Genomic DNA, 68,556 nt, shown 5'->3' with positions numbered 1-68,556 from the left:
ATACGGAAAAAGCAAACCTTTGATGAAAGAATGACTCTTGAGCGTCCCCTTTGACTGCTTTCATCTGCAGATCATGCAGCTGTCCGAGAATGCTCAGCTCCTTGGCTAGGGTCTTGTTACCAGCAAGGTGTGCTTGTCGTGCCTGATGGTCTCATTTAATGGTTTGAGATGTTATTACTCATACGAATCATTTATGATCACAAACACAACTCAATCTGTTCATCTTCCAACACTACGCAGGCAGAGGGAAGGAAAGAAGGCTTTTACCTGCTCAATATATGTATTCTGCGCGCGTACATGATCGCGGGGTTCCTCTCGTTTCTCAGAATACATGTTTGCTGCCATCTCGACAAAGTTTTAGCACATATACAGGCACAAGATATTTCTTCACAAGTAAAAAAGTTAGTTAAGCCTCCTAATATTACCATATGATAATCCAGTTTGAAGCCTGGCCGGAGAAGTAAGAGGCGATCCCCGACTTTGCAACCTATCACCATAAATGCTGTTCGTCTGACCACTATTATAGGCGCTCGCCAGAACTTGTCTAGCATCTGAAGAACCGTTTCTGTCATACTTCCATATGCTAGACTCTTGAGATGCTGTTCTCCTTGCAGCTGGAGAAAAATGTGACGATGGGATGGTCGAGAAGGATCTCACTTGCCGTGAACTATCAGTAGACCAATTAGGGCTGACATTTTGCTGATATTCACCAGCAAGCTTTCTTGGACCATTTGGGACACGGAGAGGAGGAAGATTCGAGGCGCTGATATTTGGGGTGGAGAAAGCCTTTGAACTAAGAGTCTGAGTCGAACCTCCATCAACACGGAGCTGCATGATTACAGTTTATAATGAAAAATACGTGCAAAAGTAAATGGCAAAGGTATCGATGCCTCATCAAGATCACAATACAAATGAACCTTGCTAGAAAAGAGATCAAATAACCCTCAAGAATTAAATGAGTGATGAAAATATTAGTTGGGCTCATACAAATATACACGTGATAAAAACGAAAACTATCTTAAACGAGTAGTATCTGTCGGAAGATCTCTGTTCTTCTCAATATATTAGCCACACTAAGATTGCTCGAGTACTAGAGATTACCTAGTAGGATTCACACAACGAACTTGCATAATTCTCACCAAAAACGACACCACAACAGGTTGCAAGTCACGCAATATCATCAGTGAGGCCTACCTCGAGCTGAGTAAGCACATTGATTGTCAGGTTCAGATCACCTCCATTAGACAAATACGCATCTGCAATGCTTTCAGCAGAGAAATATGGAAACTGTGAGGCTAAAAACTCAAGACGGCACAAGTCTGCATTGTCCAACAATTGCTCATTAGACATTTCAGCCACGAAAGCTTGATTCATGTTGCCATTATAAGGATTCCCTTCTGCTGTAAGAAGCTGATCAGTGCCACTGCGAACTTGCCTGTCCCAAGGTTTAGCAAGAGACGAATGAAAACATTCGCCAATGGATGAGACGGGATATCTCAGCTTTCCAGCACGAGGGTTACCAATACCATCTAAGGGATGAAGAGAAAATGCTTGCTGTTCTTTCAACGCAAAGCCACTGTTTGTTGGAGACGTATACCTTGAGGCTTCGTTGGAATCGTTATCTATCCCCATCACCTTGAAGTCAGGAGTAATGTCGTCAGGGAGCTGGTGAGACCAGTACTGCTGCGCCTCTTCTTCAGAGTTGGAGTTATTCGAAACTGATGACTCTGATCTATCTAACACAGATTTCCCCGAGGTGGTGAATTTCGGGGGCGTGTCTAGAATCTTCACGTTCGCAGCCTGTGACCTGAGAGAAAATGGGACGAACTCTGCAGCATTTGGATTCAAAGTTGCTTCAGCACTGAGCTTCTTGTTAGCTACAGAAGCACCCATTGCCGACAAGCTCATTGTATTCTTCTTCTCCCTTCTCAGTTTCAAGATTAGGTAAGAAAACGAAACTCTGTATAAACAAAGCAAATCCTTCTCAAATAACTGAACTGGTAATATTGAGGATATGTTGGCCAAAACCTACACATATAAATAGATACATAATCTAAAGTAACACATTAAGCCTTGCAATTTGAACATCATTTTATTGATTCCCACTGCAGCAGCCAACGGCCTATGCACATAAGTCGAACAGTTCAACGATCAACGAAAGTATATTTCGTCTTCTTGTTAAGACATTCATCAACCACACAATTAGAATGCATAAAATCATTAGAAAAGTGTAATTGCAGAATGGAAGAACAAGCTACCTCAACCACAAAGGTTAAACAACAAACACATAACAAAAGTGCCTAATTATAACATACACAGTAAAAAAAAACATGGTAAACTCGGTAAAAAAAAGATCCCAACAACTGATATCTGGAAATAAACAAGAATTCATCACTAGCAATAACTATGAACCAAACCACAACACGAAATAAAATTTATTCAAATGAAGTTCAGGAAATTCAGCAAAGCGAAAAACCCAAACAAAAGAAACAATTTTGCAGTTAGATCTCCAAGAATTGGAGCAAAAAACTAACAAATTACATACAGCTAAAAACCAAAATTTAGGGATAACAAGAAATATATGGTGATAAATATGGGTTTGGTAGCTCACCTTGGCGAAGAAGGTCTATTGTCAAAACCATGTTAAATCCATCCAAAATCAGAAATTGGGGATTAGAAATTGAAGCTAAACGAGATAGGATTTAGATGGTAAAGAGTGATTGGGCTATTGAGTGTGTATGCGAATCTGTGTAATCACAGAAAAAGAGAAAAATCTATCGATACTTGTAGTATTTCTTATTTCTCGAGTATTAGATCATAAATCCATGATTAATCGTTGTAAATAAGTTGAATTATTTAGTTAAAAATAATAGTACTCCGTAAGAGCATCTCCAGAGGTAAATGGAGAGGTAAACTAATATAACTACCATATTTACCTTTTCATCGTGAAAAATTATTCTCCAAAAGGAGAGGTATTTGAGAAGGTATTATACCTTTTTCCATTTTGAAGAGGTATCTTTACCTCTCCATCAATGGAGAGGTAAAATCATATAACTATCATATTTACCTTCTTTTCATAAAAAATCATTCTTCAAGGGGGAATGTATTTGAGAAGGTATTACACTTTATGCTTTTTTAATGCTTTTGTACTATTATTTTATTTTTTTTAACTGATATACCTTTCTATATACTTTTTATCCTTGAAGTTGATTGATTTTTACAAAGGTATATTGCACTTTTTGAGAAGGTATAAACATAATATACCCTTTTCATTTACCTTCTCTCCTTAGAGTTGCTCTAAGCTAGTATTAAAAGAGACCTTAAATTTTGAGATGGGAGTAGACACACATAATTTTTAACCAAATTTTCCTAGGGCATTCACAATTGGAGCATTAAATCTGAAGCTCATCCCAGAGCTTATCTCCATTTTCTCCATTTTCATTTGGCACGTCAGCAACTCATCTAAAAACTCATTTTCTTAGCAATGATAGTCCATCATAGAGCCTATCTCATTTCGACACTAACACTATTTTCTTTTATTTTTAATGTCAATGTCTAAATAACTTAAATTATAATAAATTAATTCTCTATTCACATTTTTTTCTCACACATAATTAAGGATGAAGTATTTGCTGAAAAAAAAATTATAAATTAATTTATAAAAAAATATTTGAAAATCGGCATCGGCGGCACCCACAATGGGGGCCTGTCTCAGTGCCCATGGGGAGCTGAGGCAATCGCTCGGACTTGGGGCGGAGCCCTTGGTGAGTGGAGATAGGCCCCCACTCCACAATGGGGGCCTTTTAGAGCCCATGAGGTGGCCGATCGCTTGGCCCTTGCGATCGGCCACCATTGTTAATGCCTTAAGTAGTGAAAGATTCAGGTACCGTTTATATAGTTTATTCTTAATATAAGAAAAGTAAGAATTAAACATAATTGTTAGTAGTACTGACCTGTTCGTCATTAGGAGTCTCAGTTTACCATTTTAGTCAATCTGCCATTAGTAGTCCAGGTTCACTTTTACTATAAATGGTAGGTACAAATCACTTTCCACTAACTAACTTCACTTAGAGCACCCACAATAGACCTGACTAGCACTAGGACTAGCCAAAAACACCTCTTGTCATGTCTTTAGGACTAGCTACTGCACTGCCACATCACTAGGACATCCCACTGCATAATAGTGGACTAGCACTAGGACATCCCAACAAACAAAATCACAAATTCACACAAATACGAAATTAAAATTTTGACACGAATACGAGAAAAATGCAACCATTTTATATAAATTAAAAAAAAACATGGAGTACATAATTTTTAATCAAAAAATTGCTAGTACGTGCGCTAGACCGTCGGGAGCCTACAATAGCGGACAAGCGCACGTACTAGCGCCATACGCGACGTACGAGAGGTCGTCCGTCGCGCTAGTACGCCAACCGCTAGTCGGTCGCAATAGTGGACTAGCGGCTAGTCCGCGCGCTAGTCCACTATTGTGGATGCTCTTACATTCTATGTTGAAACTAGTACGAGTAATATATAAAAATAAGTCTCATATTCCACTATCTTTTCACACCTACTTTCCTATATATTTCTTAAAATCTGTGTCGAACTCAATGAAACTTCTAATGACGAACGGAGAAGGAATATTAATTCTATGATGCACTAAGACTACTCTCATCGACAACCCTCATGTATAGGTGCCCATAGTTCCGGAACCGCCGGTTTCGGTTTTGGAAATTGCCGAACCGAGACCAAACAACGAGGATGTTTCGTGGTTACGGTTCTGGTTCCGGTTCCAAGCCGACGGTTTTGCGGCGATTTTTTGCGGTTCTGAACCACCAGTTTACGGTGGATTTTTGCAGTTCCAACTCGGTTTCACGGTTTTCCAGCTATTTTTCGCGGTTCTGGCATTATTTCGGTTCAAAATTTTTTAATCTGAACCTAACCACGATTCCAAAATCGATGATTTCAATTTTTTATTGAAAATTTTTCCTATATCCTTACTTATTTTGTTACCATTTCTTATTCAAGTTATTATTTTCTCTCTATATATTTCTTTTGCATTGCTATTATTGTACTTTGATCCTAAGAATTTATGAATCCAAATTATCCATTTTGGTTTCAAAATCCTCAAAACAACTACACTCTCATGCAAATCCTAGCTCCCAAAATGTTTTGAGTTTTCAATTGTACCAGAATCCTCAAAAAAAATTTCCTGATTTTGAAGATTCTCAAAATACTGAATTTATTCCGAATTTAAGCAAAATTTATCTCAACAAATTTCTATATGCGAAAATGTCAACCGCAATTTGTTCAGAATTGCTCAACATTCCAACAAGAATCAGAACAACTCAAAATATATGAGTTGGGGTGATAAGGAAGATTTGGCGCTTATGGCTTCCCAGGTCTTTGTACCCGAGATAGTGTTCGTGATAAAAATCAAAAGGGTGAATCACTATGTGTGCGTATTCACAAATTGTAGCACGAGAGTCAAAGCAGACAATCTAGTTGAGATCCATGAAAGAAACAAGGAATCTTTGAAATGTCAATGCAAACAAACGAGTGACTGCTTGCGAAAGAGGAGTGGAATGAGCAACCGAAATATTGAGAAAGAAGCTCATAGCATCTACAAAGCAGACGGAGACAACAAATTTCAAGATTTGATAGTTTACAATGAAGTTATGAGCAAACGTCTCAAATGGAGCATTTGTGAGACAACACATGTTATTGATGACAATGAGGTTGATGGTCAACAAAGTGGCAGAAGCAAGATCTTCTGAATCTTGAGACTCGCAATCAGTGTAATAGTATTTGCTTTGTGACTTTAGCTTATGCAACTTAGTTTGGTGTGCCTTTATCAGCGTAACAGGAGTATTAGTTGGAAATTCTGTTTGAAGTTAGTTTTGTTTTGTTTCAATTATGTAATATTTAGCTTGCATCTTTAGCGTATGCAACTTAGTTTGGTGTGTTTTTATCAATGTAATAGTTTGCGTGATTAGTTTATGTAATATAAGCTTGGTGTGAAACACAATATAGGCATAGTGATAGCAGTAGCACACATAAACATAATATTTTTGATAAAATTCTTGTATCGGCAGCACAAGCGGATTAATTTACCTCAACCATCTCTTACACCATTTCCTACACAAATGAAATAACGCCATGTGGAGACTTTTTTAAATAAAAAAATAAAAAATTCAAATTTTACTATCATAATGCATCTTCTCATACACCAATATTTTATCACCATGTATATATTATTTTTAAAAAAAGAAATAAAAAACTAAAACTTAAATTTTAAACCCTGGAACCTTTTATTTATTAAATTCCCATTCAAAATCATCCAACGTGAAAAGCTTTAGCCGTCACCCCGTCTGCCTTTTCATTCATAAGTTCAAATTAAGTTTTAACTTATTCAGTTAAAAGCATATGTGATTCAGGTAAAAAGCATGTAATTCATTAGATTTGAACTTTGCTTCAATTTTTTTATTACAATGAATTGAACTTTGCTTCAATTTTTTTATTACTGCTATCCAATTTTTAATGGAACATGAGAGCTTTGAAATTTGAATTTGGTTTTAATTATATAATCTTGATTAGTTCCATGCATATAATAAATACACAAAGAGATTATGTATTGAAAATAAATTAAATGACCGCGTACAGTAGTAGAAGAGATCGATAGTTTTATTGTTGCCAGTTTGCTTATTAAAAGACCACATATTTTAATGTTTGATTTGAAATTAGATGAAGAAATTGCGAGCATGTATTTGATACCTAGGATAGGAATGTAGTTCGAAATAGAAGTTGAAGCATGTGATGTCTACATGAAATATGCTAAGGAAACTGGACTAGAACTCAAACTCAAAAAATGACTGCTCCTAAAGATCCGGTTACGAGTAACATCTGGATATTAGTTTTTATTGTTGTAGAGAAGGTTTTAGAACAATAAACAATCGAGGTGTTATAGTAAAAAATCCACACCCTCATATGTAAGGCTATGATGAAAAAATTTGTTGAGAACTCTATAAGCATAATGTGTGTGCTTGTATATATCACAGTGTTTTTGTGTGTGTGAGTGCAGAGAAGATGGAAATAATGAGTGTGAATATCGAAACGGGGAAATCCGTGAATGGTATTAATATTGGATTGATGAAATGCATGGAGAATGAATTATAATATGTAAAGTTTTTCACATTTGATGATTTTGATGAGAATTTTATAAATAAAAGGTTCTAGGGTTAAATGATGTGGACCGTTATAATTCGACGGCCACTGCTTGTAACACCACTGCTTGGTGCATTAGTATTAGATGAATTTGTGAGGTCGTGGATCACAAAAGCTACAGAGATCATAGCCACGGCCACTATTGTAAAGCGAGTGTCGATATTTACCATTACAACCTTGCAAGGTTGGAATAACTTTTGCTTGTTAGGAGCTGCAAGAGGACCTGTGTCGATATTTACCATTACAATCATAGCCACGACCACTATTGTACACCGAGTGTCGATACCGACGGTTCCAGTACAGTTCGGCGGTTCAATTTTTTTTGTCCTTTTGATATATGTTTATCTACAAAAGGTGCATAACTAAAATTCAAACAATAAGGATGAAAGTTGTAATTTTATTGATATAAATTTCAACAAGACTACAAGCTAAATTACAAAGTTATAATGATTACAATTTACAAAGTGAAGTACATATACTTGTGAATTTCAGCAAGACCTACAAAAACGACTTGAAGTTTTGAACAATAAATTTATAAGCATATACTCTTGGTCGGCAAAGAGATGTTTCTACATATATATGTAAATTGATGGAAGATTTAGCAATTCAACCTTAAACATTGAGTTCAGTCTAACAATCAACAATTATGGTAGAATTGTCAAAAGTTTCCCGGATTTAGTCTTATTGTCTCCTTCAATGACTAGAGTATATACAAATACAATTATTTAATTGTATTTTCATATTTTTAAAGTTGAAACAAATGAAAAAAAATAAAGAAAAAAGGACTTGAGTTCAACTTAAATTTAAAATTTAAGTTGAGGTGTCTTCGTATTGCATTGAGAATCAAAGCCCACGTAGCTCTTTTACCTGACTTACTTGGTTGGTGGTAGGGGCATGCCCATATTAGATCAGATGAATTGTTTTCATATGATGGATGAGAATACGATTTCCCCCAAAAACCTTTATTAAATTTGTAGACTTTGTTGCATTATTTACAACATGAATTAAACTCCGATGTCATCTCTTGAGACCTTAATGGTTAGCAATTAGAGACATAATTGATGGTAACTTAGACTTTTTACTGCTTTATGGTACGGGTGGAGGAGGAGGATGCATGTCCTCATCACAAGAAGAAGATATACTGAAATTGAAGTATGCGCATGAGAGTAGAAAATAGAGATTGGGAAGAGAAATTCTTTTCAACACAAGAATGAGGTGAGTAGAAATTAGGGGTGAGCAAAATAACCGAAAACCGAATATCCGAACCGAACCAAACCGAAATTTTGAAATTCGGTTCGATTTTTTCGGTTTTTCGGTTCGGTTCGATTTTAAAAATACAAAAATTTCGATTTTTTCGGTTCGGTTCGGTTTGAGCGAAAAAAAAAACGAAAAACCGAAAAAATCGAATTATATTTAAAATATATTATTATATATTTTTATCCTATTAATTTAGTATATTATATCATATATATAACATATATTCTTCTAATATATTTTTATATAATAAACATTATATATATTATATTAATTTTATATTATATATATTTATATTCTATTAGTATATATAAAATAAAACAAATTAGATATATTAAAATATACTATTTTTTTTTCGGTTTTTCGGTTTTGTTTTGAAATTTCGGTTTCTTCGGTTTAGTTCGGTTTTTTAAGTTCGGTTTTCGGTTTTTCGGTTCGGTTCGGTTTCAATTTTAACCTAAATTCGGTTTTTCGGGTTCGGTTCGGTTCGGTTTGGGCGAAAAACCGAATCGAAACCCGAATGCACACCCCTAGTAGAAATGATGGAGAATGGGATATTTATAGGAGAAAAATTGGGAAAAATCAGATTTTTAGAAAAATGAAATTTGAAATTTTGGCCGATTTACCGCCGGAATCGGCGGTTTATGTCACGACCACAAACTTCCTAATGATAGTGACTGCATCTAAACGTGATTCAAAAGCATCTTAGAATCAAGGGATGAAAATAAACATGATTTATAAGATGAAACCTAGGACAAAAGTCTCGCAGGTGAAAGTGAAATGGGACAACATAAAGTCAGAGTGCGGTCTAGGTTCACAATCCTTCTAACATAGAATCCTATTACAGCGGAAACGTCCAAGACAAAGCAGTATGTATGGAGACATACTACCCTGGGCTACCTATTGTCTAATTCGAGGATTCATACCCAACACCATCGCCTGCCCGTCCACGTTCAACCTGCACATTAAAAAAAAAAAACATGCAGGGCTGAGTATTTGATATACTCAGTGAGCACATTGCCAAAAATAGTTTTGATTTTAATTGTCAAGCCACAGTTGAGAGATCACGGGGTTTTTATTTAAAAGGGCCGAGTCTCTAAATACTTTTCCTTTCATAAAGATTTTGATTGCGCAATCACGTAACATAGATATACCATATCTGAACCTTGTGTGAACCGGGAATGTGGCCACATTCCACGACGGTCACTGGACCGGCCAACCCCTTTTGTTAGCTCACGGTCCCCTTATGTGTACACTAGTCCGAGTAGGGTTTGCGGCCCTACTGGGACCCGAATTCGATTTAACTTAAATTGGCATAGCCAAGCAGATAGGTAATCATAAAACAAAACATGGCATGACAACATACTTGAGCAAAGAATCACATTTTCATACTAAAAACACATTTTAAAAGAATGCCCACCTCAAAAGCTAAAGCTCCTTCCGAAATTTCCTTAACTTGGTCTTAGATGACGTTCGAAGACGTCCCTTTAGGAAATAAAAAGATACTTAATTAGATTTTTGAGATATCCATTAAGCTTAGACATGAATGCATCCTAAGTGCAATGATCATTTTATTCTCCCTTTAAATTTTCTAGAAGAGTCCTAGAATTTTTGAATATTAATTAAATCGGTAGATTTAATTAAATTAGTAAAATTATTCACTTAACTAGAGGGTGCTACCTCCCATGCCATTTATTTAAACATACTAAAATTTTTTGGCTCGAGGTCTAAATACTCGTTAGCGTATCGTAATTTCTTAAAATTAATCATTTGAGCACTCTTGCTAATTTCCGGAAAAATTAAACTTATCTTCGTGGAATTAATTTGCGGACTATTAATTAATCCATAACATATGAAAGCCCATGATTTAAATAAATTCTTAGTCCATACTTTAATTAATTGGTGGCCCAAACTATTACTAAAGAGGCCCAACCAAAAAAACTAAGGGAGGCCCAATCAACTAAGGAAAAAAAAAGATGAGGGAAGGCCCAAAACCCTCCTACATCCATCGGCCCTCCCTCCCTCACCTCCCCATTCTCAAATTCCACATTCAAGCCCTAAATCGAGAGAGAGCTCGGCGGCGCCTCCTCGTCTACCTCCGCCGGCTGCTCCGATCAGCATCCCTCCCGTGCGTCGCCGGAGACTCCGTCACTTTCCCCTCTTCTCTCTCTCTACCTCATCTTCGCAACCCAACTCAAACCCTATTTCAAATTTTCTCTTCTCTCTCGGCGGTGCCGCCGCCTCACCCGCTCTCCGTCAGCTCGGCGTCAATTGGCGACGATCTCGTGCCGCCGTCGTCGCTGGAGAGTTTGGAACCAACGCCGCCATCGGTCGCCGCCTCTTCTCTGTACAGAGCTGCCGCCGCTAGCGTGCATGTACCGGCGGCAGCTCCGGCCTCCTATCCTACCTCGCTCCGCCGGCTATCGACAGGTGGGAAGATGAATTTTGACTCTACTTCTCTTTTGTTTTATTTTTCCTAAAATTTTTAGTCCAGGTTTATAAGTCTTGCGAAAACTATTATGTAGGTTTGTAAAGGTTGTGGCTTTAGTGATGGATTAGAGGTGTGGGGTGGTCAAAGCTGTCTCCAGGGTATCTTAGAGCCGTCGCCGGAGCTGCCCAGCCGGGTAACCTGCCGCCCGTGGGATCCCCGCGGCTGCCCTCCTGGCCTTGCCGTCTACGGTGGTCTCCGAGGGATCCCCCTCGGTCTTTAAGCTACGTTCTCATCCCTTTCATTTCTATGTATTTTGTTGAGAGTTAGGCAGTAGTTATGTTGGTGGCCTCTTTTGATTATTGTGACTTGAGTTTGTGCGTTTTGGCTAATGTTTAGCTCACTGAGATGAGCTTGATCTTTAGACTAGAGTATTGATCTGGAAATGGTTATAATGTGCCACTGTGGTGGGGTTTTTATCATTTGAAGGCAGTTGTAAAAAAAAACATGTGAGTTCCTATGCTGCGAAAACTACTTAGGCTGTCGATTTTGAGGTAAAGGCAGTAGTCTATTGCTTCTAGTTCTAGTGTTTCTACATGGTGACATGAAAGATTGATTAAGCAAAAGGGATGGGGGTGATTTACCTCTTGAAACCGCAGCTGCTTGAATTTTCAGCTCTCAGAGCTCAAGCTCTCCTACTCTAAGTCTTATTATGTTGCTGGAAGTTTGAAGTATGTGGAAGGGAGTTCATAAGTGTGGTGGAGGGGCTTTTTATAGGCTGATTGGTGTACTTGTGAGCCTTAAATGAGGCTGCTGTACCATTTGTTGCTATGTGGCAGAAAATCTCACCTTTAGTGATCCTTATGCAGCATTCTTTAACTGAGAATTGGTGGTATTCCAAGGACATAAGGACTATGCATTCATGCCATTTGTTGTCTTTCTTCTCCTTTTTGCAGGGGCTTGTTGAGGGGTCAAAAGTTGCAGCTGTTCTTGCCTCTTTTGGCAAGTGTTTGGTCTATATTTGAAAGGTTGTTGCTCACTTTTCTCTACTTAGGAGATAGTTAGTCTCCATACTTGCAGGGTTATTAATTTTTTTCTTTGATTGCTCTTGGTCTTCATGTTACAGGTGTTCGGTGTTCACAGAGGTGATGGCTCGAACATGGCTCGTGTTAAAATCAGAAGGGCCGAGAAAGGGTTTGGGTCTGAGGAGGAAGTCGAAGTCCAAGGGTGGAAGCTGCACTAAAAAAAAGTCCCTCTTCCAAGCTCTAGGCCCATACTTGTATAATTTGTACTTAGCATTCAAATTTCCTTTTTCTTAAACCCACATGTATTTAATTAAGTAAGCTAAAGTGTAATTTGGAAAGTAGTTGCACTTTCTTAGCTAGAAAGTAAATTCTTCACATTCTTCTTCGTTAGATGTGTATCGAACATATTTCTATTTTGCATCTAATCGGCACTTAAGTAACACAAATTAACGAGTTCTAATTTATTTCATCATAAGAAGAGAGTGACGAAAAAAAAAAAATTCCAAGTTGGTGAACCTTTACAACTTAACTCAAAAGAAAACGAGCGGGTATTACAGTTTAGGTCTAAACCGCTGGTTTCTGACCACTTTTCTACAACACTACACCTGAAAAGCCTACACCCTAGCCTGAAACCTACTTTGAGCCATTGAACCGGCAGTTCTGGTTTCTCAAATTCTTGAACCTGAACCACTAAACCATCCGGCGGTTCTGAACCACTGCGTTGATTCCGGTTCCGGGTTATGAACCGGCGGTTCGGTTCGGTTTGTGCAGGTATAATATGCTTACATCTAAAGTCCAAAGTCCTCCAATTCCAAACTCTCTTTTCTCTCTTCTCCCTTCTTCGTCCCTCTCTCTACTTTATGGATAATGTGGAATTGGGAGAATCCTATATTTCATTTGGTTAATCTCAAGGGAGGCTAATACATCTAAATTGTGAGAGACTTACTCGTTCGGTTGCATCTTGCCGTATTTGGAAGTATGGATCACAGGCGGACAATGTGTTGACAATATGAACAAACAAGCGTTTTGACATGCGAAAACAGCGTCAGAAGTAATCTTCCTAGAACCATGGCTCGTCACAAAAATAGTCGTTCACGAGCCTTTTGTTAGCTCCCTCCCGATCACGAGCCAAGTAGCGGCGAGTTTTTTTCGGTTACAGAGAAGAGGGGGTAGGCGGCAGCGGTGGTATAGTATTGTTGACAATTTGCTTATTCTTCCTGCTCTGCTTCCGCAATCAATGGTCTAGATCGTTCAAATCCATTTGGTGAATTGTATGAAAAAATATGAAAGAAGTATGAGTGAGAGATAGTTTGATGTAAATGATGTAAAAAATTGGTGAAGTGAGAGTATTTATAGATGATTTGGTAGAATTGGGAATAAAATAAATTTAAAAAATTGAAAAAGTTACTTCACTAACCGACTCGGTTAGAACCGATCGGTTATGGTACTAATTGAATTGGACCAAAAAAAAATATTAATTTCAACAAAAACAATAATTATACTACTCCCTCTGTCCGGCATTATGAGTCCTAGTTTAGTTGGGTGCGGGTTTTAAGAAATGTTTGAGTGTGTTATAATTGGAGTGAGTCCTAGTTTAGTTGGGTGCGGGTTTTAAGAAATGTTTGAGTGTGTTATAATTGGAGTGTGTGATAATGGAATGTGAGATCCATATGTATTATTATTTGGTTTATTCTTTGTATTTTATTTTTTAAAATAATAAAAATATATATATAATAAAAATGCTTAATTGGGTCAAAATAGGGTTGAACGACGTTGACCGTTATAATTTAACGGAACCGTCAGTTTTGGACCGATTTGATCCGAGTTGAAATGTTTGGGATGCAAAAATTTCAAATATAATGTTTGAGACCAAAATCGTAAAATGACCATATGTTCAAGATCAATTTTGGCCTTTACTCTAAATTTTATAACTTAATTTTAGATAAATAGTCATGTGATAATTAGTTGCCAACTCTCATCTACTAAATAATCTCACAAATTAATCATTGATTATATCTTGCTACCGTTTTTATCTGGTAAACCAAACACTATCTTAAAAGTATAAAATAATACCAATATTAATATGCAATATAAAAAAAAACGATCCCACGAAACTCTCGTCATTTTTTTACTAGTTTAACATGTCTAAATATATATGAACAGTTAACTCATTGATTTTATATAAAATGAGCTTGTATAAATTGCTTTCTTGATAAAATTTATTTATGATTTATCATATCTCTCTAGCTTGCGTTTAAAATTTGTCTACATATTTTGGACCAAGTCTAAGTAGCAATAATAGCGTACACGTAATAACAATAGTTGAAGTGCTAAATAAATTTAAGTGCCAATTGTGATAAGACATTGTCATTATCATCATGAGTGATATGAGGACGATAATTTACGTAACAACTAATTTTACAAAATAAAATCGAAATTGTACAAAAACTATTTACACCCTATCTCTCTTTTGCCCTTCTTATCTTACTTTGCCATTATATGACCCACAAATGGCACAAGTTGGTTCAAAGGGGCATTCTTGGCCACAAAAATTATCATTTGGTGTGCTAGATAATTATGTCGAATTTGTCCTCTTTTGACATTTCTTGAAATGAAATATAGTATAGTAATTATTATTGTCCGAAAGATATTGAATTTTGTATATTGCGGGAAAGTGGGATTGGAGCAAAATGAAGGGCTACGCTTGGAAAAATAGGTTGTGAAAAATGTAATTAAGGAAAGATAAATATGCTTTGGAAGTTTTATATTTGAAGTAGTCGTTCAGGAAATATTATGTACACGTAATTAACAACTTAAAGCTTAATCTATGGGACTGTATAAAACCACAAAGTGATAGAACATCCAACTTTTGTATGTTAGCCTATCTTATAATGGACACACTACTCTATCTCTTATCACCTCAATGATTGCATAGTTTAATTGCCCCATCTTTTACGAGTACTCCCTTTACTCACTCGTAGTTGGGTCATTTTTTATTTTGGAAAATTTCTTCGTAGTTGAGTTATTTTCATAATTAATTTTTTATTTTTACTTTACTCTCTCCTATTTTATTTTTTCTACTTTATTCTCTCTACATATTTCTCTTTCTTAATTTTTTTTTATCTATTTATTTAACACACTTAATATTCATTTCTTAAATTCTGTGTCGAAATCTTTTGCCTCAATTACGAGGGATCAGATGAAGTACGTAATACTTTTTTTTATTAAAATATGTAGTAACTTTTTTGTTACTTTCCATTTTCGATCACAATAATTTGATCACACTTTCCCAGTAATCAAGATTATGATTGTAATTTATATATATAGAGTTTTCTTCAAAATAATTTTGGTAGTCTCGTGATGTTTAAAAGCGAAATATTAAATCATAAATTTTTATTTTTTACAATTACCTCATTTTTGTACAAAAGAATATCTTTCGATGAGACTTAAATCATATCATTTCATAAAAAAAAAAAAAAATCTTACTTTAATAAAACAATTACTACTATTTTAAGCATCAATTTACAATGTTTTGTACACAGACATGGTGGCTAAAAAGAAATTGAAATTTAACAGTTTAAAATTTTATTTAAAAATTTTGTGAAATCAGCCAGATTTTGACCGAATTACATGATATAAGAACATTCATGATGCAGACTAAATAAAATTAACCACAATCCTAATTTTACTACTATCACGTCGGTTTTTTTCATTTCAAGCTCGTTTTTAGCTATAATTCAATTCCACATTCAGCAATTAATAAAAATAGAGAAATAAATATAGAAAATTACAATAATGAAAATCTAAACACTACAGTCTACAAATACAATTAAAGAACCATAATTTTCAAACTACAAATCTAGCAAATTTTAATTTTTTTCTGGATAAATAAAGCCACAGGCCCACAGTGGAGGTGAAATTAATTAAAATTTAATAGCATTAAGAGATGCACTGAATAATATTGACTGCGGTTGGTTAGTTCGATATATAGTGCTTTTTGCACAGTGTTACCGTGAAACGTCGTCGTCGCGACAACTGGCATACCTCCATTAGTTTTTATCACCTGTTGCATCTACTATTTGACCGTCACTGCGCTTGACTCGTTTCAAATTATCTCTCCCAATACATGTGAAAATATGATACCCTCTACACATCTTAATTTTGGAGTTTTGTGATGTATAGTAATTTCCCAAAAAATGGAATGCACTTATCTAATCTGAATTACCTTTAATTTTGGAGTTTTGTGGTGTTATAGTATGTGAAAATTATTACTATATCCCTGTGTGGCTGATCATAATGTGGCTGCATAGTTTTTCCTTATTCTTAATTACTCGATCTATAAAGAATAAATTTATTACGAATCAATTTTATTTTATTTTCATTATGCAGATATTTTTGATTGGTTTCCTATCCGAATAATATTAACCTATATACTCTCGATAATTTTTAAACATCCCAATCTATATTGATTCCATTCATGTGATAACAAAACAATAAAGTAAAAAGGAAAGATAATGCGAACCAAATTTCAAACACATTCCATTAAAATTGAAAATGGTCACTATACCCATCATTTTGTCCAATCCACCAATTTATTAATCACTAATCAACTCATAAAGTCTCGGAGACCGATAAATTAACTAACCTCATCAATAAACTCATTTTGACCGATTTCCTCACTTATCCAAAAAACCAAACACAAGTCACTAGCTTAGAATTTTTTTGTATCAATGTGAAAACTTGACTAGAATAAATGGTTTAATTAGTAGTACTAGTAAATTATTAATAGAAGACGAAACACATCAAATCGACGGCCAGGATCAAACCGGGTGCACCGAATCCCACTACTCCCAGAAAGCAGGGGATCACAGCTGAGGCAAAAAACCGAAAAAAAACATCGGCATCACAAATATAACAGTGTCGCAGAAGCTGCCAATGATTGGAGATAACACATTTTGTCCTTAAACATTACACAGTTGGCAAAGGAGAGTCCCAACTTTCCATCTCACCAAATTCATACACATATAACATGTTTCACATGTCTCCACGGAATCACAAACAACCTTAACAACTCCAATCTGATAGAGAAGGGCTCTGCGGGAAATGTACATGGTGTTCAAGCGTCTCATCATCGGCGGCGAAATTGTTGAAGAAGAAGGCGAGTGGGAGAAGGAGAGGTAAACAAGCAGTTGCAATCAAGGTGAGATCCCCTCAAATTGATTGATTTTTCCATCTAAAGATTCGATTTTTTATGTGATTTGCATCAATCCCATCTTCAATTAGTACTTAATGAGAGCTGAAATTGATTGATTTTAACATCTAAAGATTCGATTTTTATGTGATTTGTGACAATCCCATCTTCAATTAGTACTTAATTTTGAATTTCTTATCAAATTTCCTCAGTGATGGAGCAGAAAGCGGCGGCGGCGGTGGTGGCGCGGTGCGAGTGCTGCGGGCTGACGGAGGAGTGCACGGAGGCGTACATTAAGCGGGTGCGCGAGCGGTACTCGGGGCGGTGGATTTGCGGGCTTTGCGGCGAGGCGGTGAAGGACGAGGTGGTGAGGTCGGAGAGGGGAATTGGGAGCGAAGAAGCGCTAATTCGGCACATGAATTTCTGCCGGAATTTCAAGAATCTGGCGCCGCCGAAGAATCCGACGGAGGAGCTGATTGACGCGGTCAAACAGCTGCTTCTGAGGAGCCTCGACTCGCCTCGGTCCAGCCCGGTGAAGAAGGCTGCCCTGCTGCGCAGCCAGAGCTGCGAGCCGGCGCTGCAGTCGAGCTGAGCCGAGTGTCGAGTCTCGCAGATGCTAGTGTGTCTGAGCCACCTCCTCAAGTCGAGCTGAGCCAAGCGTCGAGTCTTGTAGTTGTAGATGTGATGAAACATTGGTTTGTGAAATAAGTCATGTGTTTTAAATTACTCTACTACTTATTTTCTTAATGTTCTTTTTTGATGTTGAAAAGTGTTTTTCTGAATTTAATTGAGTTAATGATGGGTCTTTACTCATTGCATTGCGCTTATATATTTGGTGGTGTTACGGTTGAGAAAAGTCATGTACAAGAAATTTAACTGAATATTGAATGTTAGCCATAAAGGAGATTTGCTACTTTCAACTTGTTTGATATTTTTGTGAAGTACATATGTTTAGAGCACTTCTTAGATTAGAACATTAGACAGTTAATAGCCCCTGATAAATTCAAATCCAATGTGGCCAAGAATAAAAATTAACATATCACAGATTAATATAAACCCACAAATCCAACCGTTTTTACTTAAAGAAGACGAAATATTTAGGATTGTAGCCTTGTGTGCTATCTCATTTTTAAAAAAATTACTCATAAATTAAATATTGTGCTTAACGTAAGTGCTCAAAATTTATATTTTTACTGCATTGATCTCTAATGAATTTGTGATTATGAGAATTCGCATATGGTGCTGATTGGCCGTCCGGTCGATCGGCGCCTATTGCATGAGATGCATCGATCGCTGATCGCGAAATAAAACGTTTTTTTTTTCATCCTTATATATACACCTCGTTCATCTACATTTCATTCACACACACCTCTTCATTCTCTCTAAACTACAAATTTTCTCTATCTAAAAACAGAATGAATCCCGATAACGACTCTCCAACCAACAGCGGGTACATACCAATTCTTCGGCGGGTCCCCATTACCTCCTACCCAAATGCGTCCAATGGCCGTTAAAAGCGGCAAAGCGGAAGGAGAAGGGGGTGGCCAGCGGGTCATTGAAAGCCCAATCGATAGTGGATCAGAAGATTTTGCAAAAAGCGTCAAGATTCAATAGCAAAAAACGTTTTTCGAGATGATAAGGGCATCGGCCGCCGAACCCAACCCGGAGAGTCAAGAAGAAGTACGCGACTCTCAACCAACATCTGGAGCAAGAATTGGGGTTGAGTGACGATGAGGATGAGTGATGGAACGGGGTTGTAGAATTTTTTTTAATGAAATATGTTTGATTTTTTTCTACGTTTTTTCTCTTTAATTTAATTCATTTTTGTTATTTTGCATTTGATAAACATCAACAATTAAAATGTATTACAGAGATAATGATGAGGAAATTGAGATAAGCTGAGGATGGACTGGGGATAGGCTGTATAATAAAATGCTGACGTGGTAAAAGAAAATTGGATATGAATTGAGGGTTGTCCGCTAGTGTGAATGGCCTAAGAATTTAAATTACTTCACGGTTAAAAGTATGTATAATTATTTTATAGCAATTTACTCAACAAGTTAAGTGTAATTAGATTATATACATAAGACCAAGAGTAAATAATTTATTTAAATGCTGTTACTTTATAAGTTAAGTAGAAGTTCAAAAATCAAATTTTGATTATTCCTCAACCCAATATGGAGGCTCTTGAGCAGTTTATTTTGAGTTGAGAAAAATGACAGTGGACTTAAGCTGTGGTTGGTGAGTTGGGTGGAGGGCCACTTAGACAGTTTCTCCTAGTGCTGAGATTGATTGCATGTATTCATTTTATAGTCAAATTGATTGGTTTAAGGTTTTAGGTTGTGATCGGCGAAAATGAGATTGAAAAATCTCATGATCAATTCTTGGACTTTGTTTATTTCATTCTCATCTCCAATCTGCAAACCTTCTGTCTACTCTCTATTCATCTTCTCACTTCTCATCTCAATAATTCTAAACATGATTCTCTTGTTGCTTGTAAATGTAGCCACGTCCACCAAAATGCCAAATAATAAAGACAACTGTATTACAAATTCAAGCCAAATTAATTCTCAACCTTACTCCTTTTTTATTGAATAATAATAATAATAGTGAACAAAAGTTTTAAGGTCGCGTCACGATGAATTTGAATCTGAGACCATTGATATCAAACATTAACCATTCTATAACTAGGTTAAAACAGACACTTCAAACCAATAAATAAATAAAAGTGGAAGGTGGTCTCTCAGTCCAGAGAATACTATTCATCCACCAAAATTTGGACGACTTAATTAAAAACAATTATTATAACATAAATTTAAAAAAAAACTTTTTGTCATTGAACAATTCAAGACAAGATAATGCTACTACTATACTTGAAACTTGAGAGCACAAGGAAAATTGCAATGAAACAAAATTTTGGTAGTAAAACAAGTACTAGTACTATGAAAGTACTATAGGAATTAAGGATATAAAATTCAGTCACAGTTCAATTAATACTAACAGCATTAGTTAATAATATCTGTATATTTTGCTGAAATTGTACTCTGAAAAAGTCTTGCAGGTAATTTAACTCTTTCTCCTATTCATTTTGTTTGTCATTTTGATAATTACTCATTCGAGTTATTCTATTAACGGCAGATAACAATTATAGTAAATTAGTAACAAAAGTCTTATTTGGAGTCTTGGATAACTTCTTTTAATATATAGTTTGGACAAGTCATTATAAATTAACAATTAATTTAATCGCGTGGAAGAAGCATTTAATTGGATGATTGAAATTATATTTGGACATCCAAAACGGCAGACAAAGCGCCATTTTCAAACATTTGCATCAAATTATATGTAGTTAAATTGAGTTAGATTCAATATTTCCTTATTTTATGTATTTTTTGATCATTTCATAAAATATTATTAATGTATACATAGGAAAAATGCCCCAATCAACAATTAAAAACACAAACCTTAGTAAAAAATGGAAAACTGAATTGAATTTTTCTTAATAAATGATGAAAAATCCCAGAGCTACAGAATCCATAGCCGGATGCAGGGCGGGTGTGGGTCGGGTCGATATTCATATCCTAATCAGTCAAAAAGCTGACTGGTCGTTGACTGGTCAAAAAGCTTAAAACCGCCGGATCTATCAGATGGATTAAACCTACTACCAAACCCTCCTCTCCTCCATTTCTCTTTCCACGGCCGATCGCCGCCGCTCTCCGCCGCCGTCTACAACCTCTACTTTCTGCTCTATCCTCCGCCTGATCCACATCGCCAACATTTCAACAAGGAGCTGATCCTGCTCGCCTGAATCCAGCATTAGATCCACTCGCCCTAGAATCTCGCGCTTCAGCTGAGCTGATACTTAATTGCCGCTTCCTCCGTCATTCCGACAACTAATTGGTGAGTTATGGAGCTGTGTGGAGGGTTGGACGGTGGAATTGGTGATTGAGCTGGTTTGGGTTGGGGATTGAGGTCATATGGTGTTTGTGTTGTGTACGTTGATAGATAGTATGGGGTCACTCTGCAGTAGACATCGGCGCAGTCCAGCTGATCCTGTGGAGAATGAGCAGGTTAATCCGAGCTTCCAGAATTTTTCATGTTTTTCGAATTGTAATGCAATTTGGCGTTTGTTTATTTCTGGATTGTTTGTATTTTCAGACTGCAGAAATTGAGAGGCGAATTGAGCAAGAAACAAAGGCTGAGAAGCATATTCAGAAGCTTCTGCTACTTGGTATTTACACATGGAAAACTCTTTTTTTATTTTTTTTGGTTTCTTCTGTTACTTATTTAACTATTTACTGAATTTTTTCAAAGGTGCTGGAGATTCTGGAAAGTCTACCATTTTCAAGCAGGTATGATGATCCTTTCTATATCAAGGTCAGAGTTCATGCATAATGTCTGTATTATGTATAGATCAATCAGAAGGATAATTGTCCGAATGCATTGCAGATAAAACTTCTGTTTCAGAGCGGGTTTGATGAGGCTGAGCTGAAAGGCTATACTCCAGTCGTCCATGCCAATGTTTATCACACAATAAAAGTATGAATAAATGAACGGGTGTGTTGGTTGTTACCCTTTCGTTTATAATACAGTAGATTGCTAGGATGTGTAAAATTTTGAAATTGCATGGTGTATGTGTTGAAGTTGTATGAGAACATGCTGCTTAGTTTTGTTTTGTTTTGTTTTGTTTCGTGCAGATATTATATGAAGGGTCGAAGGAATTATCTCAAAGCTCGGAAGATTCCTTAAAGTTCATTGTATCTGATGAAAATAAGGTTTGCTTTGTTTGTATATAATGACATAGTCCTGATCTATCCTTAATTTTCATTGTTTTCGAGCACATAAGTCAGAAATCAGTGTGCACATGAAGATTTAAACAACTCTGAAGATGTCTGTTGTTGTGAATGTTCTTTCAGGAAATTGGAGAGAAATTTTCTGAAATTGGTGGTAGGTTGAATTATCCACGTCTAACTAAGGAGATCGCACATGAAATTGAAACTCTATGGAGAGACAGTGCTATACAGGTTGGTTGTGTTTTGTGTAAATGATTTCAAGTAGTCTTCAACTGAATTTTCATTCTAAGATTCATTGAATACTTTTAGATTTACTTATTCAAGTGTTTGACCCTCATTGGCAGGAAACATATATCCGTGGCAATGAACTTCAACTTCCAGACTGCGCTCATTTTTTTATGGAAAATTTACAAAGACTATCTGATGTAGAATATGTTCCTACTAAGGTGTGCTCATTAGTGTGGCATACTTATTTTTCTCTTCTCTCCCTTATATAAATATGTGATTAGGTTATCTGATATACTGAAATCATCTCACCTTTCTATTTTGCCTATTGTGCTATTTTTTTCCTAGTGTTATGTACCTTATCCATAACAATTAGCTGTCCTATTTCCACACTTGTTGAATTATGTCTTTGTATGCATGCCGTGATGTAGGAAGATGTTCTTCATGCTAGGGTTCGGACAACTGGTGTTGTTGAAATCCAGTTCAGGTGATTACTGCTATCATTTTCTCTCTATACAAAGACAAAGTATTGTATTTTTGTTTGTTCATTCGGTCATTCCCGCTTTATTCATCACCAACCTCATGATTTGCCTCCATTTTATAATTGAACTTATATATGTCCCCAAGCACCGGCTGCTAGATAGCCTAACACCTCATATTTGTCCTGGTTGGAGCGCACTTTCTATTGTATCATATTCTTAAGCTACTAGTAAGTGAAGCAGACATTTGACACAATTTAGTCGGGAAGATTCAATTTAGAGGCACATTCTATCTTGTTAACAGAGGCATACCATTTTTTCTGGAAATACTTTTATGCTTTTTATTGCTCCCCTTATTAGAAATTCTGAAGAAAATTTTGTAAATCTCAAATTGTTATATGATAAAAGAGAAGAGAAAAGGATCAGATCGATTTGTCTCTCACTTCTGTGGTCTTTTGTTAAAGATATTGCAGTTTTATTAATGTTTGTGTATGCCTCATTTGTCAATAATCCTTGGCTGGCAGTAATAGATACTTCTGTTTCCTGCTATGTGTATCACTGTACCAGCACGTTGAAAATTCAAGGTGTTGTTTTAAATGACTGTTTCGTAAAGCAGTCTCTAACAATTGAGAATTTTGCAGCCCAGTCGGAGAAAACAAGAAAAGTGGGGAGGTATATCGTCTATTTGATGTGGGAGGCCAGAAAAACGAAAGAAGAAAATGGATTCATTTATTTGAGGGCGTTTCAGCTGTCATATTCTGTGCTGCGATAAGCGAGTATGACCATATTAATCTCTCATTTACCAAAAAACATTATTCACATAACTGCTTCCTATAAATCCGATTTCTTACATTTATTTTTGAATTTTCAAGCTTCGACAATAGACATAGCATGAGAGTATGTTAACCCTTATGGCTGTACAGGTACGATCAAACTCTCTTTGAGGATGATAGCAAAAACCGAATGATGGAGACGAAAGAACTCTTTGAGTGGATTCTGAAGCAACCGTGCTTTGAGGTTGTATCTGATTTTACAAGACTTCCAGTTAGAGCCATACCCGAGATGATCACTTACTAATATTTGCCACTTCCATGCAGAAAACTTCGTTCCTACTATTTCTGAACAAATTTGATTTATTTGAAAAGAAGGTCCTCAAAGTAAGTATGCAACACTCTATGGTCTTACACGTAGGACGACTTCCATGAGATTTGGATCATAATGTTCTTTTACGCAGGTCCCATTGAATGTATGTGAGTGGTTCAAGGATTACCAGCCAGTTTCTACTGGGAAACAAGAAATTGAGCATGCATACGAGTAAGCAATCTCACACCATCTTCTGAGTTTATACAAAGAACTGTGAAGCTATAATAAAATCTTGTTCTGTGCCAGTTCCCCTTTTCTTGTGGTTTCTCATTTAATAATAACTGGCTTATGAAATGCTACTGCATTTTGCATCTACCGGCGTCATTTGGTTCTTCACTTTTTTATTTTCTCCCTGATTATTCCTAATAATCTTCTTACTCAGGTTTGTGAAGAAAAAATTTGAGGAGCTGTATTTCCAAAGCACATCACCTGATCGTGTTGACCGGGTCTTCAAGATCTATAGAACAACTGCCTTAGATCAGAAGCTCGTGAAGAAGACTTTCAAGCTGGTTGATGAGACTTTGAGAAGGCGAAATCTATTTGAAGCAGGACTCTTGTGATGCACTCGAAACGCCACAAAACCAAAGAATCAACGCCTTAAGGAGTTTCGGATTTTGGACTTCAGGCTGCCGCTTCTTTTATCCCCAGGTCACATCATTCGAATCTTTCGAGTGTGGTTATGTTACCTGTAATTTAGCACCCAGAAAAAAAATTCAGTTATTTTATTTAATTTCCTTGTTTAAAGACCCTCCAATTTTTATTTTATTTTTTTCCCTACAACGATTGACAAAGAAAGCACTATTTCAACTATATGTTGTTTGTTATTCATCATCTGTAAATGAGGTGATCTCTGGCTGTAAATCACATTGATTTTGCAACTTATGCTATATATAATATATATATTGCTTTGATATATTTTTGTACACTAATTACATGCAACCCGAACATAAGGCGAGAAGCAACATGTGATGATGTCTAAATTAGGTAAACGTTAAATTTGAATCTTGTGTACAGTTGGATTTGGCTGTTTTCTTAAAACCAAAAAAAAAAATATAGTACATGTAAGAGAAATCAACATCTATTGTTGTTGACGAGTTTGTAGTACCTTGTAGTATGGTCTTAACTCTTAATTAATTGGCGTTGGTGTATCAACATCGTTAGGAATTTTTCTTAATGGACGGCAAGTAGGTTGGTTGATTTTGACATACACTTGCACACATAATTCATGTGTATCATACTATTTGAGAGGGCTGGCAAAAGTGTCCAAACTATTTTGTTGGGGGGCATCCGCATCGGTGCGGTCGGTCGAAGTCATTAATCAGGGGTTAATTCTGATTTAACTTATAATACCACTTATTGATCTGGAATTAGACTTTATTAATCACAATTAGCTATTTGATCCGGTCAAATCTGACCAAAACATTACAAGTAGAATGCATCGCAAGACAAAAACTCGGTTGCGCATATCCGTTTCGGATCCAGGCATTCACAGTGGGAGCCCTTCCCACCGCCTTCCGGGAAGGCTCCTCCCATTGCAGCGGCCGAGCCCTCCCAAGGAGAGAGAGCGCTGGTAGCACGGTGCAACGACGCCTATTGCGCGCCGACCGCTGAGCCCTCCCGATTTTTATTTTTAATTTTTTTTTTGTCTATATATAACTCATTGCACTTTATTTTTTAATATTTAATAAACACCAACAAATAAAATGAATTAAACTGGAGAGCTATTATGATGGCTGTGAGAAAACTATGAAAGGGCTTAGTGATGTGGCAAGAGATATTTTTTTAGAGAGCTCACACCACTGTGAATGCTCAAGGAATCGAGGGAATAATATTTTTATGGGACTAAATGAAATCGAAAAAGTTGGTTAAAGAAGTTAAAAATTAACACTATAAATGAGAAATTTCGAAGAATAGACACCCTATGTATTTTAGTGGAGAATAGATACCATATGAATTTCTATAACATTTCCGGCCGATTTACATTATGTAAATGAGAAGTTTGATTTTGCATAATATGACAGTCGTTATTAATAAATAGACCCAAAAAAAGTCGATACAAGCTGATATGGTTCGAAAAATCTGATTACAGATTACATGTAAAAATGTACTAATACTATGATTCATGAACAAATAATTTAAAGAAAAGTGGATAGAGAAAGAAAGAGGGATCTCCAGAATTTGAGGATGAATTAGAAAGTGAGATGGCATAAAAGATGGGCCGAGAACAGGGAGATAGCCCACAAAAGTACACACCGATGCCGACATGAGATGATACCCTTGTTTGATTTTCCTATTCCGATCTCTTTTCGTTGCCTGCGCCACCCTCCAAAATCAAAACTAATTAAAACAATACAAAAGTCAATAATAAGATGTCAATGAATTTTAGTGTATTTCCAAAATCGAATTTAGGGCGATTTTACAAAAAACACGGGATTTTTTAATAAGTATACTACTCAATAATAAGATATCAATGAATTTTAGTGTATTCACTTTTAAATAAATACTACTAATAATTCCACTTATACATTTTTTTTATAAAATCAATTTTTACCGTAAAAGGTTATTCAAAGGGAAAAGAACATTGAATCTCGACTGCCTTCGTCTCTCTCTCTCTGTTTCTTGCCGAAATCACACGAGGCATATTCTTTACGTTGCCAACACCCGTGATCGATTTTTCGACCTCATTTTCATCGGAGATTATTCAAAAAGGGTTCTTGATCTTCCCCTTTTACCATTCTTTTATGCCCTTTTCCAGGTTTATAATATTCCTCTTTTCTTTTTCTTTTTTTTGTTCCTTTCCAATCGATATGTTCAATGCAGTTTTGGTATTTTGGTGATGATGAATTCCTCAATTTGTTTGTTCTTCTTCTTTATTCATGTTTGTGATTCTGATTGAATTTTGTGGGGGTTGATAAATTAGACGCATGATTGAATTTGAAGATTTTCATGTCAAATATTGGATTTTTCTAGCTCAAGTTTGATTGCTTTGTGTTTTTCATATCACAATCCACCTTATTAATGTCATTATAATCTCTGAAATTCTTGAAGATTGCACTTTTCCCTCTTTAAATTTTAGCCTTTTTTGTTAAAAATGCGCTCCTACTATGTGTTGTTCATTGACCTTTATTGGTGTGACTTGCCATTGTCTTCATACATTGGCCTTTCTCTTGCAGTTGAGATTTGAAATTGTTATGGGTTGCTAATTCTTGATACAACTTGCTGCAGCGTTTGCTGTTAGTTTTAGGTCCTGTGGTAGTTGCAAGAACTCGCAGTTGGTAACCGATACATTTGTAGCTCAATAATGGGAACTGGTTGGATGTTTTTCATCGAACCAGACGGGAATACAGGTGGGATTTTCCCTATTGATCCCATTCTGCCTCACAATTTGGGGGTTCATTGGATCTCCCACATTGCGTCGCTGGTTGACAACTCGAGGCATCTTTTGGTGCCCGGGAGCATGGCGCTCCAAGAAGCTTTCAGCTGTATGTCGAAGTTTGCTGGTGCTCTAGTGATATGGTGTGCCCGTGGATCCAATGTCAACATCAAAAGAAAGTTGCCTGGTGATCGTCACCTTGGCTATCTCTCCACTTGCTCCACCGCTTCAAGTTCAACGCAGCTGAGGCACATCTTCTCCACGAGACATGAACTGACAGGGGTGTTTAATATGATATCAAGCTTCGCTTTGAAGCAACTGTCTAAAGAGGCTCAGTGGCTACAAACTTTTCCCATGTTATCGCTGGCGGCTGCATTGGTGCCACCATTGACTAATGTGTAAGCTCAACCTAAAGACTTAAAGTGTTTCAGATGCTTTTTCCGATGTTGGGAAAATCTTAAAGGTCCCTGCTTTTTTGTAGCTCGACAAATATGCTTGCTATTCCATTGGAGTCCGGTTCTATGGAAGCACAGAGAATCACTGAGCAGAAACATTGTGCGACTGAAAGTCGAGGATGTGGACCTTGTAGTGATCTTTATTTGCAGAGACTGGCTTGGGCTAAGACGACTGAGGCCAGAACTGGCGTGGAGTTTCCAACCATGCTGGACAATAGTACATCGGGGGAGAGTAATTCTGGTTTTACTCCTGAGGTAGCTTTTTACTTGAACTCAGAAATTTGTGAATGCACTAAAGTATGAAATTGTTCGTTAACTTTTTTCTCGGGGTTACTTTCAAACTATCAGATCCTTGTAGGAACTGGATCTAGAACTATGACCGTTATAAGAATAAAATCACTCAAAGTCTATGCATTTGGCTTTTGTAAGTTCTTGGCCAAATGTTCACTCTCTTGAATGTATCAAAATCTACTCTACAAACATTCCCGTTGATTTATCTCTTTTGCTTCTTCAATAGATGTTCATCCATTTGACGTATGTGAGAAATTGGGTCCAAAGTATGCTTGCATTCCGGAGCATGAGTTGAACAAGTGCCAAGATTTTTATCGGGATCTCTTAAGGTTCGTTGGAATGATGCAGTGCATGAGCTCCGTTTTTGTGATATTATTTTACTAATATTTTTGTTGTTTAGACAATCAACTTGTAGTCCTTTGTATGTCACATAGTATTTTGATCAAGACTGCTATATTTCATTACTAATGTGTGTGATGGATATGATGCAGGTCGGATATCAACATGACAGTTAGGCTTGTAGTTAATTACAACGGGATCAAAATCAATACCGTGAAAGAGTAAGTGATCCGCTGTTGTGACACGTGAAACGTAACGAGCCACACAAAACTAAAGTGTTTCTGATTTACTTCAAAATTTCTCTTGTAGTGTTTTTGAAAAGTCTCTCCGAGCCCGATTAGCAAAGGTAAACGTCTATTCTAGTAGTGCTTGTTCATGATGATGCTACTTTTCTTATACCTGAGAATCTTTTCGTCGCTATTAGATGAATCCGGAAGCTGATTTTAGCTGCCTACAAAAATTTGGTTCCATTTTCACGCAGGATATTCCTCTACACGTGGTATGTGCATTTGCATCCATTTTTCTCGTTCCTTCTTTTCTAAGCAACAAATGCTGAAGAAAAGCTAACATTTGCAGGGCACAACAATCAATTTCCGGAGAACAGCCGACGGTCACCTCGTTACTGAAGGTGAGCGAATAACGGCGGCCAATAGTAAAATTGCTCAATAGGGCTTATAACTTGTTCGAAATCGCTCCTGCTCATTTGTTTTTGTCACCATGCGAGATGTAATGCATAGAGATTGACAAGGTGATGTTTTGTTTTTCAGTTGAAGGGAATAACATTGGAGCAGTCAAGAGCAAAGATCTTTGCAGTAAGTGTGCTTGTTATTCTGATGAGCGATGCCATTCAACCTCGACCAACTATGATAAAAATGAGGAAGTTTAACTTTTGCTTTTATGGTGTATATATCCAGGGGCCTTTTTTGACATGTATATCGGTGAAATCCCTATTTGTGAGCAAACGAAAGAAGAAATCGGGAAAAATGTAGCGAGTATAATCAGGACGTGCTGAGCTTGTTGGAGCTGGCGCTTATACCAGCTGCTGTACACACAGGAGCTCATATCTTGTCGTAGTTGTGGTAGAAATATACGAGTTAGACATACTATAGAATATAGCACGAACCCTTTATAATATACGGGTTTTTTTAGGGGGAAAAGGATTCAAAATTTAGCCTTAGTTTGATGATTCTTTGTAGCAAAAGCAGGGGATTTGCAGTTCCTGCTAAATTCAAATGTAGATTTAATTTCTGACTGTTTCTTGATTGGAGAAAAATGAATGTTTACGGTTACTTGTATATATAGAAGAGAAAAAACAGCTATTTTTTATAAAAAAAATTAAGTAATACACTTTGATGGAAGGAGTGATGAGAATGTAAATACACCATGTTACTATACTATTCCTAGAAATTAAAATTTAATAAAAGCATATAATTGTACTACATGCTATATGTGTGCCTACTTGGGCACATTTATTATTCCATCACTCACTCTCCTCATCATATGAGAAAAGAGTTGCATTTTCATTAATACAATGTGTTGGCGCTACTAGAACCAATGATTAAATATTTTTTAAATAGAATAGCTTGTGCGCATAGTGTACACACTTAAATCACAATTTATTTACACGTCTCAACTCTCAAATATATGTGGTTATACAAGTAATACAATTTCTTCAATGCACACCATACTCAAGATATATAACTATTATATATGTGTTGCTTATAAAAGCAACCCTCCCTCTAACTAAAATAAATATAAATATAAATAAATAAAGTGAAATAGGAGTACATTTTAAATTAATAAACTAACTTTCATCCACTTTTTCGATTGCCAATTCTTTTGAAATATTATAATCCTTTTGTTCACGAAAGTATATCACAACTTCTTTTTGTCATCAAGTTATAAAATTGTGTATTGGATTCCTTCTCCATCACATATGATGATCCATTTAAAATATGTACACCAAACCTTTGTAACAACATTATACAAATCCAAAATTATAAACTTTTGGTGGTAGGAGGAAGTAGAAATTTACAAGTAACAATATCACAATAATTTTAATTAATAAATAAAATATTGGGGAAAATTTATGCAATAGATATTTGTTTTGGTGAGGCCGTACAGATGGTGACTCATTAGGCATGTGAATTAATTTGTTTAGATTATCTATTGACAATTCCCAACTGTAAAAATGAAACGTGGTCGTATCATATCATGACAGTTTAGAATTTTATTTAATGATCGTTTCCAAAGCTCCGGATATGTGGGCCTACGACTCGGATCTTGGCCCATGTCTAATTTCCTAGGTGGGCCCATAAACATTAATACCGACTTTGTTAATTACATAGCACATAAATTAATTATTACTATATTCTATACGCAGCCAACATTTACATAAGTATTGTGTTTTAAAAAATCTATCTGAATAAAATATAAATAATGATTTGGGACTCCATTTTTCCAATATGACACTATGAAGGAATCAAAATTCATTTGTATTTTTATGAAAATATAGTTTTGTCAATTTTTTTCAAGACCATTACTTCCTCAGTCTCAGATGGTTTGTCTCATTTTTCCATTTCGATCCGTCCCACATAATTTGTCTTCATTTCACGTTTTACTATTTTTTATAGTGAACTTCATATTCCACCAACTCATTTATACTCACATTTTATTACTCCATAAAATTCATATATAAAAGTAGGATCTACGTTCCACTAACTTTTTCAACTCACTTTCATTACATTTCTTAAAATCCGTGCTCGGTCAAAGTGGGACAAATTATCTGGGACGTAGGGAGTGTTATATATATGCGCAATAGTAAATAATTTATTTTTATGTCGTTTATTAAATTGACACACAAAATGAGATGATTATATGCATACAATAATTCAATAGTAAAACTTGAATAAAGTTAGTCTGATAAACTTAGAGGTAGTTGTAGGGACGAAGGTATCAAATTATAAATTAAGTAGACGAAGATCTTATCTAGAATGGTTGGACAAGTATATCAATTGTGAAAGAAAATGAAATAATGTCATGTGAATTGTTAGCTTTAAGTCAACTAATTTGATTTACCTTGTCCTTGATGAAAAAGAAAATCTTGCCTGGTAGATTGTGTTTAAGATAAACAAGGCAAATTATTTATCCTAGAGCAAGTGGGACCCAAGTTAGATGATTAAATTATAGACTTTATGACCTAGATTATATATTTATCCTACCATTGATCACAAAAAATAAATAAGATAACAATATTTATGTGCTGCATTGGATAATTGTACCTGAATGTACAGCTGGAAGTCATTCATTATTGGTTTTATAATAATTTGAGTATCGTATCTTGTCTACTAAGTACACATTTTCAAAATAAATATACTTTAGCCTTTTTAATTTATTACTACTATTAATTTATATTATTAATTAAAGATGATAAACATTATTACTAGTTTTCTATTTAATACCGTGATGACTCGAATCTCTAACTTATTGATTGAAGGAGAAATGGCTTACCAACTGAGTTACACTTTATTGTCGTTATACATTTAGCTTAAACTAAAGTGTTTTAAAGGTTATTTATAAAGTAAATATAGAGAATTAATGATGTCATTTTAAATTTACACCATTAAACAAAAAGATGTAAATTAATATTTTCACTTCATCTCTATTCTTCACCATCCTTTCTTATCTTAGTATTGCATTCCTCTCCCTCCCTCCCTAACCTTTAATTGATCTAGTTTCCGTAGATTTTATCAAGGAGAAAAGCTTGCAACATCATCATTCATCTCCCTCCAACATATTAGGGAGAATTTGAATATTGAACAAAATGGATAATCTGAAAGTCGTGAAGATATCACTTTCAGATCAAATCAATTTTGGTGGTTCTACCAAAATATTTGATCCGATAAAATTCATACTTGTGCTCTATTGACATCTAATATTCATACTACTAGTCATAATAAATAATGAGGAAAAATATAGAATGATAAACTGCTAGACTTGTTTATCTACACTCGTAACACGAGTATAATTTTCTAATTATTCTGGAGGATAAATGTCTAAGTACCTTTTGAAATTGAACAAATTTAAACAATCTCTTTTTAATATTTTCTTTACAGTTTAGTACTACTGACTACTCCCTCCGTCCGCGATTAGGAGTCCCGGTCACTTTTGCGCAACCATTTTATAAAAATGATAAAAAAATAGTTAAAGTGGAGACATAATAAAGTAAAAGAGAGAATAATGTTGATAAGACTCTTGTCAACATTATTCTCTCTCTTACTTTACCATTTCTCCACTTTAACTATTTTTTATGATTTTTATAAAACGGGTGTGCAAAAGTGACCGTGACTCTTAATCGCGGACGAAGGGAATACTATATTTTCCATAATTGTTTTTCTTCTTTTCTTCTTCAACCGACAGTAATATGTTTCATTTCTATTTTAAAAAGAAATCATTTTCTTTGGATTGTCATATATAATCATATTATTTTCAAAACGTACTCGAAACCACAACTAATAATTATGCGATTAATTTTAACTTTTATTGGCATACAAAATAAAAATGAGTTACGTATATCACATAAATGTAGTTTGCAAAATTACATTATTAGTGATGGAATTCATTAAAAATAGTAGTACTCCACTATATTTCTTTTTTATACAAATTATTAAAAACATAATTTTAAGAATATGAATAAATAAATTATACTCTTTCCGTCCACAAGTCTGTATCATTTTTTTAATTATTCCAAAGTAGTTGAATTATTTTATCTTTTGGAAAAAAAAATTATTCTCTCTTTTAGTCTATTTTATTTTTTCTTTAGTCTCTCTTTATTTGACCTTTAAATTTCAATTTACATCTTGAAAAAAATGTCTCGAACTATCATTTTAATTAGGGAGTACGCAATGAGTGTATGCACATAGTCCAAAGAATATATTGCCATATCCTGTGTGGAGCCAATGAACCTGTAGCCCCCTTTGTTCAAAGATAAGTACCGTTAGGGCATCCACAATGGGACGGATGATGCGATGCCCTAAGCCCCGTCCTATGCGCGGCCACATCAGCATTTTATCCTCTGCTTCTTCCACCTGCCATGGGGCAGACTATTAGCAAGAATAAATATAAAAACACTATAAATTAAAGGCGGATCCTATTGTTAATATTTATTTTTTATTTTTTGTGCTTGCAAAATTGAAAAATTGTCGGAGTTCATTATTGAAATTAGAGAGAAATTGAGATGAGGAAGATAGTGGAGTGAAAGGTGTGAAATGAAGTAAAAATTTGGTGATATATATTAGAAGAAAATACAAAAAAAATTAAAAGTAAAAATAAAAATAAAAATAAAAATGTGTGCATCCTCCCTCCTATAGTCCGCACCCCCTGCAATAGCGGACTAAGGGATGGAGGATAGGCCGGAGGATGCATCCTCCGTGTCATAGTCCGCGGACGATGCTTAGGGCGCGGAGGATAAAATGTGCATAGTCCGTGGTGCTGCAGTGACGGACTAAGGGACGGAGGATGCATCATCCGTCGCATCCTCCGCCCCATTGTGGATGCTCTTATTGGAAATTAATTATGATTCATTAGTATATGCTTTAATAAAATTGATTCATTTTTAGATTAGTGTTTATTTAAGTAAAGATGTTAGAATTTAGAAAATTATATAAATCAATCAAATTCAACTATTAAATTGAAATTTTTTAAATTAATATTTTTGTTGTTATAGTAATAATCAAACATAAATAATATTAAAATTACATTGAAATTTGTTTAACAAGTTACTACCTCCGTCCCCCAAATTTTGACACAGTTTACTATTTCGGTCCGTCCCTGAAAATTTGACACACTTCACTTTTTACCATTTTTGCATTAGTGGACCTCATATTCCACTAACTCATTCCTACTCACATTTTATTATAAAACTAATACTTTAAAAGTAGGACCCACATCCCACCAACTTTTTCAACTCACTTTCCATTACATTTCTTAAAATCCGCGCCGGGTCAAAGTATGTCAAAATTTGGGGGGCGGAGGTAGTATAAATCAAGAACATAATTAATATATTATTATTGTTACTGTTATGATTAATAGTATATTAATAATTACTAAAATTTTCTTAATAATTTATTATTTGATGTAATATAATACTCCCTCCGTCCTTGAAAATTTATCACTTATTTCCATTTTCGTCTGTCCCTAAAAATTTGTCACCTTTCACTTTTTCCATTTTTGATAGTGGACTCCACATTCCACCAACTCATTCTCACTCACATTTTATTATAAAACTAATATATATAAGTATGACTCACATGCTACTAACTTTTTCAACTCATTTTCTACTACATTTCTTAAAATCCGTGCGGGGTTAAATGGTGACAAATTATGGGGACGGAGGGAGTACTTCCTCCGTCCCTGAAAATTTGTCACTTATTCCTTTTCATCCATCCCTAAAAATTTGTCACCTTTCTTTTTTACCATTTCTGGTAATGGACCCCACATTCCACTAACTCGTTCTCACTCACACTTTATTTTAAAACTAATATATAAAAGTAGGACTCATATGCCACTAACTTTTTCAACTCACTTTCTATTACATTTCGTAAAACCCGTGCCGGGTCAAATGGTGACGGATTTTGGGGAACAAAGGGAGTAATAAATAATAGAACAGTAAATATAATTACTATTATAGGGGAGCACTAGGGTGCACCCTTATTTAGAGTCACAACGTACATCCAATCTGGTGCTGCCAAGTGTGGCACAAAACATGCAATATTTTAAACACAAAAATGCAACCTAGTTGTATATGCATTTCCGCAGATTGCATTTTAGTTTAGGTAAATTGCATTTTATAGTGTTGAGTTTTGCATTTTCACATAAATTGCATTTTATATTGTTAAGTTTTGCATTTTCACATATATAAATGCAATCCGCCTATATATAAAATACAAATTAAACAGTCAATATCTAAAATGCAAAACTTAACAATAAAAAATGCAATCTGCATATAACAAAAATGCAATATGCCGAAATTCATTTATAGCTTCTACAAATATATATTGCATTTTAGTGTTTACAATATTGCATTTTTTGTGCCACATGGCAGCACCAGATTGGATGTACGTTGTAACTTTAAAATTAGTTGTTATACTAGCACATCTTATATTTATAACTACTTAATATTGTTATTAAAATTGAATATAATTCATATAGAATTACATGAAAACTTTCTCAATTTATTATTAATTGTTAATAAAATAACAACAACAATTAATAATAATAATAATAACTATTATCATTATATTAATTAGTTATTAGTGTATGATTCATATTTTTAGAACTATATTAAAGTTTTCTTAATTAATCATTAAGTTATAACATAAATAACAATATTATTATTATATAAACTAATAAAAATTTATATCTAAATATAAAAGAATTCTAAATGTAGGGAACAAATATTAAAAAAGCTGGAAAGTCAAACAACTATTGAATTCAAAAATTTAAAATGAAATTATTTTTTCAGAAATAATCATAACTAATAAACTTATCCATAGAGTAAGAGTGATGTTAATAGAACGTGGTTTTGTTTGGTGAGTAATCCAATCCAATTTCTTGGCAAAAATCAAAAACGAATCTGAACAAGAAAGTTGACCATATACAAACAATATTCCCACAATATTAATAATGCAAAACCATGAGCCCTCTAAAGACAGCATACTGGTACTTTTTATCCAAGCATTATTGCAAATTTAGTACTACTCCATATTTAAACAAACATTGATAACAAAATTAAACCATTTTTAAATTTTTTTATATATATTTTTTATTTTCTATTTTCTCTAAAATATACTCCACTCCAGTGGATGAGGATTTGAGGATAAGACCTAACCATCCACCCCCACCAATTTTATCTCATCATTTATTATATATCCATCCAATAAAGAATATTCAACACACAGATCCAAGATTATAAATACTAGGTAAACAAAAAAACATTTAGTTTGTGTAGTGATCCATACTTGGCAAAAGGGGATTTTTTTTCTATACAGTATATTCTTCTTCAATTCTGCTTAGATCACATCTCTGATGGAGATGATATGATTCTGGGCTCCAATTTTAGCAACCACCCTCTTCCCAAAACGTGATCTTTTTCATCATCCTCACTATTTCTTGAATTTTTTTATTTGGGTTTTGGGTGAAAATATGCCTACCAGAGCGATGAGCAAGGTTGGTGTTGAAGATGAGATTTTTAGTGGAGATCAGATGTTCTTTGTGGGGAAAAAGGTTATGTTAGAGGATGTTAGAGAAGAAGAAGAAAGAGGTGTGAAATTTGGGGTGTTGAAGAATAGTAGTTGGTCAGATGAATCATCATCCTCTATAGGGAAAAACAGTGATCTTTCTGAGAATTCTTTGGAGAAAAGTGGTGATGGTGAAGAGGTGCAGAGCTCTTACAAGGGGCCCTTGGATGCCATGGAAGCTTTGGAGGAAGTTTTGCCAATAAGGTTGATTTTTGGGTTTTTTGATTTAAAGATGTGATTTTTTTTATCCTAGTTGATTTTGTTAATTCTTGTTGGTATTGATTGTGTAGACTAGTCTTTGATCAATTCTTGTAAGATTAATGCATTTGGGGGAATTTTGGGGTTTTAATTATAGATGTGATAATTTTTAGATGTCTCATTAGTTTTTCTTGGATTTTGAGATTCTTGTTGGATTTGAATGTGTAGAATAGTCTTTGATCAGTTCTTGTAAGATTGATGCAGGAATTTTGGGTTTTTAATTTAAAGATGTGATTTTTTTTTATGGATTTTGTGAATTTTCGGTGGTATTCATTGTTTGGACCAATCTTTGATCAATTCTGGTAAGATTAGTGCTGGAGGGGGACTTTTGGGTTTTTAATTTAAAGATGAGATTTTTTCTCATCATAGTAGTTCTTTCTTGAATTCTATGAATTCTTGTTGATATTGATTGTGTATAGAGGCTAGTTTTTGATCAATTCTTGTAAGATTAACGCAGGAGGGGGATTTCGAGGTTCTACAACGGGAAATCGAAGTCGTTTGCGAGCCTAGGAGATGCATCCTCCATCAAAGAGGTTGCGAAACCGGAGAACGCCTACACGAGAAAACGGAGAAACCTCCTCGCCACCAACCTCCCCTCGCCACTGAGGGGCAATGGTGGCGCCATATCGAAGAGGGTCACAACCTCTGCCACGGCCAGAACCTCACTGGCTCTGGCCGTGGCCATGAGCAACTCGGAGAGCGAATTCAGCTCATCGTCCCCAAGGAAGAAGGATCTGTCGACATGGAGATCGTTCTCCTTGGCCGATTTGCAGCATTGTGCAGCGGTTGCTATCTCCAACTCGAACTCTAACGGAATGACTGTGAAGCCGTCCGGATAGATGCCGGCCGGCCGGGCCGGGCTAACTTGGAAGGATGCTTAGTTTTGTGTAGAAAAACTAATGTTGAACCTTCCACGGATCTAAATTTTGTACAAATGTTTATCATTAGCCATGTGAGTGAGTTAATGAACTAGTTTCAATTATCTATTCACAATTCCCAACTGTAGAAATGAAAACGTGGTCGTATCGAATCTTGACAATTCTGAATTTTATTTAAATGATCGTTTTCGAAGCTCGGGATATGTGGGCCTGCGACTTGGATCTTAGCCCATATCTAATTTCATATAAACAATTATTCCGACTTAGTTACTCTATTGAGATAAATTAGGAATAATATTCTATGCGCATACAAAATTTACAAAAAGTGTTTTTCAAATTGGAATGATAGATTAGGAAATTTTAATTTTTCAAATTTTTTTCATGAAAAAGTTTTAGGGCGAATCAAAGTTGAGGTAGCACAGAACTGTGTTTATTTTGATGATGATACGAATCAAATATGCATTATATGCTAGTAGTACTATTTATTTCCTCACTGAATTCGTGCGTTTTATTGTACTTTTGAATTCATTTGTATATATGTTATGTGCATAGGTCATCAATTGAAGTTATGATGAAGCTCAAAGAGTTAGAAAACAAGAACAAATTGCGTTTCCAGAGAATGAAGCTCAAAGAGTCGGATAATAATTGACATGAACATATTACATAATGGCAGTGATAAAATGCAAACTTTAAATATTGTACAAATTCTAAACTATGATTTGGACTGTTAGAAAATGTCAACAGATAACAAAATAATAGCAATAAAAAATATTGATTGCCAGTAGCCCAAAGAAACGAAAGAATCGGTTACATTTTTCATATAATCTCCTCTTATAGATAGACTAAAGACTAAAAAATTGACAAGAGTTTTTTCTATCGCTTTGCCCCCCATTTTTAGTCTTTTTTGAAATTCGAGTAAAATAATCTTCGAGTTATTAAAGTATGAATTGCCGCTTGATTGCTGCAACACCTCATAAAAAGAATTTCCCTTCGACTACGAACGGGAAGGATGAAAGCGAGTCATTCCTCATCTATAAATTAGCCCTTCCCATAAGTTATTTTCTCAACCAACAGAGTGTCAACACAACATCAATCGTTGACACTGTATTGATATTTTTTGTTACTATTATTTTGTCATCTATTGATATTTTCTAATGGTCCAAGTCATAGTTTGGAGTTTGTATAATATTTAAAGTTTATATTTGATTACGTTCTTATTACACAAACTCTAAAATTACACATATGGATTACTTAATGACACTTAAACGATACCGTTTTAAACTAATTGAAGACTTATTAAATTATATTCAATCACTAGTTATTATGGGTAAAACTCTAGACATTGTTTGAGTACTAACTAAGATATGAACATAAATATTCAAAAAACAATAATAATGTACACTTAATAACAAGACACCTAATTTTGTAACCAAATGACTTGATAAGTTTGGAGATAAACATTAATTGAAATGAATGGCTGCGGATAATTTTTATCCCGTCATCATCATCAATTTTGTGATTGGTCGATTTGTATTGTCACATAATTTGTCTCCCTACATTGAACAGCCTTATATGTTGGCTAACAGCTCGGTCAAACCACAATCAAGTGATAAGACTTACATTAGATAAAAGAAATTATGGTTATAATTACATTTTTGTTCAATTAATAAGAATATAATTTGATTATTTGTTTTTAGCTTGATTAGCCCTCAATCTGAGTAGGATCGACCAGAAATTTGCAGGACTAACCCCGACTGGTATCCCTATTTAGAAGTGTCTCGTGATTAATATTAGACAACTTAATTTACGTAACCCGGACCGGTATCCCTATCTCGTGCTTAGAATTAAAAAAAATCAAATAAACTGTCTCTAAAAAAAAGTAATAAATATATACGTAAAAGATAATTTACCTAATAGAAATTCATACCACAACTATTCAACTAACTTATAAGAAAATAATTTAAACTAGGAAAACGAATTAAAAAAAAATCAAATAAACAGTCTCTACAAAAAGTAACAAATATATACGTAAAATATAATTTACCTAAAGGAAAGTCATACCACAACTATTCAACTAACTTATAAGAAAATAATTTAAACTAGGAAAACATATACCTCCATTTTGATCTTGTCGTTACTACTACTATATATACACCCAATATTGAATATTCAACACGCACATCCAAGATTATAAAACCCAAAAATGTGATCTTCGTTTTCTTGAAATAATTTTATTTGGGTTTTTGGTGCAAACAAATATGCCTACAAGAGCGATGTGCAAAGTCGATGTTAGAGAAGAAGAAGAAGAAGAAGAAGAGTTTAAGGATGTTAGAGAGAAAGAAGAGGAGCAAGGTTCTTATGCCATGGAAGATTTGGAGGAAGCTTTGCCAATAAGGTTGGTTTTTGGGGTTTTAATTTAAATTAAAGATGTTAGTTTTTTTTTAATCATAGTATAGTTGTTTTCCTTGAATAGTAGTCTTTGTGAGTTCTTGATTGTGTAGAATAGTAGTCTTTGATGAATTCTTGTAAGATTAGATGCGTGAAGGTGTAGATGGTGATGCAGGAGGGGGCTTTCGAGGTTCTACAACGGGAAATCGAGGTCGTTTGCGAACCTAGCCGATGCACTCAAGATCAAAGACATACAAGAATTGGCCAAACCGGATTATTTCCACATCTACAAGATGAGGAAACCGCGCAAAAACACGCTCGCGCCCAGGCTCGATGGGGGCGCCATATCGAAGAGGCCCACGACCTCCGCCACCAATTTGGCTCTGGCCATGGCTATGAGCAACTCGGAGAGCGAATGCAACTCTCCATGCAACTATGTTTAACCATTGGATTGGCGGATCGAAATTTTGCATAGCTCAACCCATTATTTTACTCAATATTATGCATTTAATCGAGCATATAATTAATATAAAGTACTATGAAAATTTGCTGTGGAATCTAAAAAACATAGTGCATTGGCATTGAAAATTTTAGCTCTCATTTGATATGGAAGTGTGTACTTGTGCTACACTTTCTACAGAGTATGCCAACAACAATTTCTAAATCTATCCATGAAGAAAGCAGACTACAACTTCAGAGAGAGGGAAATCTAGTATTGAAGAAATCGGTACCGCAGGAACTTTTCTTCCTCGGGTTCAAGCAGATATAGATGATCCATAATCGGTGTAAACTTCGAACCGATTATCTTCACAACCGGATTCGAGTGACCTTCCAGAAATTCTTTGTTGATCTGCATAATAATTGATCAAAAAATGTGTTACTGAGGTGAAAACATCAACTGAAAAGCAGCACCAAAATCTTGTTGCACAAAATCTACAGCATCTGATCTCCTCTTTCTATCATGACACATACTAAGCAAGTCGTTGAACTCGAATCCAGCAAGAATACGATTAAACATGGCATGGTTTCAAACTCATGAGCTACAAACAGACCTACAAATTATTCTCCTCGTACCTGTGTACAACCAAAGATTTTGAGCATCTTCAGCGACGAGCAGCTATCAACAATCAATCCAAGACCCTCATTACTAATTTTGCGACACCATGATAGATCCAAACTCACCAACTTTCTTGAGCATTTGGCGAGTGACAGGGCAGTATGCGGTCCGACCTACCAAATTTAACGAGTTGGTCACAAGCATCAAAGGGAAAACAAAAGAGAGGGCTGACTCTTGATAAAGATACCTTTACAATACTATTCAGAAAAAGTTCTAACAATGACTCTCCGGAGCTTTCTAGAAAGGCCGCCACAGCTTCATCACTACATGGAGACGATTAGCCATATCCAATTACTGATGTAAAGAAATATGTTTGAATATGCAAGAATCTTTAATCCACAACTTTACACGAAGCTGAAAATTCAGAGGTAATACAGACCTGAATTCATTGCGACAAAGTTTGAGCTTTTGAATTGATTTACAACCATTGGCAAGATACTCCAGCCCCGAATCTGTCAACTTATTCAGGTTTGAAATGTCCAGCGAATGCAAATCATCACAAGTTGTACCAATGATTTTGAGAGAGTTATCAGTAAGTATGCTGTAGTCAGTGTGAAGTAAACGAATGTTAGAACATAATCAAGAAAACAGATCAGCAAGAGGCGCTTACTAGTAAATGAACTCACTTGCAATCAGAAAAGTCGAGATCCTTGAGAACTTTACCGCAAGCAGAAGCAGTAACTAGACCGTTCACAAATTGATCATTTATAGTACGCATTTGAGCAACAGATAAGACTTCCAAACAAGTAAACTTCTTAAATGCAGGTAGAATCTGCATTGCGTCAATTTTATTGCACTCGTCTATGTATAACTCCTTCAATTGTGATCCCAAAACATCGGCTATACAGTTAACAGCAGCAGAGGTTAGAAGGGTGCACTGACCCAAATTGATAGACCGCAGTAGAGGTGCTGACTTAACAAGGTTTCTGATCCCATCGTCAGATAAACCACAGGCGCCTCTAAGGGACAAGATGGTCAATCTAGAAAAACATTCCTGACTTTTGTTTAATATGTCCATGAATGCAATATCAAGCATGCATTGGCCACATAGATCAAGTTGAAGCACCTGCAAAAATAGATCAAGCATGCATTGGCCACATAGGCAGTAGCAGTAGCAGTAGGTTAAAAAAACATAACAGGAATGAGTAGGAGTGCCTCAGGAACATACACATAGGAAAAAAACAGAGAATTCCACAGACGATCCTTATTTGAATTCTCAATTAGATAGAAGAATGCAAAGACTCATAAAACAACACCAATAATAACGGCAGCATGGACCAATAGCCTCCCTAACGGCCCCATCAGAGAGAATCTAGTTTCACAATGATCTATCAGCGAAATAATAAAAACAAACAATCTACTTCGACATCGAGCATATCTTTCAATTCAATATTGGTAAGGCGTAGATATACATAAACCATTGGTGATCATATTCCAGAGTCCATAACTGTATTTAGGTGAATTACTCCCTAAGTTTCTGGCATTACCAGAGGAGGCATAATGTAAGCACTTGAATTACAGAGGTAGTATGTTCAATTCATCACCTATCACAAGCCACACCCGCAGAGGTAACAATCATGACGTATTAAGTCCTAAAGAGAATATATGATGAGGATGAGGATGGAAGTATCATTAACACAAAGCTTGTTAGGATACAAAGATTAACCAAAGATTACATGGTTCGATCACAGAAGGATCTACATTCACAAGAACCAAACCACAATACAAATCAATCTCTCTCACTCTCTCTCAAGAACAACCAAGAACCAAACCACAATACAAATCAATCTCTCAAACTAATCTAATCACTATTCTGTCTATTAGTTACAATCAATTCAGCCACACTACCAACAATGCTGACGATGAAGTGATAAAATTGACCTGCAACTTTGTTGTGTCACAGTTCCCAATTGTGTCATGAAACTGCTCTTGAGTGAGCCACGAGCAATTCTTGAGGCGTATCTCAGTTGGAGATCTTTCCACAAGAAGCCTCAAAACAGCCGCGTTCATTGTGCTTCTATCGCACATTCTGTTAATCAGCCTTAGACGGAGGTTATCTGGAACATTTTCGAGCGACGTGATTTCGTTGGGACATACGGCGAGAGCATTCAATGTTAGAATCATCAGCGAAGGAACAAATCGTGCAGCAACGCTTTCTTCCGAGGGGATCCACTTGATCAACTCCTCAGGTGAGGATCTCTCCATCACCATCTTTAATGCATCAGCAAATGATTTCCCTGACGATTCCATGTCTCTCTATTGTGATCAAGAAAACTCAAGATCGCAGCTTGATTTGAATAATAAAGAAGGAAGCAGGAAAAGGAAGGGAAGTGGGGAATTAGGAGGATTGCGATGAGGAAGATGGTGATTGGAAGGAGCATGGGATTGGGGGGTGAGAGGGGGAAATTTGGGGAATGTGAGTCTTGTGCTCGCGATATGAATAGCTGTTGTATATATAGGGGAAGGGGAAGGGGAATCTGAATTCATTGTGTTTGAGATCGGGGGAAAAAGATTGAAAGCTGAGGAAATACAGATTGAGGTAGAGAGGGAGAGGGCTTTTTGTCTCTGCTCTCTAATTCTCTCTTCTTCAATATATATATATATATATTTGATTTATTATTTTGATTTATTAAAGTATATCTAATGCAAACATTATTATAAAGGACAATTTAGTCATTTCGAGCTCAAGTATCGCGTGCCTGCATCGCCAGAGCAACTGGATAAGAGAGGCCAGCAACCGCCGTCGTCGCGCCAAAAATGACGATCGCCGCCGCGGCACACGCTACCACCGCCCGATTCGCACTGATTCCAGCTTTGTCACGTGCCTCGAGGTCTAAGCGGTGCACGATTAGCACAGGCGTGAGGTGCGCATTGCCACCACAGGCGCAGAGGATGATCGAGAGCAGACGATCGGTTTCTCTATCACTTGTTTTCCTCCATTTCTTCTGCCTATCTAAAGGCGAGTTTTACTTTTTATTTGTTTTAATTTACAGTTTCGTAAACGTAAGTTTTCGCTCATGTTTTTGTTATACTGGATGCGATTAATATTGCTTGCAAATTCGCAATGCTGGATTGTAGATTTATGCAGAAATTTTTTGTAATGTATCTACACTTGCGTTGCGATTGCACTTAGGATGGATTCACTTTCGGAAGATCGATTTAATGAGTTAGAATTAGATGAAAAACTAATCGCTAACTAATTTGTGATTAAAACTGAACATAGTTGTTAGAAATGATTACACTGACTTAGTATGAGGATTAGCTTGATAAGGAATGAAATTATTATGTAGCTTGACTTGATTAGTTTGAGAGGTATTGGACTAATTTTGATCAAAGCTGGATGTGGTTTTGCTTTCACTGCTGCTTGCATCTTAGTATTGGTTGAAGCTTTGAACCAACTGCATTTATGATTTTTTTTATTTTTCATTTTCGATGATGTTTCTTTGGTAGCGCAGATGCATTGGCTGCAAACGCAATGGATAAATATGTCAAAAAGTATGAATGAATCTTCTTATGTTAGTGTTTGCTTTCATAGACTTGTTTCTTCTTTGAAGCTGCTAACAAATTTTCACCGGCTTTTATCCAGGAAAAGGCTTGATCCACTAGAGGCTTATATACCTGCTGTTATATTGACTGAGTTTCAAATCAAGGAATTAGGTAATCTCCTGTATGTTTTCCTGATGAGAAACTGAGTTTTTCTTCGGTAATACTGAGTGATATGTACCCTCCCTATTTTGGTTTTAGTTATGTCGTGCATCTATATTGCAGGGCAATATCTTGAAGACGATCAACCTCAATTTCTCAGCTGCCGGAGTCTCTTAAGATCTGGTCCTGCTTCATCTTTGCGCGCAAATATTCGAGCAGTGAGTGAATCATAGCATTACTCAAATCCTATCACTTTCTGTTTTAATGTGCCATTTTACTCATCATTTTGGTTGATAAACTAAGACATACCCCATCCCCCATAAACAAACTACACAATCTCAGTCTTTATCATTTTGGTTAATGTTTATAAACACCCAATATTTCAGTCTTTTCTCTGCATTGCTCATTTTTTAGGTAGCACAGTATGCCTCTGATGCTGGAAACGGCAAATATGCATTCGACGAGGTTGATCAATGTTTGAGGTATTTTTTCCTTTTCTGGCAAAAGAAGATCTACACGGGGCAATCAAGTTATTTGTATCAATGTTTATATATGGACTTCAATCTATTAAAAAAGGTCAGGGTTCAGTTACTGAGCTCATGTGTTTGCTGTTGAAGTTTGGCTTACCAACAGGCTACCACACATTGTTATATTGATTACATACATTTAAAGCTAGTTATTTTGTCAATTGTTTGTAGAGCTCTAGAAGAACTTGATTCTCTTCTTCTGCGGGCATCAAGAAATGATTCGGGCTCCACAGTCGAAGCAATGAAAGCAAGAGTTGTTACCGCACTCAATGCACTGAACAGGTAAGTTCAATCTTAAGATAGACATAAAAAGCAGCATATAATCATCAGCATATGAGAAAGAAGTGGTTGAGTTTCAAGTTGAAGATCTAATACTTGCTTTTCTCTCGCTCAGCCTTCTGAAGACGGTTCCAGCTGAGGTGCTCGACAAGGGAAAGGCAATGGCAAATGCATACATGAATCCAAGTGAAGATACATCAACTGAAACGCTCGACCCCCAGTTAAAGAAATTGGAATCAATATTGTAATCTATTTTTGATTTAGCTCTCAAACATTGAGGTTCCAACTGTTATACTTATTGGGGTATGGAAACCTATTTCACTCCAAAAATGTTGTACAGTCTGTTTTAAACTATTTTCACATATAGTAGCAGTAAAAATCACTGGAAACAGCCGTGTTAGCTTTACTCGTATTTAGTCGATGAACCAGATATATACATGGACCCGACAAGCTTTAATATATATCAACACTATAATCAGAGTTGAGAAACGGCCATGGATAATGGCAAATGACTGAAAAAGTTGAATACATTAAAAACCATACAGTAATCACACACAACTAAAAATAAACCTATAATAAATATTCCTTATAACGAAGCAACCTAATATATATACTAAGCCCGAAGAAAGACAACTCACTATATACACTAGCAAGGCATGATACTATTGTTTCTCTATTAATGTCAATGTCGTATAATTTCTTACTGCATCAAATCGTTGCTAAGCTGCTGAAGATCCGTTTCAAACTCGGGCATGCCACTCGTAGTGTACCCATGCTCATGGGAGATATCTGTCAAGTAGAAGAGGATGCTTAAAACTTTTAAAAAAAACCATACTAGCATGTGCGTGGATTAAAAAATATGCACTACCTTTGGACAAAACCGGACATCAAGTGTCTCCAGCACATTGCAATGAGTTATAGCAGTTTCAACAGCTTCCTCGTCAATGCTGCAAGACTAGTATATCCCCGCATATGCATAACCAATGGCACGAAAAAGGAAATGAGAAAAATATCATATTAAGTAAAACATGACATGAAAGTCGTCACAAAACTAATCAAGGCACATCTGACACACTTAACCTAATCTCTTCAGCTAATTAGATGGCAAAAAGTTCATCAGGTCGATGTGCAAATGTTAGATGAAATCAGTGAGAAAGTGAAATTAGTTCTTTTAAGGTTGAAAAAAAAACACAAACAGTCCACTTTTGCAGCTCCAGTTACAACTCAGCCAAAATAATCATTGGCACTTATCAAAAAATCATATACTAGTTATGGGTGTTAAAAAATCTACCTGAAGAAAAAGAGTGGTTAAGCGTGGACAATCAAGCTTCAAAATCTCCAAGGAGTTGCAATTGCTGAATGATTAATAAATTAAAAACAGTTATTAAAACTCAAATTTACAGAATCAGGAGCGAGAAAAATTGTTAAGTGTGAATATGCGCATACCTCAAGTTGAGAAAGAGCAAATTACAGCATGAGATGTCAACTTCCTTCAGGTTTGACGACAAGGAAAGGTTCAAAGATGATAGATGGAAACATCTAGCTGTAGAAGGAATGACCACCTTCTTAATATTTGGACAGCCAACACAGTTAAGATTCTGGAGCAGGCGCTTAGGTTCGTGCTCATGAAGCACATTTTCCCCAAACGAGCCACCAAACAACTCACAAGAAGTGCTGGCATTAGATAGTCCATTACGGTGAAACCCCCAATCCAAGTCATGCATATTGATGCAACCATTCAAGCTGACATGAGTTAAATGCCGACAACCAGCAAGCAACTCCTCTATGGACGACTGGCAGAGCGTTCCATACGACAAGTCCAATTCACAGAGAGCTGGGAGGGCATTGCCTTTGTAAATAGGCTCCAAAGATGTGTCACTAAGGTACTTGCATGCTTGCAATTTCAGAACCTATAAAATTTTGGTATAAGTTAACATGATTGTAAAAACATACTCGATATAAACTTCACAGGATAAAACATAACAACTGTTTCAATTAACAAAAGGAAGAGGGGGCTTAGGGGATTCAGATGCAATAAAATACTACCTTCAAATACAAGCAGGAGTCAAAAACAGGTTGCAGATTAACCAAAAAGGTGTATGACAAATCAAGGTAAGTCAAGTTGAGAAGGCAGCGCAAAGATGAAAGTCCATCAGGACCAACAGAGGGGCACGACATCAAGACCAATGTATCAATAAGCGGGCATGAAGATGCTGTCGCAGATAAGAAATCATCCTTGAGTTGGCTGCGTGAATCAATAGTTGAAAGAAAATTAGATGCATATGTATTAGCTTGATCTGCAAGAAAGGTTGCTAAAAACAAATGGTAATTATTAAGTAAACTCACCTGCAGAAAGATGCATCCAGAGTTGTAAGAAGAGGGCAGTGTATGTATGCTTCAGATAATACGCCACAACCCTTTAGTTCAAGTGAAACCATTAATGGCGCTTCAACATGGAGCACGTTCAGTTTGGGGCATATTCCCATATTCAAAGACTTTAGACCAACCTGGAATGGATTCATATATTATATGGAAAAATGATAAGCAGAAAGCAAATAAAGTCTGAAACGTATCATTATAGCTTTGTTTAACTGTCACAGACAAGATATTTTTACAAAGAAGATTTACTAAAGTGCCCAATTCAAGCAAGACGCAAAGACATAGTAAGGGAACAGTTGCAATAATCAGTTAATAATGATAGAGGTTGATGGCTTCACAGAAGCAATCAATAAAATGATGACTTACAGGTGAAAATGATGCTTTCTCAAGATGATCACAGCCATCTAATGAGACATGCTCAAGGTAAGGACATTCAAGTTCAAGAGAGGTTATAGCACGGCAACCACCAAGTGAAAGACTGAGCAAAGACGTACTGTGGAAGCTCACTGTAGTCAATCTCTGAAAAAGTAATGGACACAATCAGGTTTGATAGCATACTATAGAAAGAATATAGATCTAGTAAAATTATGATGACGAACCTCACAGTTGTCAAGAACTAATGATCTCAACATAGTACAGCCTCCTCCACTACCGAAAACTTCACAAATTGAATTTGTCAAAGATTCGCATTCAGTGAGGTCCACTTCTTGCAAAGAATGGCATTGGAGGGCCAAGGTTGTTAAGCTTTCTTGCTTTTGCAAAACTAATTTCTGTGATTCAATGAATGAAGTACACTCAATACTGGGGCATGGATTACAACAAAAATAAGAAAGCAGTGGTTCACAGTGAGGAATTGTAATTTATAACGAACAAATATTTTATGAAAAATGGCATACTTTAAGTGCATTTGATGTAATACTGATTCTTTGGAGAGAGGGACAATTAGAAACTGTGATTGAAGACAGAACATTGCTCCTTAAATTCAAATCAACAAATCTGCAAAGATGTAATTAATTAGTCATTTGCTGAAGAAAAAAACATATGACAAAGTTCATGTGAAAGAGTGCAACATACTTCCGACAGTGTACAAGCCTTATGTTCTTCAGTCGTTGCAGATCCAAAGATACTGATGTCAATAAACTGCAGTTATCAAGCTCCAGAACCTAGAAACAATGCATAGGTATCATCAGCATACTTGATAACAACTAGCCTATTTTTTCGCATACCATCACAATTACAAATTGTTGAAAAACATAAGACAAGAGGGTATTCAAACCTCAAGCAACGAACTAGAAGCTATAGCAACCATTGAAGCCGATGTTATACCCTCACAGCTGTGAAGTTTCAGAACTGTCAACATATTGAGCCTCACAGACTGCAAAGGGTAATGACATTTTAGATGACTTGCATCTGTATATACTATATACTAAATGGAATTGGATATACAAACAAAAAAGAGATGAGAGGAGCTACGAGATAGAACTTACTTCAAGAGAGATGTTTGGGCAGTATGAAGCATCAAGAATACGGAGATGTACACAATGCTGAGCTATTCCTTGTAGTGTCTCATCACTGACACATGAACAATTGGACATGTCCAAAGACTCCAAGAGTGGGCACGATGTCACAGCTGAGCGGATAGCAGCATCTGAAAGCTTGTGACAGGAAGCAATATCAAGGTCACGCAAAAGGGGACAGTTGAGCACTGCATGTGGCATACTACTCCGCTTTAGGGACAAGGTCTCGAGAAGGGGACACCTGGAAAAATAATGATTTATAAATACTGGAACACTTAACGTGGAACTTGAAAACAGAAACGGAATTATTTAGCACCTGATAGAGATGCGAACCACACGGCATTTCACTATCTGAAGATCATGCAATCTTTCATGATGAATGGGGGTTTCCTGAATGCCATTACCTAACGTAGCATCATTGATAGTTAAACTCTTCAACATATGGCAATCTGTCAATGCTTGGAAAAAGGTTTCCCCCAACTGGCCTTTGCCCAAGGTCAAAATCTCAAGATTTCTGTTTGAAATTATAACAATAAAAAAGTTAATCAAACTGTTCTATATTAGTACAAGTTTGTAAGGTAAAATCAGAATCCAGTTTACCTAAGTGAAGAGATGGCTGTCATCACCAGCGGATGGATAGCAGGGGTACCGTAAATATTCACTCCAGTAGCATTGGGATATCGATGACACATGTCCTCAACTGATACATGAAAAGGGTCATGAAAGTTAATTTGACCAAAAATTGAGACGGACCAAAAATTTGACCAGGTAGTAGCCAAGAGAAGGAAATAATCTAGTCAAAATTCATGGCAAGTGCCCTTTTTCAGCACAAGGATTCTTTGTTCGAGCATAAACAGCAGATATTTAACCAAACATATATTATAACTATCAGATAGACTTCAGGTTCATGCCAACTGCTGAAAGGATTTATAGTACAGATTCCAGAGAATAAGTGAGTGAACTTTCCCACCAACCGCCATAAGTAACTCTCCCAATAGCAGAAGCCACAGTCCAACGTATCTTTATTTGTCTACCTCACTAGGTCACAGCATTTGGTAGTCGATGCTCCACAGATGACAAGTGAATTCAAGTTCAATGTTAACGCTTGGTTTAACTAAGTCTAGTCGTCAAGCAGATTTATACAACAAAATTGTCATAATGCATGAGGTTTGAATATAATAATTAACTAGACCGAGATCTCGTTCTCAGTTAAACAATAGTCTAAAAAACTTGTGATGTGAAACTTAAGTTACATAACCTGTTTGGCCATACATTCAGTATAATATAGGTTTGAACATTGATTTACTTAGTAATAATGAACATATAGCAGCACATACAATTGTGAATAATTTTGTCCATGACAAGGATATTAACTAGGTTGAATGAGATCTCAATTAAATTGAAAGCCTAGAAACATATCTAGTCAAACTTAAGTTACACAAATTGTTCTGCCACACATTTATTAAAAAGTCAAAATTCAAATACATCAGAAAATATATAGAAGAAATAAGAAATGTTCAGCATAGACTAAATTATAGCGTGAAGCTTAAAACCAAATCTCTAAGTTATTAATGCCAGAATAAATAAACAGTACTAGAAAGCATTTTAGCAAAATAAGAGATCATAGTAATACTCTACTGACATTGCTGCACAGATATGTAGCGGTTCTCAAAATTCAGGTACCGCCAGAAATCTTCGTGAGAACTTGCATCTCTCCACTGCCGGCAAACCCTTGCAGCTCGGCAAAGATCAATGTGTTCCAAGAATGAGAAAACCTACAAGGATTTTCAATATACAAAATAAGCATCAATAGCAAAAAACAGGTCAAAACAAATTAAACCCATGAGTGTGAGTGTCATTTGTAACAGGAATGATTAATATACTACCATATGCAATAAGTCATCAGTCAGATCCATCCGAACTTCCATATCGTCCATCCTATCAGCGTCGATAATATTTGTTGCATCGACTCCGCTTATAGTAGAATCAGGTAAATCCCCATCATCAAACTTGTCGTGATGGGGATGAAGGTAATGAAATTCATTCAGAAACTGAGTACCCCAGTCCCTGAAATAGACAAAAGTCAAGTTCAAAATTTTCCAGCACATACAGATAATTTGACATACCACTAAGTAGTGCCACACCCAAAGGTCACTATTTCAGTATATGTAAGGGCATCCAAATATCAAATTGAAGGTAAATAATTCCTCTACCTTGGAGTTATCTGACCTAAAATGATCTAAAATGTGTGTTCTTATCATGTTTTATCTTATCTATCTTCCCTACCAAACTGCCACGTAAAGATTTAAACTAGTCGACAAAGTTATCATCGATAAAAATTGTTCTCGGTTTAGATAACAATGGATGCTTGCATTCCTTCTTCGGGTCTACAAACCCGCAACCACATAAAACAGATAAAGCTGCAGCATGCAAAACTTTACCAATTGAATATCAATCAGTATACAATTTATACAAAAATTACACACTAGATTATAGGCAATTTGCACCTAGGAGTGGGAGTTCTTACAGAGAAAAAGAGTGAACTTTGGGACGTTTATTCTGCAAATCGCGATCAGAACTATCTCTCCCTGTAGCAATCATTGCCGTGGAAGATGAAGGATCACCACCTAATCCCAAATTCAAATTAACATCCACTTTCAGCTCCTGACTTCCACTAGCTCCATCAGCTCGTCGAGTCTTCACCTCATTTAGCCACAGCGGGAAATGTTCACTCTTTTTATTCGATTCATCATCAAGATCAAACATTTCGGTTGTCTCCTCATTTGCTCGTTCACCATCCACCCGTAACCCACTACCACGACCACCACTTCCACCATCATCGTGAAAGTTAGCCCAAAACCCTAATTCAGAATCATCATTATCCATATCCTCAATCGCATTCCCCAAAAGGCAGTTGCCCTCCTTATTCCGACGGCAGAAATAACATAAATTACACGCAATAACGCTGTCGCTCTCCTCCTCTTCCTCTCCAAAGCATGAAAATCCAAAGCAGCAAATCCTCATACACACCAAAAATCTACACACCTCACTAACCCATCCACATCTTTGTAGCCTCAAAATCGAAAATTTCACCACAAAACCCTAAAATTCACCAAACGCTAGGCAAAATATTTAGAAAACCGAAATTTACCCGCAATGTCTCCTTGTGCCGCCAATTCCGCTTCAATCGAGCTGGAAAACGCGAAGAAAATGTGGTAAAAACTAAAATCCAATGTAATTGCCGAAAAAGCTGCATTCACGGAGCAAAACAGATCGGATCGGAAGAAACGAGCGCAGTGGAGAAACGAGCTTCTATGGAATTTCTCCTTGAAGAAAGATCGGCGGCAATGAAGATTAATGTTTTCCTCTTTTGCATTCCTCTCTCGCTCTCTCCAGCGGTAAAGGCTTTATCTTTTGTTAGAAAAATGGAGTCTAATTAAACTTATTCATTTTCTGTCTTTGTATTGTATTTTTTATTTATTTTATTTTATTATTTGCTGCCCCTTTTTATATTGGGCTGATGAGTTGGATTTGCGGCTGATATTTATTCAAATCGCGGCCCGTTTTGAAATTATTTATAGTTATTGGGGTTTGTTTAAATTAAATTATCACTGCATTATTTTAGGGTTTGCTTGTGTTAAGAAATCATGGAATAGCAACAAATTAGTGTGTTTAGTATGTAATCATGGAGAGATTATGCAACATCTCACTCATAAATACTTCTATCTAAATAAGAATCTATATTTTATCAAAAACATATACTCCATATCATTTAAAACAATCTAAGTATTTACTCTCTAATGAAAACATCGTATATTTATAATGTGTACGTATTTCATTTTCCAACGTAATTTTTCAGTTATCGTATAATATACTCCTTTCAAATTCAAATTTATCGATATGTGTTATTTATGAGGTCTCAAAACAAAATAATCATTTGTTCCTTTATTATAATCTACTTAATTATCTCTTTATTTATCTGTTTTTTTATTCTTATTTTTAGCTTACTAAATATAATTACCTTCTTTTTCGCTTTTAAAAAAAGACTTCGATTAATATCTTGATTAATTGCGACGGATGGAATACATATGGAAAGCAATCTATAAAAACATGTTTGATATCTACATAATACGTGTCAGAATGTTACTGTAATTGCTCCTTAATTAACCAACATTTTTAATGCGTTAAGAATGAAGTGATTAAGGTTAAACATTTGAATTAATTGTCATAACCCTGGTGGTGGAACATTGGGACCCACGGTGCTATATCAACGGCTGAGGAAACATGGTAAATCGAAATCGAACGGCCCACAAAAAAAATCATGATTTAATATGAAAGGAATATGTATAGATGTGGCCGACAATATACTATTTTTACTTCTTCCACACCTGAGTATACCAAATATTCAATGCATGATATAAAACTTTAATTTCCTGAGTGAGGGATGGGACCCCTGAGTACTTTTTTCTTAGTGGCCACATATTTGAATACTTCCTCGTCCCATAAAAATATATACACTTTACATTTTCATTTGTCCCTTAAAAATATGTGCATTACATTTTTAGAAAATTATCTCAATTTATTATATTTATCTTATTTACAAATTATACTATCATTAACGATCTCACTCTCTAATAACACTACTTTAAGTACTTTTGTCATCTTCTCTATTACTTTTTCAATTTTGTCTTAATTCTCGTGTCATGTCTATTGTCCATATTTTTATAGAACGGGGGAGTACTTTGTACTCTCACCACCCCCTGTCATAAAGAGAATCTTATTTGAGTTAGACACAAATTTTTAAAAATATAAAAAAAATGAATTGAAAAATATAATGGAATATGTAACTAATCCCTCCGTCTCTAAAGAATATGAACTATTTCATGTTTCGTCTGTCTCTGAAAAGAATGAATTTTCTAATTTTAAAAAAGTGAAACAACACATTACCTCTACACTTCATTTTATTTACAACTTATGTCATTACAATAATGTAGACTTTACTCTCCACTAACATTATTTCCATTATCCTTTTTCTCTGTCTCTTAGTTTTCCTCTTACTCCCTCCGTCCATGATTAAGAGTCTCATTTCTAAATGGCGTGGGTTTTAAGAAATGTTAAGAAAAATGGGTGGAAGAAAGTTAGTGGAAAAGGGGTTCCACTTGTATATATTAGTTTTAAATGATATGCGAGTGGAATGAGTTAGTGGAATGTGGGGTCACTTTACCATTTATGGTAATTATGAACCGGGACTCTTATTCGTGGACGGACCAAAATGAAAAAACGGAACTCTTATTCGTGGACGGAGGGAGTATTTATTAAAACTCGTGCTAAACCTATTGTTCATATTCTTTGGAAATGAAGGGAATATTAGTTTTATAATAAAATATAACTGCAATAAGTCAGTAATGTGAGTGCTACCTATCATTTACAGTAGAAGTGAATCGAAACTCTTTTAATTGTTAATTAACTAAATAAGTAAGTGAAACTCCTAATGACGAAAGAAGTACTAGTTAGATATATTCAATATTTGTGTGAAAGATTAGACTATAGAGGTCTTTAGTTACTTAAAGTTAAAATTATTACAAAGTTAAATTATTTCAAATTTATGCATGGGATAAGACATAAAAATCCAAATCCAAAATTGAGTATGGAACCGTAGTTTTATAACCGAACAATATTCATGCCATTCAGTAAATTAAATAAATTTTTTAATCATATATTTGAGGCCAATAAGATAATTTGAGTTAGTTATGATTAGATTTTCAATATAGATTCAGTAACCTACATATTTGGCATGTTTCTTTGACACGTAAAAACATGAAAAGCCTTGTATAGCAGAATGAACACCATACATGAGCATTTATAGGATAATAAGGCCTTGTCAAGATCGATATACTGTAAAAGCATGTTTTGAGTATATTGCACGATTAAAATTGCATGTATACAGTTAATTCTAAAATCCACGTTTACACAAGATGAGACGAAGTAATTTTATCACACTGGTATTTGCTTATGCATTTATAAGAAAGCAAACAAGTTTAATTCTTCTCCATAGTAGATTGGTTGTGCACGGCGTTCACAGAAGATGATGCAGTTGGTTCTTTGCATGCCTTGATTAGCTTTGGCTATATTGCTAAAGGTTATACTATATGTCTGCATGTTTCCTTGCCTTAGAAAATAAATGTCACTAGTGTGTATAACACTAAAGGATCTAAGATGTAATAGTTGAGTCAAGTTTCTTGGCTATTTACTGAAAGACGATGTCTCGGTGATTGTTATTTCTTAATCATTGTTGACATAGCATTGAACACATGATTTTGGTTATGTACCACTTTGATTACTTAAATGTTGTTGGTTTTTCATAATCCAAGAAACATGATAGCTTGGGTAGTGGTGATCAATGTTTAGTTGTGCTAGTATTGTTATTGCAATGAATCATGTGTTGTGTAAGTCCGGTTTGATAATATCCTTGAGAGGTGTTCGAAAAATGCTTTGTGTTTTCAACAATCCGGCTGATTGGAATTTATTCCAAAATAATAAATAAAGGTTTCGAACGAGACAACTTTTAAAAAATATATTAATTAATTAAAGTCAAATAGCATACTTAAATTAAGTAATGAATATTTATACCTAAAAAAGAGAAATAATAAATTAAAGAGGTAAAGTCCGGATTCCTCGTAATTTGAGATTGAACGGGTTGTCAATATTATTTTACGTAGGGGCTTATAATGATATTATGTTGAGTTTGTATTAAATTATGACTCAATTTCATTAGTAAAAGACCAACCGGCTTAGCCCAAGTTCAATCTCTATAGATCACTAATCCGACCCACTATAACTCTATATATAGGAGATTAGATAGAAGACTTCAATAATTCAATCAAAATTTTCGTTTACCCCCTCCTACATCTGATTGAAAATTTCAATTCTTCACAGAACATAAGTTTTGTCTTCTTTCTAGTCAAGTCCTTTTGGCTTAGAAAAACCTTGCTCAACCAAAGATCATAATCAAGTTCAAGAACACATTATACATGGTTGAGTTTCAGTGTACTACATTATCGTGTGGAGAATGCGCAAGCAATCTTCGATTCTTTAGAGAATCTATCCAGTAAATTTAAACAGTAGGAATTCACGATTTAGAGTTTTAATTCTTCAAGCATAGATCCTATATGCAATTTATGTGCGTTCTTATATGCAATTAACTGTTTAACAAGTAAATTTATTAATATCATAATCACTCACGTAGATCCTATATTTAATTTATTACCTTATGCAAGTCTTCTTATTTACAAAGGGCATCAGAATCCCTAACAGGCCTTTTTAACAGAACGAACACGTACATGAAACATTGCTTTGGGATATATGTATAAACGTTCAAACTTAGTTAAAAACTCAAACTACATATCTTGTATCCTATGCAGAAAACAAATTCTGTGCATAAAATAAACATTATAAATTTCATCAATAGTAAAACAAGCAAGTAATGTAAGATTCAAGTAAAAAACTGTTAAAAGAACACAACATTCAACCCAAATAAAGACCGGAAAAATTCACAATTCAGCCCAAAGAATCAAGCAATAAACTTCCTGAATTTGAAGTTGCAACTTTCAATGGAGCAATGTATTATGTATACTTGAAAAATTGGAGACAGTGTCAGAATATGTGAATAAAATATGAAAAACTATATTAGATTAAAATAAAGAATAATCAAGTAAAATTACAAAAATTAAATCATTAAATATTTTAATTTAAATATTTTTATTAAACCAACCAAACAACAAAATAATACAACTGGTATTTCATGGGCCGATAAAAGTGGGCTTATAAGATGTAAACGCTTTATTTAGTCCAAGCAGTTGAAGAAAGAAAGCCCGATTGAAATGGATAGTTTTCCCTATATCTTGTGGCCCAAACTAGCGCACGATTACTGTTTTTGTAGGATCCTTTCTTCTATGGCTTTTTAAATTTTAATAGGAGTTTTATTAGTATTAATTTTAAACTAAAATAGGATTACAGTATTTAATATTAATTGTCAAATTTATCTTTTGTTTTAGAGTCATATCTAATTTCGTTACACCCTATTAAAGTTGGTTTTAAGTCGAGGGCAAGCTGGATGAGTTTAAACAAATTTTGAATTATAAATTATGCTTTGCAGAAAACTGCAGCATTTTTAAAACCAATAGAATTAGAGCAAAGGGTAAATGGATTTTTAAAAAAAGGAAGAAAACAAAGGCTAAAAGTTGAGCAATCTTGAACTGAAAATAAAGCAAAAGTTGCACATACAAAGCAAAAGTTGCCATGCAACTCAAACATGATTAAGAAAAGCAACTGAAGAAAAGGAAGAAAACGACAAGGAAAATACGAAATAAAAAGAAACTAGCGAATTAGCAAATAAAATAATAACGATGTGAATTACTATAATATTAACTTGGTGCAAAAGCTGTGCGTGGAAAAAAAAATATTAGGGGCTCAAAGATTACAGTTGTAAAGGAAAATAAGTGGGGACAAATATTTGTTTATTAATGAAAAAACAATACATGACTTGTATTTTTCTTCTTATTTCAGCTTGTGCAATTGATTCACTACCATGATTTTTAACAACTGTTAAGACCCACTAAAAAAATATAATCATCACTAATAAAAACAAAAAGGTCATTATCGTTATTAATTCTCGTGTGATTTTTGACAAATTTTTTTTTATTTTCAATTAAAAGCCAAGAGAACATGATTTATCAATCAATAGTACAATGACTAAAAACCAAAATACCTTAAAATGAATGGCATGGAGTCCATAGATTTAAGAATAATTTTAATTTCAACCATGCATTCAATAGAAAATTCTTAACGGCTGAGATTAATTGATTTATACAATTTATGCAATAATAGTACTACTATTTTTATATGAATAATTTGTGCTAATAATTTTGAAATTGCAATTTTGGAATTTGATGGCTCATTCCTAATTTGACTTCATGTACAATGTAAGAGGTGGACCACATAATATAGTACAGTATATCCTAATTATCTCATTAAAATGTGATGCATAAATTAAATAATACTACTCCACTTAAAACCATCCCTACGTATAGGGCAATGTGCAATTAGCAAGTGACTACGACTTTATCGATTCCATCTCTCAAACACAAGCCATTACTTTAAAATTCATTTTTTTGGATATACCTAGCTTTTGAATATTTGAAGTGTTTGCTTTTATCCATGAGATTTATGACACATCTTTAAAATGGAAGAAACTCTAAAAAGTACGTCGATGCATGAAACGAATGTCGAGGACGTATGTATTTTTTTTGTGCATGGCACATTTCCCACCGTAAAATACTCTGCATGGCAAATCGACTATCTTAATTTAAATTAAAGTAAATAATAGTATATGGTGCAGTTCACGATAAATCATAATCTTATCTGTAATTTCCTACTTGTTAATTATGTTTCAAGAAATTGCAATTCGAATCACATTCTGAGGCCGAGAAATAATTAACTTTTTCCCCCAAAATGTCAATTCATCACAATACACCTATGACATCTTTAACGAGTTGCCAAGTAAATCAGGATAAATGGTCAAATTATATTCTACACTTTTAAAATATAAAATTAAATTACGAAATATGAAAATTTTGTAATCATCGTATCATTTCTATTTTATGATTGTATTAACTCACTTATTTGCTACTACATGTTTATGTGGTGGACTGGTGGCATCATGTTTACATGTTTTGCTGGAAATGAAACACATAAGATAATTGCAAAATTTTTATCTTTTGTGATTTCATTTTGAGATTTAGAATTTTTATTTGATAATTTGTTGGTCTTAATGTGATTAATATAGTACATCGATCAATCCACTAGAAATTAGTGAGTAGTGTGATTGGACCTTTTTCATCATCTCATGGTTCAAAATTTTCCCTACTTTTAATGTGAAAGTTAAAGGGAAAAAGAAAAAGATTTACGTAAAAAAGTTGAAGCTAGAGTAATAGATGGAGGTGGTGTGTTGGAACCTAGTTTATTTTTTGTTAATTTAAATTTGATTATAGTTGCATAAAGCCATCGGGGCCATAAAAAGATCACAAAAAGTTTTTTGTAGTGTTTTTTATCCTTTTCTGCATGAGAAAACAGAATCTGATTCCCATCCATCAAATCAATAATTTATTTGATTTGGTGAAACTCAAACTCATAATTTCTTCATCAATATTAATCGAAGTTGGATTTGAAGCACTCTTATCTATGTCGGGAAATACCTTTGACCAGTTTTATGGAAATTCTACGAGGTCATACGTTAATTTTGTTATTTTTCTCTTGTCTTTTTCTAGAAATGTTGGCATGACATAACCAATTAACTAATTTGTGTGATCAATTATATTATTCCAATTTGCTTTTTTTAGACACACTTATACATGAAATCCACCATATTTTTAATCAGTGGACGGTTTCTTTTAAGCAATACTTTCTTTTGTAATATATACTCACTAAAAACAAATGTTTAATTTTGTATGGTTATGTTTCTCTAATTTTGGCTGAATTCTATGTATTTGAATAAATGAAGTGAAGTATTTTACTTTTTTTAAATTGTAAAAGTATAGTCATATTTTGTATTTATGACAAAATAATAGCAACAAAAAATGTCAATACAATGTCTACAAACAAAATAACTGCAACAAAAAATGTCAATATAATGTCAACAGTTAATATTGTGTTGACACTGTATTGACATTTTATTGATACTGTATACATCAAAATCTTGAAATTTTACATTGTGTTAAAACTATGTTGAAGAGTTTGGAGTTTGTACAGTATATAGAATTTCATTTTATCACTACCCCACGGGATCATATCATACACACATAACCTTTTGTATCTTGACCTAAATATATATTGCATTATTTTAGTACTCACTCCGTCCAATTAAATATGCAACATTTGTGAATTGGCACAAGTTTTTATGTAGTGTTATTTTGTGAGTAAATGAGGAGAGAATAAAGTAAGAGAGATGAAAAAGTAGAGATAGAGATGTTTCTATTTTAGGAAACGTTTCATTTTTAATGGGACAAACTAAAAAGGAAAACGTTTCATTTCTAATGGGACAGAGGGAGTAATTATTAGAAGTAGAATAAAATGTTGAGCAATGAAGGATTTAGAAAAACATCACAATCATAATAGTAAAGAAAGCTTTTGAAGTGTCAAATTTAGCAGATCAGAAGCCCTTTGATACTTTACAGCCCACCATTTTTAATAATTGAGAGCTTGAACTGTATTGATTGCGACTATGGCTGATTGTCAAAGACAAAAAAAATAGAACCCATCCATTTTGGATTTTCTAGAATTCGAAATATGGATTTGGCACCCCATCTCATTATTGAACCCCCCCAAAATAAAACAAAATATCACACCCCAAAACAAAAAATCAAAATCAAAATCAAAATCAAAATTTCCTCCACAAATTCATTTACATTCTGCTTTCACCAATTCAAATCAAAACTCCTAAAACCTAATACAGATACACGCAGAATATAACAATACAAAACAAAAATTAAAAAAAAATAATATGAATATATCACGAGTGCTGCCAATTTCTTGAAAATATTTTCTGGCCAGGAGCAAGGATAGCCATTGGATCAAACCGTGCTTTCCTCTCTTGAAATCTGGTCCATTGATTTCCGAAATGACGCTTCCATCCCTCTACAGAGTTGTAGTGAGGAAGGTACAACTTGTAGTCAATCCCATGTTTAGTGCAGCTTTGAAGAATCTCTTGATTCTGTACAACCATTTGATGCACAGATAAGCCGTCTTGGTAAGGCGAGCAGAAGCGGAGCAACGCCACCAAATAAAATATCTCCCCCTCCGGCAGCGCCACCGATTTCCGACTGTCCCACCTATTTTCAAACTCAAAAATTTTAAAAAAAATAAAAAATAGTACTACAAGGGCAATTATGTCTTTTGCAGAAAGATTGAGGTGTCACCAGCTAGTGGTTTGTCCAGTTAATAACTTTGTCGTCACATAAATAGCATAAACACTACCTGAAAGCAACATTACTTCTCCTTTTTATCTATAAATATAAATACCCAAGTACTACTATAGTATTACAAAAATTGAGGAACTTGACAGCTTAATTTCTGTTAATTAATCCATCCATGATCTAAAAAAAGTGCTACAATCCAATCAATTCAATCAATTTTGAGGTGATATTATAAGTTAAAACCCAGAAATTAACAAACAATAGAACTTTGTTAGTACATTATTAAAAATTGAATACATACATTATGAAACAGTACCGTTACACAAATTGCATCAAGTGATGGCGGCACTTACTTGGAGCGTAGCAGAGGATAGAGGAGCATTGGGCCACCAACGCCATGCTTCAAAATATTCTTGAAAACAACGTGATCGAACTCACCAATATCGTTTTTGGACACAAACAGGTTCAGCCACGGGTGTGGGGCACCCCATATACCTTTCGCCTTCGCCTCCTCCTCCACCCTCTTCACTCGCAACAGAAACTCCATGTACCCCAACTCCGCCTCGAACCTCATCCCCTCCTTCCCTCTCAGCCCTCCCATCAGCCTCTCCACTTTCTGTTCGTTTTAATGCAAAATTGGTAAAGTGAGAGATTTACCTTGAAATAACGTTAGCTTTGGAAAGCTATAAATTTGGTAATTTGGGTGGTGTGAAATGACTATTTTACCCCTAGCAAGATCTTGCCACACACACTAAGGAGGGGCAGTAGTCAGAGGGGAAGTACAGTGTCAATCTCGTAATAAGGACCGGAGTCTGTGGCCACTTTAACCTTTGATGCTGTCAGAAAATCCAATGGAAGATACATACCTCGCCGTGTGGTCAGTTTTCACCACCTCTATTTTTTTGTCTCCGCCGCGGCGGTGGTTAGGACAAGTGGCGGAGGGCCTTTTTTGACTTCTTTTTATTTTAACTACTACGAGGGAGGGGGGGTGTGGGGCCCAATTTTTGCTTCCATGTCAACATCAAAAATCGAGAGAGAGGTCCCAATTAGCAGACACCTAGGTCAAAACTAAGTCTATTTTTCCCTTAGTTTACCATTGGCCCACACCCACTAATCCAATTACCCAATTATTATTGCAAAATTGGGAGAAAAAAAAAAGGATTTATTTACCGTGTCAACTGTGGAAGGGGAATCCTCATTTTTGTAATGCAAGGCCACCTCAAGGCAATAGAGAACCGGACCGGCTGAGTTGGAGAATCGGCCCGGGTCGAATGACCCGTACCGGTCTAGCGGAACCGACGGCCACCCGTTAACCGGGTCGTCGCTGTTGACAAAGACAAAACCTTCGACGTAGTCGAACGTGTCCCCATCGGGCCGAGTCACCAGCGACTCGGCATCCCGGGTGAAGTCACGGAACTCGGTGTACACCACCCTTATCCACCTCACCTAATTAACAATCATCCACATAAAATAAAATTAATTAATCACGTATTTGTTCAATTTTACTTTTTTTTTGGTAATTTTTTTTTTACCATATCGGGTGCGGGTTGGAGAAGGACTCGGGCGCGGGTGATAATCCCGAACTGCCCGAGTCCGCCCAGCGCGCCGAAAAAGAGCTCCGAATTCTGCCGCTTCGAGCACACTAAAACGTCGCCGTTTCCCGTAACGACTTCCAACTCCGTGACGTTTTCCGTCTGGGGTCCGTGAGCGAAGGCCTGGCCGCTGACGCCGGCGTTGGATAAAGTGCCGCCGACCGTTAGTCCCAAATAGTCCGTCCACGAGCGCGGCGCGAGGCGGTGATTGACGACGCAGTGGCGGAGGACGTCCTCCCACAATGCGCCGCCGGCGACGTCGGCGTGAATCCCGTCGGCGTGGACGTGGATCGGGAGGGAGAGGGATTTCATGTCGACGACGAGGCCGCGGTGGGCCATGGCCTGGCCGTTGACGGAGTGGCCGTTGCCGCGGGCGGCGACGGTGAGGTGCGGCGAGCGGGCGGCTAATCGGAGGATTTTGGCGACGTCGGAGGCGTCGGAGGGGCGGAGGACGGCCAGGGGTTTGGAGAATTGGAGGCCGCCGAAGTCGTGGCCGGCGTCGGAGAGGTCGGAGAGGACCTCGCCGGCGTAATCGGAGGCGGAATCGGATGAATCGACGTCGTTTTCGTGGACGAATCGCTCGATGAAGGCAATCATGGTGGGAAAGGGGAGAAAAACGGTTGCCCTTTTTTTTCTTGAAATGGAATGGATTATTGGGATTTAAAACGGCTGAGCTGAGAGAGGCGTGAGAAGCTACTGTTTGTATTTGGGAAATTATTGTGTTTAAATTTGTTGTAAATATGAAAATGAATTACTCTAATAAATACGGAAAGGATTAAATATTTCTCGTGTCTGTGTATCAGTTAATGCAATCAGGCTCTCTCCTCATCTGTCTGCCACTTAATTCTAAATATTTACTCCACTCCACTTCTTATTATACATGTAATTAGGACCAAATTGATCTATTATGTTATGCATCCATACTATCGGAAATTATCGATCAGAATCACGTATATGTCCTGCTTTTCACTACCTCTCAATGTAATTGATCAACTCAACGGTGTTTCATCGCTAGGATAACAGGCCTTTGTAGCATAATTAATATCTTGAAATAGTTGGACAACGACTTTCTCACAGTCTCTTCAAATATACAATCTAGAACGCGAAACAGGTGGAGTAGCGGCCATCCATTATCAAATAATAATTGTATCTTCTGTCTCTTAGAGTGTTCGATCGACAAGACTAAATCTCATAATTATATATGTATCATGTTTGGTTCATAAGATTGACCCCCTCAACTTATTCGTAGATAGATAGTCTCATGATAATTAGTCATAGCCATCCCCTCCAACTAAAATAATCCTACAACTTAATCCTAGATAGATAATCTCATGATTATTAGTCATGACAACCGAACGGCTATCGGCAACCTAGAGCTACAATGGAGTATGCCGCCTATCGGAATTCACTCTAGTGGCCTATCCCTTTTTTTTTCCGTTGCAAATGCTCTAGATAACATTGTTTTTAAGTTATTGTAGTACTCTGTTACTAGCAAAATAAGTTATTGTAGCACTTTGGTTTAAAAACTAGTAGTAGTATTTCTCGATTTGATAAATTGCTATATATATTTCGTGCAGTAACAATTATTTTGGAAATCAGTTAATTAAATAGAAATGTTAAAACTTAAAAGGAGGTGCCCGAAAAAGGGATAATCATTTTGATGTTATAATAAATAAATACTACCTCCGTCCCCTAAATTTTGGCACGGTTTACCATTTCGGTCCGTCCCTAAAAATTTGACACACTTCACTTTTACCATTTTTGGTAGTGGACTTCATATTCCACTAACTCATTCCTACTCACATTTTATTATAAAACTAATAGTACTTTAGGTGGCGTTCGGTTGTCATTACTAATAATCATGAGACTATCAATCTAGGATTAAGTAGTAGAGTTCAATCTTATGAACCAAACATGATACATATTTAATCATAAGATTTAATCTTGGCAACCGAACACCCACATTCCACTAACTTTTTCAACTCACTTTCATTACATTTCTTAAAATCCGTGTCAGGTAAAAGTATGTCAAAATTTGGAGGGACGGAGGTAGTAATTATTGGGAGTTTGACCCCAGCATAAAAGTAAACAATCCCGACTAATACACGTCAACGGTGAATGTGCAATCTTTTCTTGACGACTTGAGTAATAATATGGTTATTTTTTGTTAATAAAAATAGTTAAATTGTTTCTAAATTTCAACAAATATAGAGATAAACGAGATTAATCTTTAATTTTGACATTTAAATCTTATTCGGATACATTTTTTAAAAGAAAAAAATATGTAATGAATGAATTAATATATTTCCAAATAAAAAATACTCGTACTCCTAATTAACTATGAATTAAGATAATATTCTCTACGTCTGTCTTTATGTGTTTCAGTTTGTTGCATTCGAACTTATAATCCTCTGTATTATCTGTCTTATTTTATAATTCGATTTGATTAATCTTGTCGATTATATAGGAAAGTGAAAGGCAAGATTTGGTACCTAATTGGAACTTAATTTTTAGCATACTAATCCATGGATTGACTAAGACTTGTTATAGGTCGGTATTATTTAATCTCGTATAATCTTTTGTTGATGTTGACTTGTGACACAGCTTATTCTCATCTTATGATAAAAGGAGATTAAGGTAATAATTTAAAAGATTATGTGACTAATACACATTACGTATGAGTTGATTTTTTTTCTAGACTTCAAACCATTTTTTCCAATGTTTTATTTGCGTCAGCCGTAACCGCCAATTTAAGAATCACTCTTCGATTCTTAAAAAAATCAATTAAATTATTTAAATGTGGTTATAAATTAATCCCCAAAATAATTGTGAAAATAAAATAATAATGAAATTACGTTGTTGTAAATGTAATATAGCAGTCGAATGTTGAACAAGAACCCAGAAAATCTTTTTTTGTCAGCTAATTTGACTTCTTGTTTGATTTTAAAAAATAAAAAGAGCAGTTAGCAAGATTTGCATCTGTTGTTTTAGATTTCCTACGTAGATGAATTTGATATGCTTACAGCTTTATGATTTATAGTTTTTCAATATTTGACAAAAATACAATAGAGAATTTAAATTTTAAAAAAATTGTGGTCCCTAAAAGATTTCCATTCCCAGAAAATCATTTATATTGGGGTCTCATCATCAATTCATCACATTATTTAAGTAATTTTACTATAACATGACACCTGATGTTTACCTAAAATGATTATCTTTATGCTGACATTATAAAGACAAAATTATCACTCATGAAGTATTATATTTGGAAAACAAGCAAAATCATTAAAGGATCAAGAATAGAAGATGCGGTTCTGCCATTTAATCAATTCATGTCTCCATAATTTTTATTTTTTTAAAAAAAATACAAAATGTGTGGATTTATAGAGATTAGTACAATTTACCTATAACCTATATATGGTCCAATAATTAGAGAATTGGTCTTTGGTTATATCGAAATATTTTTCTCATGTCAAATTAGTGTCACCCTGTCCTTTCATTTAGTATCACACTCCTATACACTTGATTTATTTATTGAGTGGTTGGTTTTAGTAAGATCCTATGTCTAATATTTTCAAATGTTGTGATATGATAGAATATTGATATGACTTATGATAAATAATGCAATCAAACATGATAATGCAACTTAATTTTTTTTTGGTTAAGCCACTTTTAATATAGCTCCACTTATTTGCCATGGTTAGCCGAAATTTTGGATATCGAAAATCCTCAAATATGTACATTATAATATATTTTGTGTATGATCGAATTAAATATATTATGGCTGCTAAAATGTCAATGTAATCTAATCAAGCCTAATTCAATTTGCACATTTTCTTTAAAACAAACAAATAATTATGTGTATGGGAAATTGTGGGTGAATCTTTGTGATCTTGTTTTGATTTTCTTGGTTGACTATCTTGTTCCGATTTTCTTGGTTATGGGAGATGGTCATAGATATTGGGTATAGATTCACTCAAATCTCCATAAAATCTAGTATCTGATTTCCAATACATATCATAGTTGGAACAAACATTTATATGGATATATTCATATTTTAGTTGCATACGTCATTGCATACATGAATTTCAACTAGTTTCAAGATGGAGAAGAAATTTTACAAAAAAAGTGATTTTTTTTTTAAAATTTAGATTTAAAAAATGATTATTTGTCCGCACTATCATGGTAGCACCGGATATAAAAGGGCTGTGAAACTAAGGGCAACTAGCTAGCTAGGATGACTTTAATCTGACTATCGAATCTATTTAGATCTTATATTTGATTCTCAATAGTAAATGATTGGATTTACGATTCTGTCTATTGTTGTGAAAAATATGCGACGGTGAGTACGGATGAATTATTTCTACCTAAAATATATTGTTGTGATGAATATGGGACGGTAAATGTCAGTCGTGGTTAAAAGGTCACGAGTCAAGATTTAGCAAATGATGTTTGTATCGAACAAATATTATCAGATATTCCAGTCGTCTTTTAAAATAAAAACTTTTTTTTTTGTCCATCCTTTAAAATTAAAAAAAAAATTATTTAAAGAAATTTCTTTCTTTATAATAACGTGGGACATATTTACTAATACATTTTTCTTTTTAATTTTCTCTTAATTTATCAATTTTACATTAAAAACTATACAATTTCAAAAGTTTCAATTTTTCATGAGAGAAATGGAATATAAAGAAATAAAATATGGGTCAGATATATCAGCTGATTTGTAAGATTAAAACTGAATTAAGTATATATGTCTAGAAAATGGGTCACACCCATTAAATTTCAATATTTTATGTTGGGCTCTATTAACGGCCTAATGGGCTCACCGTTTACATGTTATAAATACTAGATCAGCCCTTGCGTGATGGTACGGCTGATGATGTTTGAAGTAATCCAGTCCAGGGAATCCATAGTGAGTTTATAATGAAGATTTTGTTAGGTAATTTTAGAAATGAGTTCAAAATGAGTAAAAAAAAGAAGTACCTCGATTTAGTTGAAACGGAGGGAATACTATAATTTAACAAATTCAAAGGCAAATAGTTTAATAATTCCACTTTCTAAATTCATCTATTTCATATAGTAAAAATATAAAAGAAAAAAACATCACTTATTTTCTCCCCAGTCTCATGTTGCTAGTCGCAATCATGGGTCATTTTTTTTATAAACAAAAGGCTTAAATCAAAAGATGACGACCAAGAGTTTAACAACATCCTCGTACAAATCAACCAAGACCAAAGAAAAAATTAAGTACTCCCTCCGTCCCGGATAATTCGGGTCACTTTGATCGGGCACGGGTTTTAAGAATTGTAATGAAAAGTGGGTTGAAAAAGTTAGTGGAATGTGGGTCCTACCTTTATATATTAGTTTTATAATTAAATGTGAGTAGAAATGAGTTAGTGGAATATGAGGTCCACTACCAAAAATAGTAAAAGTGAAATGAGACAAATTATGTGGGACGGACCGAAATGGAAAAGTGGGACGAATTAT

General features: G+C 35.2%; 11 protein-coding genes and 1 long non-coding RNA gene across 16 annotated transcripts in view; 7 read left to right on the top strand and 5 right to left on the bottom strand.

Moving 5' to 3' along the window:
• The window catches only part of LOC125215061 (polyadenylate-binding protein-interacting protein 7-like), a 3,334-nt gene extending 559 nt beyond the window's left edge, over positions 1-2,775 (bottom strand). The window contains exons 1-5 of one of the 2 annotated variants that reach the window (XM_048116369.1): positions 2,612-2,775; positions 1,195-2,028; positions 426-828; positions 268-338; positions 18-142 (exon numbers count right to left, since the gene is read on the bottom strand). In XM_048116369.1, coding sequence (XP_047972326.1) covers positions 18-142; positions 268-338; positions 426-828; positions 1,195-1,908 — 1,313 coding nt within the window. In that variant the 5' untranslated portion in view covers positions 1,909-2,028; positions 2,612-2,775. The remainder of the gene's footprint in view (positions 1-17; positions 143-267; positions 339-425; positions 829-1,194; positions 2,029-2,611) is intronic. The other variant, XM_048116368.1, reaches the window with a different exon arrangement.
• An 8,422-nt stretch (positions 2,776-11,197) lies between these two features.
• LOC125215410 lies at positions 11,198-12,319 on the top strand. The gene is made up of 2 exons (XR_007175257.1): positions 11,198-11,937; positions 12,036-12,319. It is a non-coding gene; the product is annotated as an uncharacterized LOC125215410 (long non-coding RNA).
• A 4,592-nt stretch (positions 12,320-16,911) lies between these two features.
• Positions 16,912-17,952, top strand: LOC125211934. 2 transcript variants are annotated; one of them, XM_048111900.1, is made up of 2 exons: positions 16,912-17,111; positions 17,338-17,952. In XM_048111900.1, exon 2 carries the CDS (start codon positions 17,340-17,342, stop codon positions 17,715-17,717), a length of 378 nt encoding a protein of 125 aa, XP_047967857.1. In that variant the 5' UTR covers positions 16,912-17,111; positions 17,338-17,339; the 3' UTR covers positions 17,718-17,952. The 2 variants fall into 2 exon arrangements, with proteins under 2 accessions (XP_047967857.1, XP_047967856.1); XM_048111899.1 differs by having other exon boundaries at positions 16,919-17,134.
• A 2,815-nt stretch (positions 17,953-20,767) lies between these two features.
• On the top strand, positions 20,768-24,673 carry LOC125215221 (guanine nucleotide-binding protein alpha-1 subunit-like). Of its 2 annotated transcripts, none has more exons than XM_048116582.1 (13): positions 20,768-21,192; positions 21,281-21,353; positions 21,437-21,499; positions 21,572-21,661; positions 21,820-21,897; positions 22,039-22,146; positions 22,260-22,361; positions 22,572-22,627; positions 23,261-23,395; positions 23,543-23,636; positions 23,717-23,776; positions 23,854-23,933; positions 24,145-24,673. In XM_048116582.1, the coding sequence occupies exons 1-13, from the start codon at positions 21,185-21,187 to the stop codon at positions 24,320-24,322; spliced, it is 1,125 nt and encodes a 374-aa protein (XP_047972539.1). In that variant the 5' UTR covers positions 20,768-21,184; the 3' UTR covers positions 24,323-24,673. The 2 variants fall into 2 exon arrangements, with proteins under 2 accessions (XP_047972539.1, XP_047972538.1); XM_048116581.1 differs by having other exon boundaries at positions 20,769-21,192; positions 21,437-21,474.
• A 1,670-nt stretch (positions 24,674-26,343) lies between these two features.
• Positions 26,344-29,597, top strand: LOC125211816 (fatty-acid-binding protein 2). Its single transcript, XM_048111753.1, has 11 exons — positions 26,344-26,517; positions 26,988-27,533; positions 27,617-27,845; positions 27,939-28,014; positions 28,108-28,210; positions 28,373-28,441; positions 28,530-28,566; positions 28,645-28,719; positions 28,797-28,848; positions 28,988-29,032; positions 29,135-29,597. The coding sequence occupies exons 2-11, from the start codon at positions 27,064-27,066 to the stop codon at positions 29,230-29,232; spliced, it is 1,254 nt and encodes a 417-aa protein (XP_047967710.1). The 5' UTR covers positions 26,344-26,517; positions 26,988-27,063; the 3' UTR covers positions 29,233-29,597.
• A 6,605-nt stretch (positions 29,598-36,202) lies between these two features.
• On the top strand, positions 36,203-37,761 carry LOC125215998 (protein OXIDATIVE STRESS 3 LIKE 2-like). Its single transcript, XM_048117592.1, has 2 exons — positions 36,203-36,721; positions 37,233-37,761. Exons 1-2 carry the CDS (start codon positions 36,423-36,425, stop codon positions 37,612-37,614), a joined length of 681 nt encoding a protein of 226 aa, XP_047973549.1. The 5' UTR covers positions 36,203-36,422; the 3' UTR covers positions 37,615-37,761.
• A 2,081-nt stretch (positions 37,762-39,842) lies between these two features.
• On the top strand, positions 39,843-40,598 carry LOC125211315 (protein OXIDATIVE STRESS 3 LIKE 2-like). The gene is made up of 2 exons (XM_048111050.1): positions 39,843-40,048; positions 40,217-40,598. Exons 1-2 carry the CDS (start codon positions 39,912-39,914, stop codon positions 40,482-40,484), a joined length of 405 nt encoding a protein of 134 aa, XP_047967007.1. The 5' UTR covers positions 39,843-39,911; the 3' UTR covers positions 40,485-40,598.
• On the bottom strand, positions 40,594-45,757 carry LOC125211312 (F-box/LRR-repeat protein 17-like). The gene is made up of 6 exons (XM_048111047.1): positions 45,706-45,757; positions 41,785-42,224; positions 41,538-41,699; positions 41,346-41,421; positions 41,116-41,271; positions 40,594-40,891 (listed from the first exon to the last, which is right to left on the bottom strand). The coding sequence occupies exons 2-6, from the start codon at positions 42,192-42,194 to the stop codon at positions 40,751-40,753; spliced, it is 945 nt and encodes a 314-aa protein (XP_047967004.1). The 5' UTR covers positions 42,195-42,224; positions 45,706-45,757; the 3' UTR covers positions 40,594-40,750.
• LOC125211314 lies at positions 42,525-43,711 on the bottom strand. Its single transcript, XM_048111049.1, has one exon. It carries the CDS (start codon positions 43,406-43,408, stop codon positions 42,989-42,991), a length of 420 nt encoding a protein of 139 aa, XP_047967006.1. The 5' UTR covers positions 43,409-43,711; the 3' UTR covers positions 42,525-42,988.
• On the top strand, positions 43,838-45,998 carry LOC125211313. Its single transcript, XM_048111048.1, has 7 exons — positions 43,838-44,117; positions 44,614-44,653; positions 44,745-44,815; positions 44,927-45,021; positions 45,218-45,285; positions 45,502-45,612; positions 45,725-45,998. The coding sequence occupies exons 1-7, from the start codon at positions 43,916-43,918 to the stop codon at positions 45,855-45,857; spliced, it is 720 nt and encodes a 239-aa protein (XP_047967005.1). The 5' UTR covers positions 43,838-43,915; the 3' UTR covers positions 45,858-45,998.
• A 92-nt stretch (positions 45,999-46,090) lies between these two features.
• Positions 46,091-52,942, bottom strand: LOC125211311 (F-box/LRR-repeat protein 15-like). Of its 2 annotated transcripts, none has more exons than XM_048111046.1 (17): positions 52,033-52,942; positions 51,392-51,572; positions 51,148-51,280; positions 50,106-50,205; positions 49,822-50,019; positions 49,476-49,746; positions 49,265-49,363; positions 49,063-49,151; positions 48,885-48,984; positions 48,588-48,758; positions 48,355-48,507; positions 47,956-48,116; positions 47,656-47,854; positions 47,056-47,519; positions 46,901-46,964; positions 46,478-46,581; positions 46,091-46,398 (listed from the first exon to the last, which is right to left on the bottom strand). In XM_048111046.1, the coding sequence occupies exons 1-16, from the start codon at positions 52,527-52,529 to the stop codon at positions 46,525-46,527; spliced, it is 2,937 nt and encodes a 978-aa protein (XP_047967003.1). In that variant the 5' UTR covers positions 52,530-52,942; the 3' UTR covers positions 46,091-46,398; positions 46,478-46,524. The 2 variants fall into 2 exon arrangements, with proteins under 2 accessions (XP_047967003.1, XP_047967002.1); XM_048111045.1 differs by having other exon boundaries at positions 46,478-46,564; positions 52,033-52,941.
• Positions 52,943-60,921: 7,979 nt separating this feature from the next.
• Positions 60,922-63,817, bottom strand: LOC125215838 (cytokinin dehydrogenase 7). Its single transcript, XM_048117405.1, has 4 exons — positions 63,007-63,817; positions 62,645-62,920; positions 61,828-62,090; positions 60,922-61,390 (listed from the first exon to the last, which is right to left on the bottom strand). The coding sequence occupies exons 1-4, from the start codon at positions 63,661-63,663 to the stop codon at positions 61,072-61,074; spliced, it is 1,515 nt and encodes a 504-aa protein (XP_047973362.1). The 5' UTR covers positions 63,664-63,817; the 3' UTR covers positions 60,922-61,071.
• Between the last annotated feature and the right edge of the window lie 4,739 nt (positions 63,818-68,556).

Source organism: Salvia hispanica, chromosome 3 (assembly GCF_023119035.1).
Source record: "Salvia hispanica cultivar TCC Black 2014 chromosome 3, UniMelb_Shisp_WGS_1.0, whole genome shotgun sequence".
Taxonomy (NCBI): domain Eukaryota; kingdom Viridiplantae; phylum Streptophyta; class Magnoliopsida; order Lamiales; family Lamiaceae; genus Salvia; species Salvia hispanica.
The sequence above is the reverse complement of the archived record's forward strand: the minus strand, read 5'-3'. Positions and strand labels throughout refer to the sequence as shown.

Coding starts and splice junctions, on each gene's coding strand:
- LOC125211934 (XM_048111900.1), top strand. CDS start 17,340: ATGGAGCAGAAAGCGGCGGCGGCGGTGGTGGCGCGGTGCGAGTGCTGC.
- LOC125215221 (XM_048116581.1), top strand. CDS start 21,100: ATGGTGTTTGTGTTGTGTACGTTGATAGATAGTATGGGGTCACTCTGC. Junction 21,898..22,038: donor TTGTATCTGATGAAAATAAG/GTTTGCTTTGTT, acceptor ATGTTCTTTCAG/GAAATTGGAGAGAAATTTTC. Junction 22,147..22,259: donor GGAGAGACAGTGCTATACAG/GTTGGTTGTGTT, acceptor CCTCATTGGCAG/GAAACATATATCCGTGGCAA.
- LOC125211816 (XM_048111753.1), top strand. CDS start 27,064: ATGGGAACTGGTTGGATGTTTTTCATCGAACCAGACGGGAATACAGGT. Junction 28,015..28,107: donor AGTCTATGCATTTGGCTTTT/GTAAGTTCTTGG, acceptor CTTCTTCAATAG/ATGTTCATCCATTTGACGTA. Junction 28,849..28,987: donor CGGTCACCTCGTTACTGAAG/GTGAGCGAATAA, acceptor TTTGTTTTTCAG/TTGAAGGGAATAACATTGGA.
- LOC125215998 (XM_048117592.1), top strand. CDS start 36,423: ATGCCTACCAGAGCGATGAGCAAGGTTGGTGTTGAAGATGAGATTTTT. Junction 36,722..37,232: donor GAGGAAGTTTTGCCAATAAG/GTTGATTTTTGG, acceptor AGATTAACGCAG/GAGGGGGATTTCGAGGTTCT.
- LOC125211315 (XM_048111050.1), top strand. CDS start 39,912: ATGCCTACAAGAGCGATGTGCAAAGTCGATGTTAGAGAAGAAGAAGAA. Junction 40,049..40,216: donor GAGGAAGCTTTGCCAATAAG/GTTGGTTTTTGG, acceptor ATGGTGATGCAG/GAGGGGGCTTTCGAGGTTCT.
- LOC125211312 (XM_048111047.1), bottom strand. CDS start 42,194: ATGCTTGATATTGCATTCATGGACATATTAAACAAAAGTCAGGAATGT. Junction 41,700..41,784: donor CTCGACTTTTCTGATTGCAA/GTGAGTTCATTT, acceptor CACTGACTACAG/CATACTTACTGATAACTCTC. Junction 41,272..41,345: donor TTCTGAATAGTATTGTAAAG/GTATCTTTATCA, acceptor TAAATTTGGTAG/GTCGGACCGCATACTGCCCT.
- LOC125211314 (XM_048111049.1), bottom strand. CDS start 43,408: ATGGAATCGTCAGGGAAATCATTTGCTGATGCATTAAAGATGGTGATG.
- LOC125211313 (XM_048111048.1), top strand. CDS start 43,916: ATGACGATCGCCGCCGCGGCACACGCTACCACCGCCCGATTCGCACTG. Junction 44,654..44,744: donor ATGGATAAATATGTCAAAAA/GTATGAATGAAT, acceptor GCTTTTATCCAG/GAAAAGGCTTGATCCACTAG. Junction 45,022..45,217: donor TGCGCGCAAATATTCGAGCA/GTGAGTGAATCA, acceptor CTCATTTTTTAG/GTAGCACAGTATGCCTCTGA.
- LOC125211311 (XM_048111045.1), bottom strand. CDS start 52,529: ATGAGGATTTGCTGCTTTGGATTTTCATGCTTTGGAGAGGAAGAGGAG. Junction 49,747..49,821: donor GTGGTTCGCATCTCTATCAG/GTGCTAAATAAT, acceptor TTATTTTTCCAG/GTGTCCCCTTCTCGAGACCT. Junction 47,855..47,955: donor CTGGATGCATCTTTCTGCAG/GTGAGTTTACTT, acceptor TGATTCACGCAG/CCAACTCAAGGATGATTTCT.
- LOC125215838 (XM_048117405.1), bottom strand. CDS start 63,663: ATGATTGCCTTCATCGAGCGATTCGTCCACGAAAACGACGTCGATTCA. Junction 62,091..62,644: donor CCCCTTCCACAGTTGACACG/GTAAATAAATCC, acceptor TAAAACGAACAG/AAAGTGGAGAGGCTGATGGG. Junction 61,391..61,827: donor TATCCTCTGCTACGCTCCAA/GTAAGTGCCGCC, acceptor GTTTGAAAATAG/GTGGGACAGTCGGAAATCGG.